Source organism: Callospermophilus lateralis, chromosome 10, assembly GCF_048772815.1.
Source record: "Callospermophilus lateralis isolate mCalLat2 chromosome 10, mCalLat2.hap1, whole genome shotgun sequence".
Classification (NCBI taxonomy): Eukaryota; Metazoa; Chordata; class Mammalia; order Rodentia; family Sciuridae; genus Callospermophilus; species Callospermophilus lateralis.
The window spans coordinates 13,408,606-13,480,694 of record NC_135314.1 but is presented as its reverse complement, the minus strand read 5'-3'; the positions used below and the strand labels follow the sequence as shown (position 1 = coordinate 13,480,694).

At 35.1% G+C, this 72,089-nt stretch overlaps 6 protein-coding genes across 6 annotated transcripts in view; 2 read left to right on the top strand and 4 right to left on the bottom strand.

Moving 5' to 3' along the window:
- Positions 1–21,608: 21,608 nt before the first annotated feature.
- LOC143408778 (keratin-associated protein 13-1-like) lies at positions 21,609–22,118 on the bottom strand. The gene has a single exon (XM_076868652.2). The coding sequence runs from the start codon at positions 22,116–22,118 to the stop codon at positions 21,609–21,611; it is 510 nt and encodes a 169-aa protein (XP_076724767.2).
- A 6,287-nt stretch (positions 22,119–28,405) lies between these two features.
- Krtap13-1 (keratin associated protein 13-1) lies at positions 28,406–28,930 on the top strand. Its single transcript, XM_076868359.2, has one exon. It carries the CDS (start codon positions 28,406–28,408, stop codon positions 28,928–28,930), a length of 525 nt encoding a protein of 174 aa, XP_076724474.1.
- A 5,229-nt stretch (positions 28,931–34,159) lies between these two features.
- LOC143408802 (keratin-associated protein 14-like) lies at positions 34,160–34,651 on the bottom strand. The gene has a single exon (XM_076868687.2). The coding sequence runs from the start codon at positions 34,649–34,651 to the stop codon at positions 34,160–34,162; it is 492 nt and encodes a 163-aa protein (XP_076724802.2).
- A 2,927-nt stretch (positions 34,652–37,578) lies between these two features.
- On the top strand, positions 37,579–38,031 carry Krtap15-1 (keratin associated protein 15-1). Its single transcript, XM_076868650.1, has one exon. The coding sequence runs from the start codon at positions 37,579–37,581 to the stop codon at positions 38,029–38,031; it is 453 nt and encodes a 150-aa protein (XP_076724765.1).
- A 27,840-nt stretch (positions 38,032–65,871) lies between these two features.
- LOC143408776 (keratin-associated protein 19-3-like) lies at positions 65,872–66,090 on the bottom strand. The gene has a single exon (XM_076868649.2). The coding sequence runs from the start codon at positions 66,088–66,090 to the stop codon at positions 65,872–65,874; it is 219 nt and encodes a 72-aa protein (XP_076724764.2).
- A 4,993-nt stretch (positions 66,091–71,083) lies between these two features.
- The window catches only part of LOC143408804 (keratin-associated protein 19-3-like), a 6,403-nt gene continuing 5,397 nt past the window's right edge, over positions 71,084–72,089 (bottom strand). Inside the window, exon 2 of the mRNA XM_077110442.1 lies at positions 71,084–71,197. Coding sequence (XP_076966557.1) covers positions 71,084–71,197 — 114 coding nt within the window. The remainder of the gene's footprint in view (positions 71,198–72,089) is intronic.

Sequence of the window (72,089 nt, the reverse complement as noted above, 5' to 3'; positions counted from 1 at the left end):
ATGTAAAATCTAAAAATGTTGATCTCATAGAAACAGTAGGAAGGTAGTCATCAGGGGGAGGGGGAGGGATAGAAACGGGGTATGGGAATAGCTTGATTAAAGGATATACAGTTTCAGTTCTATCAGAGCAATTTGCTTTAGTGACTTCTTGCATTGTATGGTAACAAGTTATAATAATGAAAAGTTTATTTTAAAAATTGCTAAAAGAATAGATAGATTTTAAAGTCCATCTTAGTTTTATACTTAAAATGTTTTACTAAATAAAAATGAAGATAATAGGTTTTTTATATCATTGAGATTATTTGATGTAACATCTGAACATAAAATAAGGGAAATATTATTATTATTTTTCATGGTTATATTATATGCTTTTGGAGTCAAGTAGTTCCAGTAACAACAGAATATAAACATGGAAAGCCTTTGATAATGTAACTGAATCTGATAATATGGGGAGTTAAAACAGGTGTCCATAAATATTCTGAGCCATTATTCTTTTAGATTGTTCAATAGCCCCAAAACACATCACAAACTTGAGCTTTGTTAAACGAAGAATATGGAAACAAAAGGTAACAAGAATCTTATCAAGAAAATATATTTCATAACTCCCTGAGATTTTCCAATCTTTAACTTAAAAGTGCATAGAATAACTTTGGGGGCAGAGCACTGGACTCATAAAAGAAACAAACAGTGGCCAGTCATGGTGATCCACATCTTTAGGCTGAGGTAGGAGAATTGTAAGGCCAGCATAAGCAATTTAGTGAGGCCTAAACAACTTAGCAAAGCCCTTTGTCAAAATAAAAAGTGAAATGTGCTGGGAATTTAGCTCAGTGCTAGTGTGCCCCCTGGGTTCAGTCCCAGGTACAAAGAAATAAAGAAAAAAAGGAAAAAAAAGAAAGAAAGAGAAAGAAAGAAACAAACAGAAATTCTAAAATTTCAAAATGCAATAAATCAAATAAGATTTGGTGAATCAATTAAAAACTCAGTCTATCTAGAGATAGTGTATCATAGAATATAAAAAATGTAATAAAAGTATTAAAAGAAGCTTCAGAAATTATGGAATATGTGAAAAAGATCTAGCATAATTATAATTGGACCCTTAAAACAGAATTGCATATGTGTGTGCATATGTGTATATATTTTTTCCCTACTTTCTTTTTTTGTATTTCTTTTTTTATAGGTTGTTCAAAACATTACAAAGCTCTTGACATATCATATTTCATACATTAGATTCAAGTGGGTTATGAACTCCCATTTTTCCCCCAAATACAGATTGCAGAATCACATCAGTTACACATCCACATTTTTACATAATGCTATATTAGTAACTGTTGTATTCTGCTGCATTTCTTATCCTCTACTATCCCCCCTCCTCTCCCCTCCAATCTTCTCTCTCTATCCCATCTACTGTAATTCATTTCTCTCCTTGTTTTTTTTCCCATTCCCCTCACAACCTCTTATATGTAATTTTGTATAACAATGAGGGTCTCCTTCCATTTCCATGCAATTTCCCTTTTCTCTCCCTTTCCCTCCCACCTCATGTCTCTGTTTAATGTTAATCTTTTCCTCTTGCTCTTCCTCCAAGCTCTGTTCTTAGTTGCTCTCATTATATCAAAGAAGACATTTGGCATTTGTTTTTTAGGGATTGACTAGCTTCACTTAGCATAATCTGCTCTAATGCCATCCATTTCCCTGCAAATTCCATGATTTTGTTATTTTTTAGTGCAGAGTAATACTCCATTGTGTATAAATGCCACATTTTTTTATCCATTCATCTATTGAAGGGCATCTGGGTTGGTTCCACAGTCTAGCTATTGTGAATTGTGCTGCTATGAACATCAATGTGGCAGTATCCCTGTGGTATGCTCTTTTAAGGTCTTCAGGGAATAGAACGAGAAGGGCAATAGCTGGGTCAAATGGTGGTTCCGTTCCCAGCTTTCCCAGGAATCTCCATACTGCTTTCCAAATTGGCCGCACCAATTTGCAGTCCCACCAGCAATGTACAAGAGTACCCTTTTCCCCACATCCTCGCCAGCACTTGTTGTTTGACTTCATAATGGCTGCCAATCTTACTGGAGTGAGATGGTATCTTAGGGTGGTTTTGATTTGCATTTCTCTGACTGCTAGAGATGGTGAGCATTTTTTCATGTACTTGTTGATTTATTGTATGTCCTACTCTGAGAAGTGTCTGTTCAGGTCCTTAGCCCATTTGTTGATTGGGTTATTTGTTATCTTATTGTTTAATTTTTTTAGTTCTTTGTATACTCTGGATATTAGGGCTCTATCTGAAGTGTGAGGAGTGAAAATTTGTTCCCAGGATGTAGGCTCCCTCTTTACCTCTCTTATTGTTTCTCTTGCTGAGAAAAAACTTTTTAGTTTAAGTAAGTCCCATTTGTTGATTCTTGTTATTAACTCTTGTGCTATGGGTGTCCTATTAAGGAATTTGGAGCCCGACCCCACAATATGTATATTGGAGCCAACTTTTTCTTCTATCAGAGGCAGAGTCTCTGATTTGATATCAAGCTCCTTGATCCATTTTTTTGTATCTGTTGAAAAATTTAGAGCTTATGGCAGACAAATCAATATATTATTTCATTCAAGAGAAGTAACATGAGTAGAAACAACTCCATAGGAGATCCAAAAAGATTTTCCAAATAGGGTTCAAATTCACAGATTTCTAGAACTGCTGTAAATTCCTTGTATGAAAAGTTGGAAAAAAGTTGAAAATCAGCCATTGTAGAGTCAAAGTGATGAGTATGAAATATAAAAAAGAAAAACTTAAAGATTCAAAGTAACAATGATATTGGCAGGTGAATTATAAGCAAAGACCAAAAGGAGAAAGGTAGAAATACAATTAAATGCCCTCAACTTTCTTGGGAAGTACAAGTTCAAAACTAAAAATGATAGTAGTTTCTGTTTCAAAATGAAGATGAAATATAGAAATTTTCAGTCAATAAAATACTTAAAGAATGTGTCACTAGTTTTTCATCATCAAGTATATGATGTGGGTCTTGGGTTGTGGCTCAGCAGTAAAGCACTCGCCTAGCACATGTGAGGCCCTGGGTTCTATCCTCAGCACCACATAAAAATAAATAAATAAATAAAGGTATTGTACCCAACTACAATTAAAAATGAATATTAAAAAATTTAAAATATATATGATGGTACTTATACACAGTAAAAATGAAATAATCCCAGAACAAGTGATATAAGGAATAAGTATAAACAAAAGAATAAATTGGGTAAATTTAATTAAATATTAGAAAAAAATAGAGACAGATGTATATATCAATATGCATAAGCATATATGAAACAAAATACAGAAAACCCCTATCATCTGTACATGAATTGAGGTAAGGTTACCTGGACTTAAAATTACTTCCAACATTTTGGTAAAAGTACTAAATTATGCTAATACAGCAATAAAGTATACTGTGATTTGTAAGCATGTCTGTTCAATAGAATTTTCTGTGAAGATAAAAATGTTCTCACATTGTACTTTCCAAAGTATGTTGCCATTAATCACATTTATGTATCATGCACTTGAAATATGGCTAATGTGATTAAATAACTTCATTTTAAATCTTATTTTGATTAATATAACAATCATGATGTATGTAGCTAGTGGCAACTTGAATTGATAAGAGTCTTTAGGGAAACCTCTAAATGGATAACAGATTCAAGTGTATCATTCTGGAAAACTGGCAATGATTGTTAAGAAAAATGTTGCTTTATATCTAATGAACTTCCTGTTGTGTTAGCCAAGTGTGTCTGCTATAAAACACAAATAGAAATTTTTATTTGTTTCTTTTGTCTGATATATCTTTTTATTTATCTTTTCTGTTTTCTTATATTTTCTTATATTTTAAATAGAAAATAGTTTATTTTTTTACCATCTGACATTTGAAGTATTATATTTGCATTTTTAGTCAGATTATATTTAATTTTTATGTATTTACCATTTTGTTGCTGTTTGATACATCTTGTATTTCCTTTGTCTCTTCTTTTATACTACTTTTTTAAGTTTGATTGATTGATTGATAGATACTCGACCAGTTTTGGTTTGAATTACACAGAGGTAGAAGAGCTATAGTCAACATTTATCTTGCTTTAACGTTATCTGACTCTGAATCTTTTCATAAATGCACAAATAGTTTTCCTCTGAGACTTGTTTTTCAAATCAGTCTTTAGTCATTTTACTTCTAAACACTTGTTGCAGCTTATTTCTGTGATTTACCATGTCTTTTAATGTAACCTATTGATGTTTTCTTCTCCAATAGATTTGAGAATCAGATATAATGTAATCTATGGTAAAGAATTTTAGGGATGAAAGAAACACTGCTGTCAAATGGTGTCTCTCTTGAGGACATAGAACACTGACTTCAGCTCACTCCTCACCCATAGAAATAAACATTCCCCAGCCAATATAAAGGCAAATACACAAGGAGGATTGGCCGAAGGGAAAAGCAGGGATGTTCCCTGTGATAATTGCATGGCATTAAAAACACACAACCATTGCATTTCTGATACAGAAGTAGCTCATTAGCATAGTGCTCTACTAACACAATGAATTCACCCATAAATGTGAAATGGAATTATTCACTTGCCATTACAGAAAACGTTACATACAGAAATGAGATTCCTATGGTGTGGGAAGCCATCCATAAAATACATGAGGATCTTCTCTTGGAATGGAAGCTAGAGATAGACAGGCCTGGCACTGGGACCTTTCCGTGGCTCTCCCATGGCAATAGATTGCCCAATGCATATGACCTTTCTCTCCACTCTGCTAGGAAGATTCCTCATAGTAGCTCTGGAGATGGGCATCACCTGTTAGGAACTGAACAGCCCACCCTTAACCATTTTTTGGAGAATAACATTCTACATAATCTCTTTGATGTTTTCCTATATAAATAAAGGTATGGGCTCCATATTCTCGAGAAACTGAATCCATCTGATTAGCTTGCTCATCCTTCCCCCAGTTTTGAAACTACTTTCTGTGTTTTGTGATTTTTTTTTTTTCTGACATTTTATTTCTCTTAGCTTTTATTTCTCAGCCACCTCATTCCACAGGGTAACCCCATTCCCACAGGCTGCAGGGGACGTGGGCAGGACTAGGGGAATGATGGCAGTGCAGACATCACTTCCTTCACTACGAGTATATAAGCGTCCAATTCCGGAATGTGTCACCAAAACTTGAATCTTCTCAGTTACACTGGCTGAGCTCGCCTCTCCTCTCAATATGTCCTGCAACTGCTGAACAGGAAATATATTCCCTTGGTCCCCAGAAGGCTACCTGCTCTATTCCTCATGTGGTTCTTGCTACAGAAAATCACATACTATAGTGACACAGCCACATCAATGTTCATAGCAGCTCAATTCATAATAGCTAAACAGTGGAACCAACCTAGATGCCCTTCAACAGATGAATAAATAAAGAAACTATGGTACATATACAATGAAATATCACTCAATATTAAAAGAGAATAAAATTATGACATTTGTAGGTAAAGAGATGAAGTTGGAGACTATCATGCTAAGCAAAGTAAGCCAATCCCCAAAAAACAAAGTCCAAATGTTCTCTCTGATAAGTGGATACTGACACATATAAGGGTGGGGGGGATGGGGAGAATGGAGGAAATTTGGATAGGGCAAACGGGAGGGAGGTTAAGAGAGGGGGCATGGGAGTAGAAAACATAGTGGAATGAGATAAACATCTTTACCCTAGGTACCTGTATGACTGTACATGTGGTGTGCCTACATCGTGTACAACCAGAGAAATAAAAAGCTGTGTTCCATTTGTGTACAGTGAATCAAAATGCATCCTGCTGTCATATATAACTAATTAGAACAAATTTAAAAAATAAAATAAAAAAGAACTAACCTCTGCTCTCCCAGCACTGGTCAGGTGGGCTCCTCTGTCTTAAGTGGCTGTCAGAAGACCTGCTGTGAGCCCACCAGCTGCCAGACATGGGATCCAGGTCCCACTGGCCATCCTGTGACTGCAGGCACTGCTGGCCATCCTGTGACTCCCAGAGCACCTCCATCCCCTGAAGTTCCTGCCAGAAGACTTATGCTGAATGTCTGGGCTTCGGGTCCAGTATATATTGCTCCCTGGGCTTTGAAATAGAAGCTGTTTCTCATTCGGTTGTGGATCCCATTGCTTTGGATTCCCCGGGTTAAGGAGGTCACTAATTCAGCCTCCCCTCTCCAACAAACTTTGCCTCGAGGTGTGGCCACTTTTCTTGTCAAGATCAACCTGTGGATTTGGATTAGATCAATTTATTTAGGGTCTAGACCTTTTTACAATATGTCTAATCTTTAACCAAAAATCTTCATTATCGTCAGGAAAACTCTCCTTTGAGTCTCTGATCAGCTGATCCTTACCTTTCCTTCAGTCACAAATCACTGGCCAAAACTCCATCTCTAATATATACTGAATTAGTAAACAAATATGTTCTGTATATTAATGGAGTTAGTGGAATTAAAAAAATAAATAGGCTATTTAGTGGAACTTATATTAACACATAGTGACTTAATATTAATGAACTAATAGAATTTTTGTTCAAGCTTTGTGTTCACAAAATAAGTGAAAATCCAAACTGATTATTTGAAAAACTCAAATTTTGGTTTCCAAATGTGTTGTTAATTCATCTCTTATTTTTAGTTAGGAAAAATTTTGTTTTATTTTGTTTTGTGATGCTTAGGGTAAAAGTTATTATGCTTCTCTGTGAAAACTTTGGAAACCTGACAGATTGCTGGATTAGAATTAATTTATTTTATTACTTAAACATTTTTTTCTGCAAAACTGGTATTTTGTGAAGTTCTTGCATAGCATGCACAGACTTTATGTTAATAATCATCTCAAAAACAGTATAAAATATATTATCTTTGAAGGATATGGGGCCTCTGATGGTTTGGATATGAGGTGACCACCAATAAGCTCATGTGACAGACAATGTGTACCATTCAGAGGTAAAATGAGAGGATTATAAGAGCTATAAGATCATCAGTGCATTTGTCCATTGGATGGATTACTATTTTGAAAGGTGTACTGTACTGGATGGCACCTATAGGAAGATGGGGTATGGCTGGAAGATGTAGGTCTCTGGGGGAATGTTTTTGGGCATCTTGTCCCACTGGCTCCTTCCTCACCCCATCTGCTTCCCTCTAGCAATGACCCTTTGCTATGATTTCCATCATGATGTTCTGCCTCATCTCACGACCAGAGCAATGGACTATCACAAGCATGGGCCGAACCTCTGAAAACATGAACAAAAATGAACTTTGCTTCCTCTAAATTGTTCTCATTGGATATTTTGTGCACAGTGATGAAAGCCAACTAACACAAGGCCTTTATGTTTTCTGAGTATATGGAACTTAGGAGATACAACAAGTGTGAAAAAAAAATAAGATCATAGGGAAAGTTTTATACAAAAGCTAAGAAGCTTTTTTGATTCAGTCAATGTTGCGTGGGAAAAAGAATCACATCCTTTCATCTCACGGAGCACTTTATATATAATTTAATTTATATATAATTTAATTTCTTTACATAAAATGAGGATGAAGCCAATTATCCTTTGTGAGAGTTAATTTATTCATGAGATATGAGGTTTCACCTTCTTGGTCTATGACTCAAACTGAACATGGATGGTGAAGCAGTCTTTCATATCATTAGGAATTATTGTTTCATTCATATTTTACCATACATACATGAACCCCTTTAGCTTTACATTTTATGCTGCCATTGTGGTATTTTATAAGCCAAGTATTATGGAATATAGGAAAGTGCTAAGATAGGTAGCATATTGACAAAGTCTAAAGTAAGTAACAAAAAAAGTATTATATTTGTATATAGATAAAAGAAAAGTTTAAGGCATTTTCCTATCTATTAATTATAGATCTTAGCAGGAATCATGAGAAGCACACATTTTATGAACTATGATTACTTTATGTATTACTCAAAGTGGACAAGGATTCATAACAGGTCTCAGTCCTGTAAGGCATCCAGACTCAGAGATTTTATGGGAGATGGAGAATGCTAGAAGAAGCAAAGACACCAGTAGTTTTGGGAAAGACTAGGGACAACTTGAGATGATGAACTAAAAGGAACAAAGTAGAGACATATAAAGATACTTTTGGTCAATGACTTATTAAATATAAAGTTATAATTTATATAGCATAACAACAGAAAATCAGTCTACAGATGTATGATACATACTATCCACCCCATTGTTTGGATATCTTAAATTTGGATTCACATTAATCTTAGGATTCACCTGCTCTTATTCCTATACTATTAAATTAGCTTCCTGCGTGGTCCTTATATCTCTATTTTTATGCCTAAATAGTCTTAAATAATACATAAAATAACACTTTTGTCAAATATCGGGTAGAATAATACATTGTTATGTTTAATTATTTTATATAAATATATTTGTTTATGTTAAGCATGTAATCATTACACAAAAATATGTGAATATGTAATAAACAACTAAAGCTCTTGCATCCTCTACTACAAGTAAGAAAGCAGAAGACCTAGAACAATTTTCAATTGCTAGAAGAAATATATATGCCATGTAGAAATACCTCTCTGTTCTATATACACAGCTTTTAGTTAGTAGCAGGTGCAGGAAAATATACTGCCTGTGTAGGTACAGATGCAAATACATCTGTTGTTTTCACCAAGCAGCCCAACTGACCTTAACGTTATTAAATACATCTATGATACACTAAGATGCAATATGGATTTTATGGTAAGCCCCAGTGGAAGAATCATAATACAGGCAAATAGAATTATAGAACCAGGTCTGTATTATGCAGTGAAAAAATCACATATATATGGAAAGTTAGCTCCTGGAATACTATTGGGCTGTAGCAGAGATACAAAACTTGACCAAAGGACACCGAGTTACCATAAGTCTATCTGCAATTGTTCATCATGAGCAGAGTCCTTTTGAACCATCCATGATAAAATCATGAGGACTCAACAGCAACTATGTTAAGGTAGAAATACAGGAATGAAAACAAATAGTACAAGCAAGAAGACCTTTTGGAAAAGAAATCCGTATCCCTTGACACCATTCATCCCTTTCTCAGATCACGTATATGGTCACATAGGAGATTCTAAATGACCAGCTGAAAAAGAAGGAAAGAAGTCCAAGTTAGGCTTGCAGATGAATTGCATCTTTATGTGATGTCTTAACATTGTGGTGAGGAAACTGCCTTCTCTGTGGTCAGAACTTCATGTTGAGCACCTTGTTGTCTACTTGTTATAAAACAAAATGTGACCCCAGCTCAGTTGATGAAACCTCTAGATCCCAGACAGTGGCAACTGACACAACTAGTTAAGACATGTCAATAAACATATTAGAGTGGGCACAACATGGAAGATCTTTGTGTTTCTTCTTAATATCCACTAGAACAAGTTTAATGTGAAAGAATAACTATATCAAGGAGACTAGGTGTCCTGCCAATTGAGGGTAGGCAGGCTTCATCAGCAGTCTTCATATTATGAGCCTCTAAAAAGGATATTTATGTTTTTGGATAAAATTGTTGAAAAGAACTGACATTTGAATGTAAAAACAACTCATTTATAATTTGAACAGGGGAAAGCTTTGAGTCATTTTAGAGTTCAGGCTTTGTCAGTAAAGGTTTTCCTGGTTGCTCTCTGTTTCTAGCTATTTCTGTTACGTGTTAGAAGCACTATACCACAGTGGTAGTAGATGGAAGATACATTAAGAGAAGATGAATCAGCAGTGACAAGCAGTCAATCATAAAAGCATCCTTGCAAAGAGCAAAGCTGTGCCTCTGATCACTGGATAGAGTAAAACCTAACTGAAGAAATCCAAGGCAAAATATCAATCAGAGATCTTTTCCAGTAAAATGAATGTGTGGAGATGAAAACTATTTAAAACTCAGCATGCAAATTACTAAAAATTATAGAATAATATGTACCTTATATAAATGCCCAGCCCCAGTTAACAGATTTTCACTGTCAACTATCTGTCAAAGCATTCTGTAAGCATACACGAAGAGTTTATACGTCTTTATTCATTCTATTTCATCTTCTCAAACTTTCCCAACTACATTCTGCAATATTTCCTGTTTTTCTTATCACACTAGGTTCCATCCTTCAGGAACTGTGGATGTCAATTTTTGTATAAGACTAGATCAAGGCCAGATCTTTATTCAATTTCAGTTTCCATTGCCTCATGTTCAGAAAAGGAAGAGCATAAAATTTATCTTTCACCAAATGCTGTTTAAGATCTTCCAGTAATAATGATCTTTAAACCTCTGAAATGTATTCAATTCAATTCATAGATAAGTCTTTTTTTTTCAATTCATAGATAAGCCTTTTTCTTTGTAGATTTATGTCCTTGTCAAAATTTGGTCTATCATAGCAGTGTATCGTTTTCTGAAAGACATGTAGACAGAGTACAAACAAAGCCACAGGAGCCACAGGGGAGGCATGTGTTAAATAGAAAAGAAAAAAAAAAGGGATTCTAATTCTTATTAAATAGTTCACAAATAAATTTGTAGAATATATAAAAATTTCCACAGCATGCTGCAACTATGATATATAATAACCAGATTAACAAAAACTTAAATGGTTTCAAAAGCACACTAAAACAATGGATCAACCTATCTCCCAGCTAGAGCAGAGAAGGCAATGATGACCTCAGATCAAGGAGTAGCTGCATATCTTGTTGGAGTTGAGGCAAACTGGAGGTAAACACAGAGACTAAACCAAGAGACAATGTTGCTTGTCAATTATTTAAGGAATCTTACTCAGAGGGCTTACATTATCTAGAAAATGGTAAATAAAAATATTTACATATGTAAATGTGCATACATGTGTGTACAAATGTGCATAAATGCAAGTATTTATATCCCACAATCCAAAGATGCTTATATACTATGTCTATAATGGAACAAAACATTACTAAAATTTTGAAAAAGCACGTACATGTTATTCCAATCCAAAAGAGTAGAAACAAGAGAGAAGAAAAGATTCATATTTGACAAAAATTTCAAATTAGTTGTGAAAGACTTCAAAATAAATATAATAGCTATGAGAAGAATTTTTAAAACGTGGATAGAATTGATAAATATATTGGAAATTTTAAGCAACTTGAAAATAATAAAAAGTAGCCTAATAGATATTCTTTTTTTTTGGAGAGAGAGAATTTTTTAATATTTATTTTTTAGTTTTTGGTGGACACAACATCTTTTTATTTTATTTTTTATGTGGTGCTGAGGATCGAACCCAGTGCGCTGCGCATGCCAGGAGAGCGTGCTATTGCTTGAGCCCCATCCCCAGCCCAATAGATATTCTTATACAATAAGCTAAGATTGAAAATAAAATTTATGAGATAGTATCAAAAGAATTATTATTAAAATGATGTTACAAAAAAATAAAGTTGAGGGTTTTTGTTGTTGTTTTAATCCCTCAGTTTCAATTGCACCAAGGAATCAAGATTGAAAAAAGAGAGAAAATTAAAACATTGGAGACTTTCTGAAAAATAACAAGCAACATAAAATTTATGTAAAAATGCAACAGAATAATGGGACAGGAAAAAAGTTTTATGTAATAGTTAGAAAATGTGCACATCATAAATACAACAACAAACAAATAAAAACTCCAATCCACAGGCACAAGTATTCTAAGATTCTTACATCAGAAAAAAACACAAGAAAATCTCAAATGGGCATATAATAATGAATCGATTTAATTGATGAAAAACAAAAGCAAAAAGAAAAATCAGAAAGGTATTCCGCAGAATTTTTTTTAAAAAGCCATATACATTGAATTTAAGGGAATAGCGAAAATAATTCCATCAGATTATCAGGAGAAATAATGAAATCAGAACAAAATGAAAGATAATTTTAAAAGGCTAAAATATGTCAACCTGGAATTTGATATCAGTTTAAAATATCCTTTGTAATAAAATAAAACACTTTCAGAAAGTCAATATCCTTACAAAATTCTAATAAATTATTTGATCTAGTCTGATTAGTAAGTAATAATTCAATTATCCATTGCTAGAAGTGGTTGGATTTGCAAAGTAAGATCTATGATCTCTGAATGACTCTCCTAAGACCAGAAATTTTTTTGTGTATGTATCTGGGGCTGCAAATACAAAAACAAAAATATCACAGTCTGATATTTCTATAATGAAAAGCACATGTTTTGAAATTTTCCACATGTATGTTGTGGACAAGTTATTTATTTATTCATTTTTTAAACAATAATATTTCCAAGAACCTATATTGTACAGGGTTGACCATAAGAGCACGTGATATCTCTTTAAACTGATACTTCTCATCATTTACATCTCAGTACAGTTTTGGGACGCATAATGATTTTTTTAGCCAACAAGAGATCACATATTCTATGGTGGTCATATAAGTGTTATCACCTAGGGAGGTCATAATTGTTCTACTTTGTATAAATACACTTGCTATTGTTGGCACAATAAAATCACCTAATAACATATTTATCAGAATGTATTCCCCTGTCTTAAATGATGCATGATTGTACAAGTATAGAATCAGAAATAAGAGTAAAGAGTAAGAGAATTAGTCAGCAACCCCTTTGATTGATACAGAGAACATGAGGCAGAATTCTATTCTCTTTGAAAACAAATTAATTAACTTTCCACTTGTGTTAGAGGAGTTCAGGTCTTAATTTATTACTCTAACATTTTACTAGGAAGAACATTTGAATACCTGCTTTTAAAACAGAAGTAATGAAGAAAGCTAAACTACTTTACTTGCCGAAAGTAATAAAGAAAAAAAATACTTCTACTTTGTAACACAGAAGCAAAAATAATTCTTTTTGTTGATTTTCTCTTTTGCCACTGTGAAAAAAAGACCTAACAAGAGCTACTTAGAGAAGAAAAAGATTATATGGGGCTCAAGTTTCAGGGGTCTGAACAGAGAACCAACCCCCTTGCTCTGGGTCAGCAGTGAAGCAAAACACGGTGGTAGAAAGTGTAGTGGAGGAAAACAGCTTAGGATGTGGCACCAGCAAGCAGAGAGAGTGCCACTCACCAGGGACACAACATAAACCCCAAAGGCTTGCCTACATGCTCTACCTCCTCTGGCCACACTCCACCTGCCTACAGTTACCATCCAGTCAATCCATATCAGTGGGTCAATTCTCTAGGTCAAGGTCCTCATAAACCCAATGATTTTTACCTGTAAAATTTCTTGTATTGTCTTACACATGAGCTTTTGGGGAAATTTCTTGCATTATCTTACACATGAGCATTTGGGGACACCTCCTATCTAAACCATCATATATATATATATATATATATATATATATATATATATATATATATATATATATATAATATGCAAGTTTTTTGTAGCTTTTGGCTCACTCATTTTCTTACATAATGTCACTTTTTAAATTGAAATTACTGACCATCATAAAATCTAAATTTTGGCATTGTGGATTATTTATTTTATATTTCACTATGATTTTAATGAATTCTGTCCTTATCTTTCTAATTCTCATGTTTATAATTTCTAAAAAATTTTTTAAGTTTCTCTAAATTTTTGCTAGCTGCCACACAAAGCAAGCTGAATATTACACTTCAAGTCTTCTTCTATTCTCACTGAAATTCAATTGTTTCCTCCTGGAGAGCAATACCTCTAGTTTTACTATATTATATTATCATCCTGCATTTCAAGATGTTTCTAATTTCTTTGGTGGCTTTTTTTTTCAGTGACATCTGAATCATGATAAATGACATTAATTAACTTGCAATACTGTAAGTTTTTAATTAAAAATAGGTAGCAATTAATTTATATCCTATATTTCCTCATATATAGTTTTTAAAGATATGCATCACTAGTGGTGAACTAAACAAGAGCTCTAGTTTAAAATCTGATGGGTTTTTGTGTATAATGTCTTTTTGAATAAGTTATTTGTGTATAAGTTATTTGTCTTAAATAATAACTTCAAATTCCAACTGTCTTGTATTGGTAGTTCAAGTTTTTTTTTTTTTTCTGATAGTTTAAGTTTGAACATGGGGCTCTCTCTACCTAAATATCTCAGGAGCAGAGAATTTAATTCACTCAATGAAAATTGACTATGTATCACTGCTGTCAAGCAGTGGGAATTTAAGCACATATACTAGGGATGTATAAAGCAAGACAACAATTCAGGTTTCTAGGGTGTGGTCCAGATTAAGAAGCATGTACACTTGAGGAAACAGTGCCTATGAACTTGTAGTTACATTTGAGCTCATTTGATTTAATTTGAAAGGTATTTAAATCCTTGTGTTTTAGTCAGATTTTTCACTACTATGACTAAAGGACCTGATCAGAACAGCTGTAGAGGAGGAAAAACTTATTTGCGGGCTCAAGGTTTTAGATGTCTTATTCCATGGAGGGTTGGCTCCATTCTTGGGGCTCAAGGTGAGGCAGAACATCATGGCAAGAGAGTGTGGTAGAGGGAAGCAGCTCATATGATGATCAGAAAGCAGAGAGAGACTCCACTTGCCAGATACAAATATATACCCCCAAACCATTCCCAATTCCCACCTTTTCCAGCCACACCCTACCACTTTAGTTAATCCCTATCAGGGGAATAATTTATTGATTGGGTTAAGACTCTCACAACCCAGGAAGGTACTCTTGTACTCTTGTACTCACACATGAGCTTTTGGGGGACTCCTCACATCCAAACCATAATACCTTGTATGCCACATACTGCCTTCTGGACTAATTCACTTCTCCAAGAGTTATTTACAACAGGACTGCTTCAGTTGCATCTCACCAAAAAAAAAAAAAAAAAAAGCAAAGTCTTTAATTTTACCTTTATGTCTCTCCTAAGTTCTTACAAATGCTGTATTCCAGGATATCACTAGTTCCTAGAACAAAAGATGGATCATTATAAATTAGTCAATTTTTAAAATAAAGTGATATCTTTTTATAGAACCAAGCAACCTTTAAAATTTTTTTCTGTATATCATTTCACAATTTTGACTAGTCCAGTGAGGAATTCACTCATTTATTCTAGTGTCTTTTGATATTTGAGAAAGTAGAGACTCAAAGAGAATCAGAGACTTGACTAAAGAGTTACTTACTTCCTCTGAGAATTAGAAGTTTCCACTTTCCTCCTGAGAATTAAGTAGCACAGATAAGGTGGCTGTACAGGCCACCAAGGTAAGCTTGCTATATAAATGTGGGTCTTGAGACCTACCAGTGTTGTGTGTGGGTGAGCAGGCAACTAATGTATAATTCCTGGTTTCTAAGTCCTGTTTTAATATTGTTTCAAAGGTGCCTTGTGACATCTTCCTTTACCTTCCCTCTCCCCTCTTCCTCTTCTCCTCCCTATTATCACTGCCAGCATCATCATCTCCAGATAACTTAGAAGTAATCAGAGTTTCTAGACTTCTACTATAAAATCTAAAACTAAATACTGAAATAATGATAAAAATTTAGACAATTCTATTCATATTTCCCTGATAGAAACTGAAATGTCAGATGTTCCTCTATGAACTAATTTTTATTTCATTTACGAATTTCATGATGTTTAAAAAATGTTATAATTGATGTTATGCCCATGTATCAAACCCCATCTGTGGGCTTCAGTCATCTTAGAGATTCGAAACATCGACAAAAATAGCATTGATGTTAAGGAATACTTTTAGGTAAGTTGGAGCCATCTCTGATGATTAAAATTATCTGTATATTAGATGCAAAAGTGGTTCTCTGGTCCTTGTAAATACTCTAGATAGAAGAGCAAACTTCCTTTCAAAAATAATGAGGGAAAGAATCAATACTTACTAAACAATAATATAATGAAGCCCTCACACACAGTTGGTAATTACAATGTTGGGAACAATAAACATGTACTATTATAATAGTACTGAAGTTAAGCACAATAATATAACATTTTAGGATGCACATATTAAAGTATCAAAATTTTATCATCATATCTCAAGAAATGGCTCTAATCCTATACAAAAGTTGCTCAAGAAACAGCTTATTCCAACTCCCAAGACTTTCTCAACTTTCTGAGTTTACCAGGATCAAAACATTACTCTCCCTCTGTTCCTGCAACTTAGCCATCATGATCCTGAATCTCTTAATTCTCTTCAAAGGCATCCCTGCTCTCTGCCAAATTATTAGTACACCATTCAAAGGTCTTGTCCCTTCCAGACTTTTGAGTCTTCCCCTGCTGCCTTCCTACCCACTCTATTATACTGACTCACTCTGTGACTCTCAAATGCAGGGGTTCATGTCTAAACTACTGCCCTGGCAACTCTGTGTGCAGGAATTGCCAGTCATCTTGCTCCTAGCCAACCTGTACTTCTAACCTTGATGGATTCATATATTCAGTTTCCCAGGAGACTCATCATGAGTCATTTCTATGTAACTGATTTCACCAGTTTCTTTTTATGTATTCTTGTCACATGAGTGATTACAGATAACAGCTTTGTTCCCCCCAAACTTAACTCCAGTGCTTTTTTGTATTAGTCATGCTTCAGTAGCACATTGTCAAACATCAGTACCAGTGAGTTCTCAAAATAATATTCATCTAGCACTGTTTCTAGGGAATGCATGATGAACAAATATTTTGATATATTTTCCAGGAGAATATGTTCATTCACATGTTATTGTATAATGACAAAATTTAAAGCAATTCTTAAAAACAAGGTTCCTCTTTCTCTGAACTTATTGCTTAGCAGGGAAGTGCACAAATTATTGGTGTACTTATTTCCCAAGTATGTAGAGAATTTCAACTTTTATATCAACAAAATGACTGCAACCCATTTAAATTAAGGTGGAAAAATGAGCATACACTACCTAAAAGAAAACATGGGGATGGCCAGTAGTCAAAATAAAAGGAGCCAAAAATCACTGTTTCTAAGTAAATGAAACTTAAAATATCAATGAACTGCCACTTGGGATCCACCACATGGCTGAAAGAAATATGAATAAAAATGTTATTCATAGTGTGGAGTTCCTAAAACTCCAGGGCATTGGTGATGGAGGGTAAAAATGAGAAAAATAATTTTTAGAAAAATGTTTGGCAATTTCCAGTAAAGTTAAGCAAACTTTCATTTCATAGCCCAGAAATTCCATTGTTAGATTTTTCTCAAAAAAAAAAAAAAAAAAAAAAAAAAAGCATAAACATAGGTCTGCAAAGCCTGGAACAATCAATATCCTTTGCCGCTTTATCCTTTGCTGCTTTATTCTGCATTCATCAATGGGTGAAAGAATAAACACATGATAACACATTGACAAAAAGAAACAGGAGACAGCAATAACATAAACATATGCAACAATATAAAGAATCCCAGAAACATTATGTTGAGTAAAAAAGCTGGATAGGCGAGAAATATTGTATGATTTCATTTTTATGAACTCCCAGAAGAAGCAGATTAATCTATGGTAATAAAAGTTATTGCAATCGTTGGTTCTGGGAGGTAGAGATTTATTAAAAGGAGCATGAAGGAGTGATCCAAGGTGGGGAAATGTTCTATATCATGACCAAGTTGTCACACAGTTGGGCATATTTGTCAGAAAATCATTCTTTATCCTTTAAATTTTGTTCATTTTATTATAATAAACTAACTGAATAAAAAATTATTTAGAAAACCAAAAAAATCAGCCAATCTCATATCTTTGCCTAAAACCATTTCGTAGCTTCTTATTGCTTTTAGGAGAAAGTCTGTCCTCAAGAATGAGACCTCTAAATACCTACAAAGAATGGCTTCAAAATGCCTCTGTGGCCTCATTTCAAGTCATTTCTTCCTTTTCTCTCAATGGCTAGCCAAAATGGTTTTCAATTTTATAATGCACATCTCAAGATTTTGAGTCTAAAAATAACCTGTCTCTGCCCCAGCTTCTTACCCCCTAGGTACTCGTCAAACCTATTTGAAATGTTATTCCTGTGGAAAACTTTTCCTGATTTCTAAGACTAAATGTATTTCCTTTGATGCATGTTATTAAGAACTTCTTTTCCACAGTTCATCATAATTATAACTATTTATTTGATATTTGCTTTAGTATTAGACTCTTAGCCTTATAAGGATAGTTATTTTATATTTTCTTTATAGTATTCTTGAATATAAAGTGATGAGCAAGTGAAACTTTTTAAAAAAAAAAAAATATATTCCAAAGTGTGCATCTACAGTGCAGATTTTGGTTCATGGTAATGATTTAATGAGTATATTTTGAAAAATGATTATTAAATATTGTTAAATATTCCTTATGCCAAATTATTGGGAATGGAAATATTTCAGATTTTAGCTTTTTTTCAAATTTTTGAGCACTTACTCATGCATAATGGGATTATCGTGGGGATGGGACAAAGTCAAAGCACAAAATTCATTGGTTTGATGCACAACTTACCCACATAGCCTGGAGGTAATTTCATATAAAGTTTTTTCATGCACCTGTTTTGACTGTGAGCCATTATAGGAGTTCAGGCATAGAATTTTCCACTTGTGGTGTTATTTTGGCACTGGGAAAGTTTCAAATACTGAAGCATTTCAGATTTTGGGCTTCCAAATGAGGGATTCTCAACCTGTGCTCACAAAATGTTTGACAGTGTGTCCTGAGGCATGTCGAGCAGCAACAACAAAACAACTTGGGCAAGGATTTGGGAGGACACTGCTGCTCCCTATAAACACTAATGAAATAAGAATTAATGCATAGAAATTATAAAATCAAGTGCCTAGAAATGATTCTGGAGAGAATTTCCTGGTAAACTGGTTATATAAATTCTTGGAAACCAGAACTGCAAACTAGTTGGTAGACAGATGATCAGCAGCTTTTGGAAGAGTAGTTGTGTGGGCACCAGATGCTTGGGATATAAGCCTCTGGGTTTAAAAATCCATGCCATATGCATTTGTCAAAATATGCAGCAGGGGAAGCTGGAAGAGTGTAAGTACCTAGATAAAACATAGATAAGTGCTGGCCTTCTGTTAATTGTGGAGAGTGGGTTAACATGACAAAAAATGAAAGGCTGCTATTTACTGTACTATATTTAATTGTTGGAATAAAAAAATGATAATGCATGCTGAGAAGTTCATAAACTAATGCAAAATTTTAAGATAAAAAACTTGTGGTGCTTATGCTGATTACTTTGATCTAGTTTGTTATGGCAGTAATAGGGAGCTAAGAGAGTAAAGATGCTTCCTGACTTAAGACAGGTTTACAATCCTGTAAACTCATTGTAAATTGAAAATATCATAGGTAAGAAATGCAGTGAGTACAACTTATCTACCAAATATTATAGCTTAGCAACATTGCATCCTGTAGAATATTGGTTGTACATCCTCCTTGTTATTGAGAATCATGAGTTTTGCACCACGTATCACTAGCCTGGGGAAGACCAAACTTCAAAATTTGAAGAGAGGTTTCTACTGAATATGCAACACTTTGGCATTACTCAAACATGGAAATATTACAAGATGAACCATCAAAGACGAGGGACCACCTGTATTGCATTTCTGAAATCCAAGAAACCACTCTTTCCTCTGAAATATGGAGACAGTAACAGAGACCTGGGTCCAGCCAAGAAGCTACAGTAGCTCTTTGGGAAAACCAGCAGCTATCAGTGTCTTAGTATGCTAAACTTATCAATCTATCCTTGCAAAGAATGTTCGAATAGGGACAGCTTGGAACTCAAAAGATTGGAACCAAATGAAATTATTCAAAAGACTGAGTTCACTATTTTCTATGTTAATTTTTACAATGTAATCACTGATTTAAGTCCCCCCCCCCAAATTTTCTTTCATTGTTCTTTTATTTTATTCTTTAACTGTATCAGTGCCATGAATATTTTTTAAATATGATGGAGAAAGAAGAGAAAGGAGAAGGAAACAGGGAACAAAGAAGAAAGAGAAGACATAAAAGAAGCCACAGTTGGTAAGAAATTATGAAACAAATTTCATACAATAACCAGGTGCCCAGTTGCCCACTTATAATTCCATCTACTCAGGAGGCTGAGACAGGACAAACTGGGGTTCAAGGCCTGACCCAGCAACATAGTTAGATCCTCAACAAATTAGTGCAGCCATGTCTCAAAATAAAAAGGGCTGGCAATGTAGTTCAGTGGTAAAGGGCCCTCGGGTTCAATCCCCAGCAAAACAAAGAAAAACAAAACACAAAAAGCAAAAACAAAAGTCTCAAATTCAATACAATAAAGTAGTTCTACCCATAGCCCAACAGTAAGTTATTGTGTAACATTTTAAAATTCTATCTTGCTCTTCCATTTTAGTTTCTACCTCTGAATAAGTGCTTCAAATTCAATGAACTCCTTTTATTCTTAATATTTTATAATAGTATTATATTATATTATTATAATATTTTATAATAATATTTTATAATATAATGGTAGTAAAACAGGAAAGAGAACATGAGGAGATAACTGTGATGTGCTATGAGATTAGCTTTTTTGCCAAGTGTCTAATACTCTGAATTGCATTTTTAATTTCAGAGAATGTTCTAAGATCTTAAGTGAAGAATATCTTAAGCAAAGCATAAGGGAAATATTTGAACATCACTTGTACTATATAAATATTGAGTGTTGTTTTATTATCATACTGCCTAAGTACATTTTTACTTGATAGTATCTTTCTCTAACATTTGGACGTAAGAAGAATGGCGTAGAAAAAAAAAAAAAACAGGCCTATGCAATTTCATTTCAAAACACAACTGAGATAGCTGCTTTTGATGTTAGCAAAGGTTTTGATGTTTTCAATTAGACTTAGTTTATATGTTGGCAAGGAACCCAGGTGCATCTTCACACCTGCTGGGCCTAGTTTTTTTTTTTTTTTTGTTTTGTTTTTTTCCTTTCTAAGTTTGCTGGCTGCCTTTTACACAAATAGAGATAATTTGAGCATATTGAAAATAGTAACTGAAGGTCAGGGATTTAGACAATTTCTAAAAAGTGATACTCCTACACTGTGAATACATAAAATTTGTAAGGAGTCTTTCTCTGAAAATCTATACCAACCCATTAGTCTTCATTCTAATATTATTTATGCACAGACCTCATCATCTAAAGCTAAATATTGTTCTTATACTTTTCCAACTTCTGATACATTCTAAACTTAGAGATGAAAGGCATATTCATTGAGTGAACATGAATATTCAATTCTCTTTACATTCTAGTTAAGAGAAAACGAATGAGTATGAGTATCCAAGAAAGTCCTTCTTAGATAAGAAAAAATATCTAAAACCTGATCAAAATTTGTGCATGTACCTGAAAATTGGAACTTTCCAAACCCACAAGTGCAAGTAATGGCAATACCAATTCTAGTCAATATATTCCAAGAAAATAATAATGCTAACAACACAACTGAACGATATAATAAAGAATTTATTAAAATAAAATTATTCAACTATTTTAGAGGGAAATGCAAAAGCTATCATTTCTAGCAACAATGCAATTTGGATTATTAATTAATTTTATAATTTGACAGTCAATGTACCAGCCAATATCTGAGGCTGAAAAATAATAGCAAGGTCATAATTAAGAATATCAGAAGACTTCTCAGAGAAGAAATTAATAAATGAATTTATTATATAATTTGCATTTCCTAAATGGATTTGACCAATCAACAGGTTAATGATTAGAAGCCTTGTCTATATAATGGCTGGTAACAAGATGAATGGAAAACCCTAGAAGGAAAATAAACTGGGTTGCAGAAACTGGATCTGAAACCCTGGAAAGGGAAGCCAGAGACACCATAATTCAGGGATCTGAAGCCGCTGGATCCACAGCCCAGTGAGTAGCAGCTTCTAGATCTATAGCCCAGGGAGTGGCAGCTGCTGGAACCAAAGCCCAGTGATCCAGCATAGGTCCTCTGGCAGGGACTGCAGAGTGTGGATGTCCTCTGGCCATAGCAGGAAGGCTGGCAGGGGCTGGACACCACACAGGATGTCTGGCAGCTGGTGGGCTCACAGCAGGTCTCCTGACTGGCCCTGTGGAGAGAGGAGCCCAGCTGGCAGGTGCTGGGATAGCAGAGGTCAGTGCTGTAGACCAGGTTGCTGGGGTAGGAAGAGCCACAGGAGCTTGGGAAGCACAGGGAGCCCCCAAGGGAGCGGGAGGAGAAGTTTCCAGAGCAGCAGGTGGAGGACATGTGGAGAGGAGATGGGAGCTCAGCTGAGTGGAACTGAGAAGATTCTGAGTTTTAATGTCCCCTTCTGGACAGAGGCATTTATATACTCTCAGCAATAGGTGTGGTACCCAACAAGGGCCATCCTTTACATACTTGTGCTCCTTCATTTACAAATGGGTAAGTCAGTAATCTCTTTGTAATTGCATTTGAATAGTTTTCCACATAGTCTATTTGTGGGTGCTGTTATTGTGTTTTTATAGACAAAGCCAATAAACACTCCTATGTCAGAAATGCTCTGACTGTTTCACCTTCGTGCTATTCTACCCTGTCCAGGAAGGCCCTTCCTTTTCCTCTTGGCATCTTTCTATTTGTTTTGTCACTGGATATTACAGGGGAATAACTTGTTGCCATCATTTCTCATTTTCCAAAATTAAACCACTCATGGATTCCATATCATTGTCCTATTGTGTCTCACACTATAGAGAGGGAAAATATGAGCCAAGACCAATGAATAATACTGATGCCTAGGACCAGAGAGAAAACTGAGCAACTATTTGAGGTCTTGATGGCAGTGAAGAACAGAACTGAGACAGAGTCAGAAGTCGTGACCTATTTGCACCCTTAGGAAGAGGATTAAAGTGGTAAAAACTCATAGGATGAGAGAAAGAAGAATTTTAGATTCAATGTATATGACATGAGGACTGTGCTTGGACTGGATTCTCATCTGTTTGTGTAGCTCCCTGGAGAATTCACTCCTCTTATCTTACACTCCAGAAGGCTTGATTGACTTACAGACTACCTGCTGTGGTCCAACAACATGTCACTGCAATTTTTCAAAAACCTTGTTTTCTGTTGGCTGCTCCTAGGTAAAGACTTTGCCAGCAGAGATAGATGGGTTCCTGGGAGAAAGGAACTCTTTGATTGCGACCTTTGACTGTTTCCCCACTGACCTTTTAACGAACTACCCTTACTCTGCCCAGGCTCAGGAACCCCTTTCCCTCTCTCCTTTAGCCTTCTCTCAGGGGAGATTTTGAAGAAGAATAATGTAGGAAGTTTTAATATATTGAATATTTTTGTACTTCTTTTGGACATAACTAATCAATTGGTGTTTACAAATGAATTTGAAATGAGTAATTCCTCTTGGGCATACTGACTAGAGTTAGAAAAGAAAATTATATCAGTTGTTTAATGATTTTAAATTACTTAGGTGTTTGTCTTTGGAGCCCATCTGCAGACTGGCTCTGAAAAATCTCCACTAAAGCCATCTTTTAGCCATCTCCATGCTGATCAGGACAGGTCAACATCGTTTTGTTGTTGTTGTTGTTGTTACAATTTCACATGTGAGTTGATACCTTTTATCAATACAGTAAATTCTCAACTGTGTTCTCTTCAGATATTGTCTCTGTCCCATCTGCTCCTACTTTTTCTTAGATTCCAATTAGAAGTCACACTTTGTAACTAGGTTGAATATACCTTTTAGAATCTCTTCTGCATTTTCAAATCTTTTGTCTCTTTATGTTTCAGTTTGGGAATTTTCTTCTATTCTCTGTTTTAGTTCACTGCCTATGAAGCTATGTTTAAACTCCCTTCAAAATTCATCAAGTTTTTCAAATTCGTCACTGTATTTCAAATTTTGTAAATTTTCATTAGATACTATTGCATTGTGTTCAATATTCCACCAAAATTCTGTCTTATCCTACGCTTTTTAAACATACTTTTTATTGAGAATAAAGTGCTCTCATTTCTTACTGCAAAAATTCTTCACATAGGTGCAATCATGTGTCATTTAATGAGAAATGTGAGGGCACCCCTTTTCCAATGCCATGAGGTCTCCTTGAACAAAGAAGGCTCTGAGTCACCGGGAGGTGCAGTCTTATGGACTTACCACTATATGTGCAATTTGTCATCGACTGAAACATGGTTATGTGATTCACGGCTGTATTTTAATGTGTGATTTTGTCCTGTGTGTTACATGGATCCTGTGATTCAGATTCTATTTCCTTGTATTCTTTTGAGTTTTATTCTTCTTTTATTCTTATTATGTTTGGAGTGAATAATACACACTTCATATGAAAAAAAAACTGGATAATTTAACCTTTTTCTAGAGAGAATTTTCTTCTGTTTCTAACAGGCTGCTAGAATAAAGACACCCGTATCCTAGATCATCTTAATCCAATCAGGGGTTGATAGAATTTAAACCTGGGCTTCAGTCCTTATGAGAAGCAGTCTAGTAGAAATTTAATTTTATTTCTAAGAAATGGTTCTTTAAGGTCTGGGATATTTCCCAGAGCCCGAATTCTTTGATAAGGCCTGAATTCCAATTTAGTTTCTCTAGCCCTGTGAGTTTGTGAAAATTCCCCCAGTCTCTTAATCACTCCTTTGAAAATCAGCATAGAATTTTAAGGGAATTGCAGCTACAGGTGCAGGCTCATTTCTTTTGACTTCAGTTTTGGTGCTCAGGGTATCCCTGTGTTTTGATATTTCTCTGAAATTTACATACATATGCAGAGCATATGTATGTAAACATACACACATATACATATATACACACACACTTCTAGACATTTTCTCCAACTATTTTATGTTCATTAGAACAAATGGTTTAATATTTTCAGCCACATGCAATTACTCATATAATTTTGAAAGATGTATTTATTTTCAAAATATATAGGAATGACTCAAATAAAATAGTAGCTACCATGAGGTTGGCCATTTAAAAGTCCATTGCTGTAGCTTCAATTGCAATAGAAGCAACCTTCCAGGATTCTGCAATTTCAAATGCTGTAGTTGAGGGTTTCCAGCTTGAGTTTCTAACACTGTCATTTTTATACCACATGCAACTGCTTTCTACTGTGTCACAATGCAGTTTAAAACTCACCTCAAGGTTTTATACCATTCTGCCTTTTATTCCAGTGTCATCCTTCCAGAGGCTACCTTACTTATTTCCATCTGTTTTGTTATCTATGGTGTTCAAAAGGACATGCCACCCTCAGTAGCAGCTGTGAGTACTCTACCTATCACCCATGGGGAATCATTTGTATACACTGAAGACTGATTTTATAGAGCATCTGTAAAATTCTGTCTATGGTCTTTTTCACTTCTCAAAAGCATGCTGCACTCTTACAAGGGATCCTCCAGTAGACATGAACTCCAGTGAACAGTCCCAGAGTGACAGCTGGAATAATAATGCACCCTGTCTGTGCTCCTTCTATTCTTTGTTGCATTTTCCGTCTCCATTTTGGTGTTTACTAGGATAACTTCCCAAATAAAGAGCATATAGTGAATCCAAGTTTTCAATATTTGGGGGAGGACTATGTACTAAAAAAACATATTTGGATGCTTCATCAATATGTTCTTTTGGACAACTTTCAGTGTGTCTCATCCTTATAAAATTTTTATAAAATGATTCCTGGAGAAAAATCCCAATAATATATTGAAAAAGAAACCGGCTTTAGTATTGCACATGGCATATTTAAGAAAAATATCTATGGTACCTTTCTCCAATTTATGTACTTTTGAGAACAGAGAACTCAAAAGTCATCTAACAACAACAACAATAAATCATATCTTGTGGCAGTTTTTAATAGAATAAGTGATTAACAACGATTTTATGTAAAAATTGGCTTGTGTTTATCAAAGTCATAACGTAAGTGATTGATAAAAGTTATATCTCCAGTATCTTAGAAACATGGTAATTTTGAGAACAGAAGTAAGTGGGAAGCAAAAGCTGTAACTTTCAACTATGAGTGAAGTTCAGATAGAAGCACACTGCCAGTATCAAAATCACTTTAACTGTAGCCTGGTGGTGAGAAATTATAAACAAAACATCAGAAGCCTCTGTGTGCATAACTCCAATTCATACACTTTAAGTGAAATAGTCCAACTTTTAATGATTAAGTTTAAAATGATACCTGTATTATGAAGAACAAGCAATAAAACTTTTGAGATGAATTTAGTTCAAAGCTGGGGCATTCATAAATTATCCTTAAACTTAACTTAATATGGGCAAAGTTTTAAAGATTTAGACATAAAGCGAAGGGAAGAATATCTCTTTCCTATTCACTGATTCAGAGAAACATCTTTGAATAAGGAATAAGAGTAACTGAAGAACAATTAATAAATCCTCCAGTTTTGAACTATAAATGTATGGTCCCCTTCTAACTCTTAAGTATTTTTTGGTTGTTTGTTTTTCTGGGGTACCAGGGATTTCACTCTGGGGGTGCTTAGCCACTGAGCTACATCCCCAGCCCTTTTTAAAAATATATTTTATTTAGATACAGGGTCTTGCTGAATTGTTTAGGGCCTCATTAAGTGGCAGGCTGACTTTGAACTTGAAATCTTTCTGCCTAATAAGCCCTTGGGATTACAGGCATGTGCCACTGCACCTGGTTTAACTCTTAAATTTTATCTTCAAAGTTATTATAAATAGTTATATTTGAAGCAACACCAAAAAAATGAGAGAGGAACAACATCTGCAATGTCATATTGATAGGACACTTAACTTCCTTGCTGAGGCACAAAATAAGAAGACATGAATTCTGGTTTTAAAGAATAAAAACTAAAGGATTCACAGAATAGCTACTTGAATTAAGGGTATTACCTTCCTCCATCATTCCCATTCCTTCTAGAAAGTCTGTATTATGTTACGTTTTAAAATTGCCATACATTTGCCATTTCTTACATTATTACTGTAACTTCATTAGATTTTATTAGAAAATATAATAAGAATGTGTTGCCACCAATACAGCAGTATACGTTTTTTAGTCCTGAATATAATTTAACTAGTTTTGTCTTAACATATTTTGTACAAGGGATTGAACTCAGGGAGATTTACCCACTGAGGTATATCCCCAGCCCTTATTTTTTTAAATATTTTATTTTGAGACAGGGTTTCCATAGTTACTCAAGGACTCACAAAGTTGCTGAAGCAGGCCTTGAACTTGTGGTCTTTCTGCCTTAGCCTCCGCAGTCACTGGGGTTACAGGTGTGAGCCACCACACCTGGCAGAATATTTTTAAGCAAACATAGAAAAAAGTTGATTATATTTTGGGAATATGATAAATCAAATCTTTTTTACCCCATCAGTTTTGGATCTAGAGCTCACCAGAAGCAAACCAACTAGTCACAAAAAATAAAAACAATAAGCCAAAAATGAAAACCAAAAGATTAAATCAAATTTCAACACAGAAAAGATTAAAATAGACAAATGGGGGTGGGATTTACAAAGAGGAGAAGCAAATGAGAGAGACATTTATAAGCACTGTAGAGGAAAAAATAACTGGGGTAGAAAGAAACGTCATGATTAGACAGGACAAGGCAGGGTAGTGCCTGCTGAGGAAGGGGTAGGGAGTCATAGGAAACCTGTACTGTGGAATGACGGAGACATTCTAAGGGTACAAGCCCTGGATAATTAAAGCTCTAGAGGGTAGCCATATCAAAATTCCTAAAATATACTAATTTTGAAAATTTTTGAATTGTAAAGAAAATTGGACAAGATAAATTATGGTTTGAGAGTGCAACAGAAAAAGAAACATCTGAAATTCTTGAGACTTCTCTTTGTTCCTCCATTGGTGATTTTCTCCCCCTATCAATAAAGTGGCTTTCAGCTACTTGGGAATGAACCCAGACTGATCCCCTGGGACTGTTTCAATGGATACCTTTGGTGTCCACTTGTCCTTAAAAACATGGCAAGGTCTATTTCAATTTTTAGGCATCTTTCTCCTAGTCTCTTTGTTTTATCTGTCTTCTGGCTCTCTTCATTGAATGAGAGACAGACTGTGACTGCATACTTAGTGTGATGGTGTTTTGTGACCGCCATAATAAAGTACCACAGAGGAATAATGGACAAGGGGAAAATGATCCAGGTGAGTACTGATCTATTATTTCAAAAGAAAATTAATGTTCTCTTTCTCTAATCTCAGAAAATCATCCACCAGTAAAGCCAAATGTAGTCAAAGAGGAAGCATGTAAAAGAGAAGCAGGGACTTCTTCACTTGCTGAGATGGAACAGGAATAATATAAAACAGTCATAGCATTTCTGACATAGGACTAGTTCCTTGGCTTTCCCTGTAACAACAGAATAATAGCACCATAAATGCACTATGAGGAAAACTATTCAAATGCAACAGCAATTACAAAGAGATTACTGAGTTACATATTTGTGAATGAGGGAACACAAATATGTAAAAGATGACCTGTTGGGTACCACACCTATTGCTGAGAGTATATAAATGCCTCTGTCTAGAAGGGGACATTAAAACTCAGAATCTTCTCAGTTCCACTCAGCTGAGCTCCCATCTCCTCTCAACATGTCCTCCAGCTGCTGCTCTGGAAACTTCTCCTCCCGCTCCCTTGGGGGCTCCCTGTGCTTCCCAAGCTCCTGTGGCTCTTCCTACCCCAGCAACCTGGTCTACAGCACTGACCTCTGCTATCCCAGCACCCGCCAGCTGGGCTCCTCTCTCCACAGGGGCAGTCAGGAGACCTGCTGTGAGCCCACCAGCTGCCAGACATCCTGTGTGGTGTCCAGCCCCTGCCAGCCTTCCTGCTATGACCAGAGGACATCCACACTCTGCAGTCCCTGCCAGAGGACCTATGCTGGATCACTGGGCTTTGGTTCCAGCAGCTGCCACTCCCTGGGCTATAGATCTAGAAGCTGCTACTCACTGGGCTGTGGATCCAGTGGCTTCAGATCCCTGAATTATGGTGTCTCTGGCTTCCCTTTCCAGGGTTTCAGATCCAGTTTCTGCAACCCAGTTTCTTTTCTTTCTAGAAGCTGCCAGTCTTCTTGTTACAGACCAGCCTGTGGATCTGGCGTCTATAGATTCACTTGCTAAGTGCCTGCATTCTGAACCTGTAGATTAAAGTCTACTTTGAACAGCATTATTTTCATTCTTGTCACTTGCTCCTTTTTTTCTTCTATTGACAACTTCTTGCCTCTTCAATTTCTAGCAAACTCTCAAGTTCATGAGGATCTTTCCAATTAAATGTTAATAATGTTGTATATTATCTGTCTTTCATCCAAAACAGTTGAAAATGAAAATTTTAATTTAATAAATGTATGAAATCTGACATCTAAATACATTGTTTGCATGATTATTTCTTGCATGGAGCTTTTTAATTCAAGGATTTGGGAGATTTTACAGATTATTCTGACTTGAAACTGGATTTTGGGAACATATAATTTGATAAATGTTAGAAAATTCTTTTGCCATTTGATACATTCCCTTGTAGGAATAATTATTTCTTGGAAGATCACTATTTACATGTGCAAACCAATCTGAGCAGCAATGAGAATTGCTGCTCATTCTCATTGCCTGAGAATGAAGGAGATTCATTTTTGTGGATATAAGAAAATAAATAGTACATAAACAGGAAATATGGACAACAATAATAGTGTGTAATATATAAGGTGAGCTGTATACATAGATAGAATCTTATGTATGGTTGGTATATGAATATAGATTTTCAGTCAAGGGAAAATGAGCTTTCAGCAAATTTCAGGATAGACACTTTGGTCTTAGCTGATTTAAATGCCAGAACTCCTGCCTCCCACTGTTGAGGTCTTCCTAAACCTCATCTCTGACCATGTGCAAGGAGAATCAAGATCATATGAGGTACAGGTAAACTACTGATGCTTCTCCAAGGCTCAGTTTCATTCAAGCTAAGAGTCCTACACCTGAACACCATTGAATTACCATTTTCATTCATTAGTCTTAGTCTGTATTCAAAGCAGAGTTAAAATCCAAGATCTGGGTTCAGTTTATTTGTCACAAGACGCTAAAAAGCACATATTACAATCCATGGAAACAACCAAAGAGGAAAATCTCAGAAAGTCACATTTTTGGCATGATTTCATGATGAACAATTGGGATGTAATCCTGCAAGCACTTTCTTGAAGAACGTGCAATGACTTTTTTAATTGTTCACTCCAGCATATGATCAAGAGGGAGAAACACTTCTTCATCAGCTTCTGTCTTTCATTGGTTGATCATTGCCTAAGGCTTATATTCTCTTTGTACCTCATTTTTGTGAGAGTGAGGAATCACAGTGGACTCTCTGGTTTTCTTAGTGTGACTTTTGAGATATTTGGGGACAGTCAAACAAGTGTTGCCTATGCTTGTAGGAGATGCTGTTCATGCAAAAGTGCCTGAAGCCTCAATAAAATTGTTTGACATAGCTATGCCTAGGATCATCGTGAGAGCATGCAATATGGCAGGAAATAATTTCAAACATACAATTTTAACTTAACATTCAATCATTCACATGAGAGAGACCGATTATATTCTATAGATATTTGCATATACAAAGGAAAGGAGACTAAAAATGTATTTGAAACTTGGCCAAAGTTTTAGATCAAAGACTCTGAATTCTAAAAGGAATCTTGTTTTGTGGTTCTTTCCTGAATTTTGTTTGTGAATATATTAATCTTAGATTAACCAAGGAGTCTTTTGCACTTCTGACACTGTGAAAATTATTTCAACAGAATAGATTTAATCTACTACTCTAGCTATTTGATTAGCCTCACAAGTAGTATCCATAATAGAGTAGAAGTAAAAATAAATTTAGATTAATTAAAAGAGCATCAATGATGTTAAACCAATTTATTTAAAAAACAATTATTCCACACTTGTATAAATTTGTCAAAATGAATTATGCTATCATATGTAACTAAAAAGAACAAATAAAAAAAGAAATAAGAAAAAATTAGCTCAAATCTATGATGACTTGCAGACTAAATGAAGAAAAAACTATAAATCAAAACCAGAAATCAAAAAGGAGTTGTTCTTTACAAAAGAAAAATTGTATTAACTATTACACCAAATGATATATAGATAGAGAAATATTTGATGGCATCTCAGAAAGAAATTGCTATAAATTCAGATGATAAATCTTATTGAAGTAAAATATTATTAATAATTCTTGCATTTTTGTTGTCTTAAATCTGATGTCATCTTTACCAAAATTTGTGATTTTTATTATTACCAAGACAACCAGTACGTGCATGTATCTTCAATGTTGAGAGTTGTAAGTGACTTTACATTAGTATTATCAAAAAGAACACTGTGTACTTTTCACAGCTTTGGATTCTTTGGACCAGATTAAAAAATTGACAGTCATTTGAATTCATTTTATACTTGAAACATCTGAGAGTCGTGTGAGTGTGTGTGTGTGTGTGTGTGTGTGTGTGTGTGTGTACTGGGGATTGAACCCAAGGTTGCTTAACCACTGAGTCATATCCCAACCTCTTTTCAAATTTTATTTAGAGACATGATCTTTCTAAATTGCTTAGGTCCTTGCTAATTTGATGAAGCTGGTTTTGAACTTGTGATCCTCCTGCCTCAACCTCTTGAGCTGTTGGAATGACAGGTGTTAATCATCCACCCAGCTCATTTAACAGTCTTGATATAAAACTTACTTATTTTATTCATATCTATGTCTCTTCTGCTAATGAAGGGGCATATTATCATTGTTTTCTATTTTTACATGCACAAGAAAACTTAGAATTTAATATGAATGAAAATGTTTTCAAAATTATTTAACCTAAAAGAAGATTTATGTATCAAAGTAAAATATGAATCAGCATTTGCAATTTCTAATGACAGGTCATCGTCTTTGGAAGCAGTTTTCTTAGAACTTTGACTGTGTTTGAAGTAGAGGTTGATATTTGTTTGGTAAAATTTTGTCTTTTATTTTACATGTGGCCACTTATCTTGCATAAAAAGATAATATTGTCCTGATGAATAATAACATCATTGATATCCTGTGTAATCTATGTACTAACCATCTACTTTCTTTTGGTAGTAGAAATTCAGTATTTTTTTTTTTTGTATTAAAAACGAGTTTTTCTTTTTTGCCCATTTCTAAATAATATTTAAAGAGGAAAGGTGCTATCAAAAATGAAATAAATAGTTGTAGATTTTAACAATACATCCCCAAACCACTGAAGCAAGACCATTTAGATTTTTCTTTATATGCTCTGAAGCAGCATCAGTTTGGTGCTCATTCATACTTCATCCATCTAACCTGTTACTCTCAAGTTTCCCACTACCTCCACCTACTGGTGGTTTGGTATATATCGCTGCATCTTTCCTGGAGTGGAGCTTGCCTTACTAGTTAGTATAACTAGGTTAGAATAACAATGAACCTCCAAGTGGGTCATTTGTTTAAACCTGCAGGTTGTCCTATTCATTGTATATGAGTGTAATTTGTTTTCCAAGTGATCCCTATACATGCTGTCTTTGAACAAAAAGTGATCTATTTTGTTCAGGAAGGTTAATAAAGAGGGATGCCTGTCAATTTTCAGCTTCAACAATTGAGTCAAGTCCAAAGGTGTTATTGTATATACATCTTGTATTCTTCCAGATGAATGAATCCATGGCGGAAGTAAAGTGGAAGTTCTTTAAACCTACTGCCACTTGTGCCAATGAAATTTTTATTGTTTATAAATAAAATGTAAAATTCTGGAAAAATTATCAAATGGGACTAAATATTAAAACAAAATAATAAACCAAGACACAGAGTGATCTTGTGGGTAAAGATCTGCCGCAGTCTCTGGCTGGGCACAAATCACGAGTCTCCACACAGCTTGTAGATTCAAACAGCAATTCTTTATTCCTGAACTCACACAGGCCGTCTACAAACACGCTCTGGGGGAATCCACGTTCTCTGCCAAAATCCACTTCTCCCAAATCCAACTCTCTGCCCAAATCCACTCCGCATGGGCTTCTGTCTCCCAAAATATACTGTCTGACCCTAAGCACTCAAGAGGAACTCAGCAGCAGGATACGCCCTATTCTAAAGGGGGAACACCCTAATCTCCTATTATGCTAAACTGCCCTATTCTAAACGGGGAACACCCTAATCTCCTATTATGCTAAACCGCCCTATTCTAAAGGGGGAACACCCTAAACACGGATCCTGCCCTGGTCCTTGAGCAAGGTCACCTTTCAGAAGTCCTTCCACTAGACAGCATGGGAGTAAGCTGGCAAGGAATTTGTCATACCTACTTGGCTGATGGCTCCCAGCAAAGATCCACATCACCTGAACCCCCAAAATGTTGTCACCTGAACCCCTAAAGGGTTTTCCTTGACATAAATGATAAAACAAGTTGGGACATCACTGATGGCTTAAGTGTTACCAACTGTCTAGATATTCTTCAGAATGCTGCAACAATAGAATATTTACCTTGCTTTTGAAGAGTTTTTTTTTTCAAACAAAACAACTAGAAAAACAAAAAAAAATGGGAGTTAATCAAATTTATAAAATGGATTATATGGAAAATGTTTGGCTTATTGACTTAAAAAGTCTTAGAATATGTTAAAGATTTCATTTAGAAACTGGATTTTTAATCTGGCAGTAAGGCTAGCAGAATTGAAGCCCTTGCTGAATCTAACTCACTATCATCTAACTTCTTTTTGGATACCTTCATTACAATTTCCCATGCATTTTAGAACATATTTTTTGTGAGTAATCTTTCTTTCAAAATTAAGTGACAGACACAATTTAATACTCCTTGCAAATTATAACCATTTAAATATTGGAGTTTTAACTCTCTACGTAGTAATAAGCCTTCATCTCTCATGTAAAAATATTAAGAGTGAATATAAAAGATGAAAAAAAATCTTTTGAATCAAAAAAATGATTATACTCTTTAAAGTTTAAAATGTTAAATGATAAGTAGAAGATACAGGAAAACCCAGACACATATTTAGAAAGAGTTTTAAAGGAAAAGAAAATACTAACACGATAGAAAGATATAACATAATTTTATTTAAACTTAAAACACTTTTTACTTTGTAAAACTTATATACCTAGGAGGTCCATGAAGAAAGAATTATGCTTCAATTATTGCATGCCTATCTAAAATTTTTTTAAAAAGAAGTTTTAACATCTATCTCCAAAGAATACATTTCCCAATTACTGGAATTCAAATTATTCCTAATTCATGGGGGTAAATGTAGAAGCAGATTTTTAGGATGATGACAGAATATATAGGGGATCAAAAACCAGCATGGATCTTAAGATAGTAAGGTTTTAAATTTCCCTTCACCTAATATATATGATTAGTAGAAGCCAGATCCACAGGGCAGTTGGTAAGAAGCAGACTGGCAACTTCTAGAGGAGAAATAGGAGGGTCGGTAAAAGTTAGATCCATAATTTAGAGATGAGAATGTGTGAGGAGCACAACCCACTGACTGGAACCCTCTGGATCCAAAGCCACAACCAACAGACTGAAAGCCCCTGGACCGAAAGCCCAGCGATCCGGAGAAAGTTGTGTGGCAGGGATGGCAGAATGTGGAGGACCTCTGGCGATAGCAGGACGTCTGGCAGGGCTTGGACACCACACAGGATGTCTGGCAGCTGGTGGGTTCACAGCAGGTCTCCTGACAGCCACTGGAGAGAGAGGAGCCCAGCTGGTGGGTGACAGGAGTTTGTAACACAGGGCAGTAGAATGCGCTGCTGGGGCAGGAAGAGCTGCAGGAGCCGTCCAGTTGTTGCAGGTAGCCCCCAAAGGAGCGGGAGGAGTAGCTTCCAGAACAGCAGTTGGAGGACATGTTGACAGGAGATAGAACTTTAGATGACAAGGTTCTCAGCTGGAATGCCACTTCTTGGACTGGCACGTTTATATACCCTTTTCATTGGGTGTGGTGTCAACCCCTGTGGTTCATGAAAACAAGTTACCTGCAGGTTTTAATTGAACTGCGGTTTTACAACTGTAAAGTGCAGTCATGTCTGTGGCCTTGGACTTCAGGTAATAGTGTTGAACTTCAAAGTTATTATTCATCTTCCCTTAGCAAAGGTCGCCCTGAAGATCACTCAGAGAAGTGCTTTAGAGGTAGACAGGATCTGGGTGGGGGAAGCTGGCTTAATTAAAAATAATTGCAACCCATTTCACAATCAGAATTGTTGACACCCAACTAGCAACGTTGTTAAGTTACCTATTCATAGTTATGTCTTTTGAACAACAGCATAGGTTGATTGTTGTGCACAGTGTCAGGCTTACTAAATGAAAGGTGTCACCAGAAAGCAGCTATACTGATAGGCAGAATGTGTAAGATTTTTTAAAAAATCAGACTTCAAATTGAAAGGCTTTAGTTAACTATTTACTGAAAGATTCACTGGTTTCCCAGCTTCTGCTTGAGACTGTGGACCATTCAGAGCTAAAAGCCAATCTTAGTTGTTTCTTTTCTTTTTTTTATTTTTGCATATGTGTGTTTACTGTGATGTGAGCCTAATAGCACACATAAGTTACTTTATGGTATTTTGAAATGTTAGAGATTATTCTTATAAATTACTGAAAAAAAAAACATTAAAAATAAGAACAAATCATGAGACCAAAATGCCCAATGTATTTCTATCTCTAATCAGAGTCACTGTTCCACTAAAAGGATTTCTCAGAATCTGGAAAATATTCTTGTTCCAAAGAAAATATAAAATAATTGTTAGACCAAAGAAACCATCTTAAGGAGATTCTTCCTTTGCCTCAGAAAGCAACATAAATCAATTTGATTTAAATTGTTTCCAGGTGTTTCTGACAAGGATTACATTTCTAAAAGAAGGGCCATATTTCTTCTCCTTCTATGACTTGTGATCCTCGTCTTTGTAAGACTGTAATGAAGACTGATACCTGGAAGAATAAGAGAGATGGAGAAGGTTTACCTTGCTGTGGCTTATGAGCTGTTTGATTTGTTTGTTTCATAGAAAAGTTTTTCCTTTCCACTTCTTACTTCCGAACAAAAGTATTTGGATGCAAAAACATTGTTTGTTTTTTTGTTTTTTTGAGAAATGAATGCTCAAAATGACTTAATATCTGATCTTACAGAATATTTTTTCTACAGCAATATCTTATATAAAAGCAGATAACATTGAAGCAAGCAAGCAAATTCAATTAAGATCAGTTAAATATTTATGTGGGATTTTGATGATCAATATTTTATTGACAAATGAAGCAGATTTGGAAACTACTAAAATGCTTCTTTCCATTCATAATTAAGAGGCCTACTAAATAAAAATTGTTTATTTTACAAACAGTGGACAAGCTATGTTATCTAATAAATGAAATCATTGTGTCAACTCAAACTGTTCAGACCCATAAAGTCCACATTTCAGAAGAAAGTTTGGCAAAAATCTCCATATTCTTTTAGACTGGAATTTTATTGACTATATCCTGATTGCAAATTCCCAGGACACTCAATATAGAAATCTCATTAGTTGCAATAGCAGATAATTTTAAATTTTTCCTTAAAATGTCCACCTAGTAACCCCAATTCTTCATAGAATATGTCTCAGCTCATTGTGATTAGAAAATATTATTAGTTTTGAAGATAGATATCCTAAGATGTTTTACCATTCCCATAGGCTATACACTATCTTTATTTGCATTTAGCTTTGGTGAACTTTATGAAAAATCCTCATGACTTGATGGATGTATTACAAAAGAGATCCCTCCCCCAACCATATTTCAATTCATGAAGATCATTTGTAACTCTGAATTTTTCAAATCCCTGATTCTTCTGTGAAATCTATGCAGGATGGAAACATTTAGCATTTCTCATTTTCTTAATCCTGCATAGTAAAAATTTTACATTGTGAGGGGAAAAAGAATAAAGTTCTATAGTTTTTGTGTAGTGCTCATTATTTTCTTCTCAATACATCAGTGACACCAAAACACATTACTTAAACATTGTACAAGTGGAGAGTTTTATATAACCAAGTTTATGAAGTTCACTAATGACTTCAATCAAGAGACAAATGAAAGAGTTGGGGATATAGTTTACTGGTAGGCTTAACATATACAAGGCCCTGGGTTAATTCCTCAGCATCACACACTCACACACAGAAAAAAAAAATAATTAACCTTCAAAGTATTCATTAAAACTTGGACCCTTGGCTCTAAATATTCACATAGACAAAAGTAATTTCACTATTTGTATTATAAGAAAACTAAACCTGAATTTATTATCTATTTATTTATTATCTATTCATTTAGCATTATTACCAGTTAAGGTTAGTGGGTTGCTTCTTTCATAATTTCCACAAGATTTGGGAGAAAGACGATTTCTTTTTTCTATTCTCCATTAAGTTCCCAAACTTGAAGCAGTATAATTGTCTCTCTTATATTACAAAGCACCTTTGCTATTTTTGCTATGTTATCCATTTTACTTAGTATCTTGAAGAACAGGATGAATTAAGTCCCAGTCTTATAGATAGAATCATGGTGGTTTTCATGAGAAATTACATTTTTGTTTCATGAACAACTGCTTTGAAAAACTAATGGTATCGTTTCATTTAAAAGTTTGTATTCATATAAAGATCTTTGAAGATTGATGTATTTCATTTTTATTGGAGCCTAATTAAATATTCTTATTAAAATAGGCTCATGCTACACCCACTTCCAGGGTATATAAGTACCCAGTGTCGAAGGTGACATTTACCTGAGACTCCTCACTGCAGCTCAGCTGAACTCAGAACTCCTGACAAAATGTCTTACAACTGTGGCTCTGGAAGATTCTCCTCCCAATCTCTTGGACATTACCTGAGGTACCCAGTTTCCCAGTATAACTCCTTCTACCCCAGTGATATAGCCTACTCTCCAGGAACCTACCAGCTGGGCTCCTCTTTCTATGGTGGCCATCAGGAGTCTTACTCTGAGCCCATCAGCTATGAAACATCCTGCCCTGGAACCAGATCCTACCAGACATCGAGTTATTGCCCAAAGAACTTCGTTTTCTCCAGTCCCTGCCAAGTGAATTACTCTGGATCTCTTGGATATGGTAGCGCCGGCCAGGGATCTTTTGGATTTGGAAGCACTGGGTTCCAGTCTGTGGGATGTGGGTCCAGCTTCCACCGTCCAGCTTACTTCACTTCCAGGAGTTGTCAGTCAACTTGTTTCCGCCCAGCCATTGGCTCTCACTACTTTGGATCATCCTACTGAATATTCCTGATCCTCTCATCATTATTTCTGCACTTTATGGAACTTTAACTTTCCACTTGTCCCAAACCTGTGATTGCTGACCATTTTCACCACTAGGATTCACCATCACAATCTTCCGGAAGTGAATAATTTACTGTGGACTAAATAATTTGGGTCTATGATCTTTCCTAAATTTGACATGAGATTGATCTTGATTTTTAATTTTCATGCCAATGCTTAGAATCAATTCTGTTGTCATCTTTCTGAAATTCTTCTCTTGTTTATTTTCCCTTCATACAGTGATTCTTCATTAGCCTATTTTATTTAAAATTAAAAAAAAAATTCTCTAACATGAATTCTGGCATTCCATTGTCTTGTATTAATATGATACATTTATTTAATACACCCCATACCTTCAACCATCTTTAGTTTTTGTTTTCCCTGTTTCATGTTTCATTAATATTTTTTGGACATGAAAAGAGGAGTTTTCAGAGAAAATTAAAATATATGACACAAGTATGTCATATATCTCATATATTAAAAGATTTATGTCTTCTCATGAGTTCAGGTGTTCTTATATTTGCATCAGAAATTTTGCTTCCAGAGGGGCATTCATTGACAAGAGTATGTATTGAGCTGCTTTGTACAACAGACATTGTTCTGAACAAAGACACAAAATATCTGCCTTCAAGAAACTCACACAAATAAAATTCTAACTTAACATCATGTGACAAGTCAATAATGGGGAGAAAACAAAGGATTCAGTGGAAACACAAGGAAGAACTTCAAAGAGTCTGAGAAAAATCACAAAAAATCCATTATTTAAACAAAAAAGCTCAAGGTAATACTCATTTAAATAATATAAATATTACTGATGTGTTCTTTGAAAAGCAGACACCAAATGGGATTAGACAGGAAAGGGATTTGTTATTAAAAATATTTGTGAGGGAAAATATGAAGTTATTTGGAGAGGTCTGGGAGAGCCATCTTGCTTTGATGTATGTCTGATGGAAAGGAAGGATAAAGGGAAGAAACGAGGCTGGGTTAGAAGCAACTTTAAGAAAATCTTAGGAAGTCACCCATCAAAGGATTCTCAAATCTTACCAAAATATTCTATCCATAGCCCCCTGCAAGGCTCATTCACAGACCAAGAACAGAGACCACCAGCATGACTTTGGCACAAACACAGTTGGCTATCAATCAATAATATTACCTGAAATAGAAGATATGAGAAACTCCTTTTCATAACTTTTATGTTCATTATATTTATTCTGATTTTAAGTAAGCTAATTCACTGATGAACTATGGTGAAATGATATTATATTTTTCATATTTTGTTTCTTTTTTTAATCAAAAACCAATCAAGTCAGGGCCCACTAAATGAAAGTCTATCACTACAATCAAATAGAAGAGAGAACTGAGAATTATTATATAGTTATCTTTAATATAAACTAATATATTAAGCAGAACGAACACAGTAGGGCAAAATTAGGAAATGGCTTCATTTTTCTAACACCACTGAACTTCATTCTTGATCTGATGGCTTTAACTTCTGTGAAATCTGAATGATACAATGAAAAGATCTATGGTCATTAGGATATCAATAAATATTTTATTTCATATTAGTAACTCAACCCAATCCACTATGAGTTAAGCAACAATCTTAGAGCCACATCAAATCTTCTCCTTCTTCTTGCTGATTGGCCTGCCCTGGGGTCCTACAATCACTGGTGATCTGGAGGAGGTTGATTATTTTTTTCTAAATCAAATTACTTTTTTTTACTCTACCTTGTCTTCTTTGGTTATCCTCCCTTCTTCTTTTGAAATAAAAGGAAAGAATTGGAGGAAAGGAAATAACCCTTGAGGCCACCATCTCTATATCATTCTTCAGGCCACCTGTGCCAACATCACTTTGTAGTTCAGTTATGCAAACTTTCTGCTTGGAGAAGATTTAGATTGTACCAATCAGTCATCATTTCAATAGGTGCTTTAGAAAATTCCTACTGGCTGATTTATTGGAAATAATAGTCTGCAAACCTGTATAAACATCTCCCTAATTAAGCAACAGTTTGTGTATCAAAAGACTTATTTCAAGTCCCTCTCTTTGCCATACTCCCTGCCCAAGTTCTAAAGGATCATATAATAAATTCCAATTAGTTTTCTGCAGTGAAAGACATACCATAAACCATCTGAATCCAGAATCTCATTTCTGTTTGTAGATTCAGCGTGCTATGATTGCATTCTTTCTTATTATAATAAGTTTGAACATTGTATGTTGCCTTATTAACAGATTTCTAGCAATGTTATATGCTGCTCAGTAGGAATAAAAATGTTATATATGTGTTAAATATTCTGTTATCACATGTTCCAGACTATGTGTTTTTACCTCTACTCCCATATACTGAAATCTTAATCCCAACTTTGATAAATATAGAGATGGGACCTTTGAAACATGATTAGTTTTTATTGGAGTCCTCAAATTGTTAATCTCAATTAATGTACACGGACAAAAGACACAAGAGAACTTGCTTCGCCTTTCTCCAGTCTCTATCATGTAAGGATTTAGAGAGAAGATCCCCATCTGCAAACCAAAATAAAGAACCATACTCAGGAACTAAATTGACCAGTGCCTTGATTTTACACTTCCCCATCTCCATCATAAATACATCAGAGTTGTTTGAGCCACCTGGTCTATGATAACAGTTGGATCGGACTAATATTTCATTTACACCTGAATACCAACTCTTTCTCTAGTGGAGACTTTGGTGTTGAAATATATATCTCTATCTCTATCCCCTCTCTTTCTCTCTGTTTCTGTCTGCCTATTGTTTTCTCCTCGTTTTATGTATATCTGTTGGTCTGTCTATCTATCTATCTATCTATCTATCTATCTATCTATCTATCATCTATCTATCCATCTATCTATCCATCCATCCATCCTTCATAAAGAAAATTCAAGACATTAACTCACAGGATTACAGGGGCTGACAGGTTGAAAACTCAGGTATGGTTGCTGTTATGTAGTCTCAAAATCAAATATTCTTCTCTGAGAAATGCTGTGTTCTTAATGATTTAGTGATGGGTTGAGTCATACTCCCAATATCAAGGGTTGTGAATGTGTACCACATCTACAAAAGGCATTCAAAGCAACACCAAGGTTAGCATGTGGCCAAATAACAAAACACCATGGTCCAGCCAAGTTGACACATAAAGTTAAACATCTAAGTTTCCATTTTGTAGAAAATTTGTGCTAACAATTTCATAAAAAACATGACATATTACAGCACAAGTCTTAAAGTGAGAGTAGATCAAATATTTCACTTGTAAGTAATATTTGTATCGGTTTGCAAAATTATTTTCCTAGCTTTTTAATAAAGATTATTTATTTAGATACTTATTTATAATTTGTACAAGATATTTCTAGCTTTGCTTTACTGTTGGCCACTTGAATAACTAAACTTCAATAAAATATCTCTGCATATCCAAAAATCCATCACCGTCCTTCCAGACAGTCTCTTACTTCTCCAGTGCAGCTCTGCCCAGAACACAGCTCAGGCACAGCCTTATGTCTACAAGACATATTAGGACCTAGGGCAGAGTCTACAGAATTTATTTCTACATTTTTGTTTTAGTTGTTGACGGACCTTTATGTTATTCATTTACTTGTATGTGGTGCTGAGAATTGAACCCAGTGCCTCACACATGTGAGGCAAGTGTTTTTTTCCACTGAGCCACAACCCCAGCCATCTACAATTGTTTTTAACCTATGTGACCTTCTTATGCTATTTTTGACCATTCTATTTTTCATTTTTATTTCATTCCTGTGCTACTTTTCTGGCCTACCTTTTTCCTTTTATCATTATATATTTTTCTACTTCATCTCTTGCACTTTATTCAATATTTTTTCTCTTTGCAGTTCCATAGATTTTGGTATTATTGCTATTTGGGTCTGGTAAGTCTTCATTAGGTTTGGGCTACTCTGTATAATATAAGATGGTTAGCAACATTCTCTGGCCTCTTCCCACTAGATGCTAGTAGCAACTCCCAATTGTGACAATGAAAACCATCTATCTCTAGATTTTACCAAATACCTTCTGCAGGCAAAATTACTCCCTAATAGAACTGTTGGTTTAGATGGATATCCAAAGTTGTAGGCTAGTTCTTTACTGTGGACACACACCGCAACTGGGATAGGATAGGACAGCAATACAATACAATATTATTCCATGCATGAATGAGGTAGTATGACTGGCTATTGAAAAGAGGTATTTGTTCTTCATAAATCTAAAATAATTGAGAACTACTTGCATGACAAATGTTATTCCACGATCGCACATGAACATAGTAGTTGTGACTATGTTTACATTAAAAAGATCCTTTCCATTGTCATAATAGAAATATAAAGACATTTTGTGATGAGATATTCAGTTCTTAAATTTCTAATTCTTCTCTTGGGATCATACCTGCTCATGATCATCCTAGAATATGAAGCTTTAGTAACATTTGGATTATCTTCTCAGTATATTTATTAAGATTAATTGAGGAAATTCTAATTTACAGGTCTTTCTCTGTTTCCTGGGTCTTCTCACAACTTTCTTCAATTGGTTTGACTGCTCTGTTGAGTATATAACCAGCAGTGGTGGCACAGACCCCTAACTATGCTTTTTCATTCTACAGTTTGTATCTGGCATCTCAGGCTTTGCCCTTTAATTTTCTAAACATCTGATTCAGACCATCATGATACTTTACTATGAACTTCTTGAGCTGTTTCTGTCAAATATTTCATGCTAACAAGCACCAAGTCAAAGGAGTCATATTTCAGATTCCAGAAAGCAAATTCATTTAATCAAATACTCATTATCCTGCTAGAGGCTGAAAGATGCAATTAAAAAAAACATAATACAGTTGAAACACAAATGTCATCAGTATTACAAACTAACTATAATTTTAGTGAGAATGACAGTGATGGTTAGTTTTGGATGCCAGCATAACTGGGTCAGGGGATGCCCGTAGACCTGTTTTAACATCATCTCTGGGTGTGTCTTTGAGAGTGTTCCTGAGTGACATTAGCAATTAGTCTGTGGACTCAGTGAATAGATGGCCCATCCTTAATTTGGTTAGACATCATGAGATGTCTTTGAGAAACTGAACAAAAGAAAGTTGGAGTTCCATCATTTTCTGCCTTCCTTTCTTGCTTTAGACGGTACATCTGTCTTCCCCTGCCCTTGTATTGAGATTTGTACCATTGGATCTCCTGGTTGTTAGGTTTTTGGATGCCAGACTGAAATTATAACACCAGCTCTCTGAAGTTTCTATCTCAGATAGCAGACTGTGGGACTTCCCAGTCATGTGAGCTAATTCCTGATAATAAATATTGCCTTCTCTTATTTAAATTTATATATATTTTTTTCTTTTTGGAATTAAAGAGTTTATTAGAGTGATATTTAAATGAAGAATTTTATTTGCAAGTGTAAAATACTTCAAGGTATGTATGAAAACAATGTTAACAACAGTGACCAAGCTTAGCCTTTCTTTTCTTAAAAAAAAAAAAAAGGCTATATAAATATCTAGGAGGCTTGAAATTTTCACTTTAAGAAAAAAATTAAACTATCTTACAATGAGTTTTATGTCTACTTAAGAAACCAATATTTTCAGCTAACCACTAATACAATAATTACTTGCATGTTATTTAAGAAAATGTTAATATGCAAAAGAAATAAAATGTTTTTATTTCCTGTTCTGAAAACAACAATGAAAATGTAAGTCAGGATTTAATTTCTCTTGCCTGTTTTCTCATTCGCATCATGAAGGTGAAGATCATGGAACAGATTAAAACTGGAATAAAATCTATAGTTCATGTGCTTTCTAGGTTGGATAAACATTCTATATACTCTTTATATGTATCCCACTATCCCAACTTATATATACATATACATATGTATATATATTATATTGTGTATATGTGTGTGTGTGTGTGCATGCATGTGTACACACACACATATATAGAAAGATGTATATGCTAATGATCTCCTATTGTTTCTCTTCCTTTGGAGTATCTTAATACAATGATATAGTCTTATTAAAAAAAAAAAAAACATGAAGTTTGGAAGAATTTTCCCAAAAAAGGTAAAGCTTGATTTAGTGCTCGTAGGATAATAAACATGGGTGGAAAATAAGATTGAAGGGAAGAAACTATCTTAGTAAAATGGACACACCAGTGTCTGGGAAGGTTGAGGATGTATCACACAGGTTGCATGAGGAAAAGATCCTAGATGGGAACTAGAAAGGATCTCCTAGGTTGGGCGATGATTCAGGTCAGATGTCCAAAGAGAATGTTTTGATGAATTTTTCTTTAGGGAGTAGTCTTTGGTAGAGTGCATCATCTCTTATTTGACTTTTTATGACTTATTAGTGGGTGTGACATCTGTACATGAGTTAAATAAACTTATCACATTAAATTGCTAGCAGGAATACACCATGTGTATTAAAATTTAGTTGAGTTTTCTAGGAGTTGGTGGTGACAAAGACTGGCTTTCATGTCATAAAACTTATGTTTCCTTTTTAGAAAACACTTTATGTTTTAAAGGACTTGTTGAACGTAATTTTGGACATTGATTCTCAAACATGACTTAGAGTTTGCCAGACTGAAGCACCTAGTGCAACCAAAGAGAAAAGCACGCCTTCAAAAATGCCCCCAAAATATAACTTTATCACTCCCATTTAAACTAGTTGCCATTCACCTTTATTGAGAATCTTTTAAAAGATATCACATGTATTTTAAAAAATGGTGGATGTCAAAAGAATTAATAATCCACTGTACTTGCCCTTAAGGTCCTTAGAAACTCAGTAGGAAATTAGTAGATATACACAAAGAACCTTTTATGGTTTATGTAGGAAGTGTCCCCCAAAGCTTCTGTGTTAATTTAGGGATAGTCAGAGGTAAACTAATAGGATTACGAGAGTTATATCCCAATCAACCCATCCTAGTTTTAATGGACTATCTGGGAGGTAACAGTATTCAGAGGGGCATGGCCGGAGGTGGTAGGTCACTGGTAGCATGCCTGGGGAGGTTCACTTGCTTTGTGGTTCCTCTGTCTTGCTTCCTCTGCCTCCTGGTCACCATGAATGGAACAATTGTCTCTCACTACACTCTTTCACCATAATGTTCTGCCTCACCGTGGGGCCAGAGTCATGGAACTAGCTGACTATGGACTGACCCTCTGACAAAGTGAGCCAAGATAAACTTTACAGCCTCTAAGTTGTTCTTGCCAGGTATTTTGACAAAAGCGACGAAAACCTGACTAACACAGAACCATAGAGCAAGTGACTCAGAAAGGGCTTCTACCTCAGTTGGTCAACATCTTTTGATCAACCATGAGGTGTCATGCACATGCTTGTTATAGGGTCACGGAAAAGGCAAAAAAGATCGCTGACTGCAGATAGCTCACCTCCCAGTGGCATTACCAGTCTAGTCATTAAATCAATAATAATCCAAGTTGTTCAGGCCAATGCTAATTTTGCTACATATATCTGCTAACTCAGATAACTGTTTGTTTTTTCCCCTAGAAAAGGCCATGTGAAATTCCTGGTTCCTTCTTATCTCTGATGTTTCCTCCTGACGTTTCCCATTCACACTACTAAATTTTAACTGAAAGTGGTTACTTTAAAATTAATAGCATCATAATTCAAAGTAAAGAGTCTCAGCAATTCTTCTTCCAGTGTCATGATACAAATATGTAGCCTAACCTCACAAACTACACAGATAATTCAAGGAACAACATGCAAACAATGCATGTTCTGCCATCATTTGTTTTCTATACTGCTGTTCAGTCAGTGTCTATACAGAGCCATGGTCAAGTCTGTGTTTCTATAGTATTTGCTGAATGCATAAAGCAATGAATGAATTAATGAGTAAATGAAGATTTGCACTTTAGAAAGTTTTCCAATCCATAGTTTATATCAAGAGAGGACTTATAGTATCAGGCATTATGCTAAATGCATGTAATACCTATTTCCAGTTTTTCTCATAATCTAATCACATAAATAATAACATAATGCTCACTTTATAATAACTAGGTTTAATTTATTGAGAGTATTTGCCCAAATGAGAAAATTAAAGTTATCAGAGTGTCTTTATTTTTTATTCATTATACATACATATCATTTTTAGTATTATATTTAATTTAATTTAATATTAAATTATAGTTTAATAAATTTTAATTATTATTGGAATTAAAAACAAATATGGTTTTAGATAGCAGGTATTGCTGGTGTTTCATTTTACCTTTAATAATACTAAATATATGACTTGATTCTTAAAACCAGCTTCACAATATTTCAGTCTTATATGCACTAAGTTTTCTGCTCCTTTAAAACAAGAACCATGTTTTATAAAATTTAATTTTTTCTATAAAACTCAGTATAGTGCTTATATTTGGTGAAACTCTAAAGTGTAATTAGTGAGTTTGAATCAAGTAAACAATTACCAATCAACAAAACAAGAGTCACAGTGGTAAAATCATCCAAAATACTGATAATGAGAAAGCACAAATTATTACTGCAGTGCTTTCTGTATTTTTAATAAAGCACCATGTCATTTGTAGTTGGCTTTTTTATAAACAACTGAGGGAATATCATATATAGATAATGTACAGAAATCTACCATATTCAAAAATACTTTAAAAGAATCAAGGGTATGAAGAAACTTATGAAACTTATGTATTTTTATTTAACATTTTCCATATATATTTTATTTGGGACTTTTTTTTTTTTCGAAAAGTGGTCTAATTTTAACCTATAAGTTGAGAAATCACTTTCCATGCCACTGGACCTTTTCCCCATTCTCTAAGAAAGGTCACACCATTGTTAATGTTACCAGCTCTCTTCATAATTGCCCATGGCCAAGGGTGAACCCAGGATGCCCTTTCCCTTATTGTAGAAAATAATTTGGAAGGAAAAGCCATTAATGTTGAGTTCAAGAATAGCCCCCAATGAAACCCATTATCCTGTAACAAAGAAAAAGTGCAAAGCTGAATTTATAAGTGTCATGAGAACAGAGAATAACTGAAAAAAATCTGGTAAAATCTATTGGCTGATGTCCTCCCACCTTCCTCCAACTCAGTTGTCAGATTCATCCCATTTGTCACCTCCATGACACTTATAGACATCAGATAACCAATCCTTTCATTGTTGGCCATCACCACTTCTGCTCCACTGGAAGTGCTTGGTCAGAGGTCACTTATGCTGTCCTAGGGATCAGACTCATTTATTAGTTCTCAATTTTAATGTTTCCAGCCTACTCTCAAGGGCCCCATGGTTGGACCATTTCCCTTCCCTCTACTACATTCTCTCTGTTCCCTTGAACTTCTTGTGAAACTATTAATTTTATTGCATACCATCCTGAATCTTTTACTAACCATCTCACTATAAGTTCTCTATTTCCACTTTCTTCTATTCAGTTCTCAAATGTAGTCTTCTTTGGAGATGCAGTAATACCATGCTCCCTTTATTTAAGCTCCATATTCCCTTCCAAGATGATTGTGTCTACTGCCATGTATATTTCTAACAATTTGACTGAAAATTTTTAAAATGTGCATATGAAATATTAACTGTTCTAAGAAAATTCTGTTATCTAATTCCTAGGCATTATTTGTGATACATATATGTATATGAACATATATATGAATATATATGCATATGCATATGTATCATCACTATCTCAAATATATCTTGTTAAAATTTGAACTTCAATTATATTTCCTTCTTAGAATTCATGTAAGTCATAAACATGGGTGTGCATGTATTGTTATAATGTGCTAACTTTAGTTCTTTGGGATAACCACTGATGGTTCATTATTTCCATTCCTATGACTTAAAATTTTGGTAATAATTTGATTATTATCTTTCCTTTAACCTTCACAGAAATTAAACTAATTCATACTCCTTACCATTTCTTTTCATTGTTATTCTACCATCTTTTTCAGCTTGTATAACTTCTTTCTAAGCAGTACATCAATAACCTCCTGCTTCTAATTTCTTTTCCCATTAGTTTAGTCTCTGCATCTCATCATAAGACAGATTTGAAAATAAACCAAAGTCATCGTCTTTTTTCCTTCTAAAGACATTCAGTGGTTTGCCAGAGTAAGAACATCAATGAATAACTGATACTTAGTATTTGTTAAGACACATGATACATGCTTTACTTCAGAAGTCTAAACCCTTTGGGCCAAAGTGAGGCTGAATTTATTTAGTGATTCATTCATCATTCATTCAGTGAGTCCCTCTGTATGTCAATGACTTTTCCATATTTTTTCCAACTGACATAAGCTGATTGACCTATTATTTTTATTTAAACAGGTTTTTAACATTATAAACTAGTGAAATTTAAAAAAATGTTCTTTATTTTTTTTCTTTAATCTGATAAATTTCAGGCTGATATCTTCTGTACAACAATCTACTAATTCTATGGAGATATTTCCTTTTGCCCCAGTATATTTTCTCCAGTTTATTGCAGTCCTCTTTTTTTTACACTGAACGCTAGCATTAGAATTTCTACATGGGTTTGTACTATTTTCTATATTAAAATTTAAAAATTAGCTAAACATTAATTTATCTCTAGTGTCTATCAGAAGTGACGAAAATCAATGGAGAAATCTATATTTTAAAAAATACAAATGAAAAAATAATTTGTTAAAGAAGGTGATTTCTACATACTGAGCACACAGTCAAGTGTGTATAGAAAAGGAAAAATAAACTTAAGATGCCATTTGAAATGTGTTGCACTCATGATATAAGCTGTCTGGATTTTGTTGCTGTTTGAATATGTGGTCTGAGTTTTACATGGCCTATCTTACTTACTTAATTCTTACAGCTCTTTGTGTGGTTATCAAAACAGCAAACAAGCAGCATAACTAGGGGCAAACAGTTAATAATTTTTGAAGTCTGGAATCAAGTTTATCTCTGTTTGAATCTAAAGCCTGTTGAGCTATGGTTTGCTTTCAAGCTATTTGCAATTTGTTGCTATTGCACTCCAAATTGTTCATCAGTCTCCCCTTATTCTGTGCTTTTATAATCCGTTGCTTTTACTTCTCTTGTTCTCTTTTTTTTTTTTTTAAACATGCTTAAATCCTAGATTCTATACAAGTTTTCTTTCACTTGCATCTCTCAGCGGTAGTTTTGTGCCCTGTGAGAGTGGCACTTAGATTGTGTTAACCATTTTTCTTCTTGAATCATGGGCACTCATATGTATTTATTTTCTACATTTTGAGTATGAACTCTAAATCAGGAATTCTGCCTGTGGCAAATTTTTAAAAATTAATATAGCAAGCAGCACAATATTATTATTATTATTATTATTACATACTATACCCTCCACTAATGTTTATTAGTTATGTTTAATATACAGAGAGCTACCTGGGTGAACAATGTTTTAAATAATAATTCCTATAATTGCGCTTGTCTGTAACTCTGTCGCCATTAACAAGCATGGAAATACTAGGACAGGTAGTATTTTACTGATAATCTTATACTTCTATAAAGAGCAGCAGATGATATCCTGATGAGGTGAAGGGTTATTAAATTTAGAATATAGATATAGCTTGCTATAGATGTTCAATGAAATGTAAATTATTGTGAGAATAAACCAGTATTTGAACTCACAGGTTAGCATTGCTAGATTGGCATTGGTGGTGGGGTCAAGATTTGCCAATTCTTCAACCTTTTCAGTGGGGGAATGAAGATATAGTTCACTCAATGCAGTGACTCTTTGAGAGGTTCTACAATTGTTTCTTGTTTTCTTCTGAAAACCATGTTGCTAAGCAACATTGTGCAATTTTTTTCCCCAAAACTTATCATGAGAACAGTCCAGGATTTTTTCACTTATAATTACTACAGTCTCTTGAGAAATAAACCACAACATAGTCACTAAGCGTTGCTTTGTAGTTTGCATTGAATTTAATAGGAGATGAGTATTCCACTTGACCCCCAAATACAGAGGTGATTGCTAGCAGAGATATTTCTGGAGTCCAAATAGGGCATGATTTATGACACACCTCGGAAACTACACCAGTCGCTGTTCTTCATTATTTTGCCTGTCCTGTATGAAGCACCCACCTCACAAATGCTGTGTTCTCAGAGCCCAAAGAAGATCATGTTTTCCATTACTGGGGCAACCTCTGCTTCCTTCAAGTTCCAGCATTAAAAATCAACTAGCTGACAAAACTTTCTCTAGAATATTGGTGCACCAAATAATAAAACTTTGACATGCCTTATAAAGAAAGAGAAAGAAAAGATTTTTTGAATCCAATATGTGTTTACCATGTGTCTTAAAATTGTTATATTATTTTTTATTTTTTCTTTGCTTTTTCCTTTTGTTGATCAAAGGCAGAAAGTCTGCATCCGTATGTTCTTTACACCGAAACGTTGTGTTACAATAGTTCTCAAAAGTATTATACTTTTAAATAACTAAAAAGAAAATATTTTTACTGTTAAATATTTTTGCTTGAATTGTTAAACAATAGTTTAGGAATCCTTTTGGTGTGTCTTTAGGTATTTCTTTTCTGTGATTGATTTAATGGGAATTGTTCTTTTTAGTAAGATCTAAAAGCGGAATACAGCCACTCAAAGGATGTAAGTCATGCAAAACTAGGTCGTGTTCATCCTAATTTGCAGCAGTTTCTACCTCAACAGAAATGTCAGGCTTCATAGAACAAAGAGCTTAGGCTTAGAGATAATGAATAAAAAAATTCGAAAAAGTTTATTCCAGTCTTAAAATAGCTCTCTATGGCCCTATAACTGGCATTTCAAGTAGAAACTCCCAGCTAACTAGAAGACTTTGGGCTTGACAATGGTATAAAGAGACACCAGGCGCAGTCTTTAAAAATATGCCCAAGGTCAATGGAGAGATGAGGGAGACAGAGAATGAATAGAAGGTCTTGATGATGAGTGTGGATTCTCCTTGTGTAGGGAAGGTACCATAAGACCTTTTATAGTCTTCACCTACAAGAAGAAACTGACATATGTTAGGAATTTCTAGAGATGCTAGAACTGGAAAGGAATTATACAGAATCTCTCCACAATCATGATTTTTTTTTTTACCTTTAAATATTGTTTTCTTTAAAACTTTGTTGATGAACACCCCATATATGTAACCTCTGTGGCTCAAACTTCCCCCTCTGGAACTACCAACCACTTTCAGTAGAGGAGTTGGCCATTACATGCCAAGTAATCCTGAAAATTAGGAAATTTTTTTTCTCTGATATAAGGAGGCTGATTCATAGTGGGGTAGAGAGAGGGGGAATGGGAGGAATAGGCCAACTCTAGATAGGGCAGAGGGTTGGGAGGGAAAGGGAGGGGGCAGGGGGTTACAAGGATGGTGGGATGGATGGACATCATTATCCAAAATACATGTCTAAAGATACAAATTTGTGTCAACGTACTTTATTTACAACCAGATATATGAAAAATTGTGCTATATATGTATAATAAGAATTGTAATACATTCTGCCATCATTTATTTTTAAAAATCAATTTAAAAATTAAAAAAAAGAAAAGAAAATTGATGGGTGAATGGGAGACTGGTTCTTCCCTCTCTCGGAATTCACTGTCCTTTCGAATCATCTTTTGAAACTGTCTCCATCTAAACTTCTAGTCTATGATCAATGAAAAGTCATCTTTTTCCTGGGGACACTGTTACGAAATTTATCTTCCCTTAAAAGTCAGCAGATTGGTTTTAAAACATAATCTATCCCACAATGAAAGAGAGAAAGGTAAAAGGAGGGGAAGAGGAGAGAGAAGAGTGGAATCTTGTGCTGGCTCAGCTGCTCTTTCCTAGCCATCTCTCACTACCTTGGATCTCATTGTCAAAATCCTGAACCTTACAGTTTAGCCTCTAATAAAGTGACTTCACTGTTCATTTTCTATCTAGAATTATGAGTTTTTTAACAGCCACACTTTAAGTATTATTGATAGTTATTCCACTTAAAATTAGATACACTAAACATAAGTACTAATGAGAACTGCTCAGAATTGGCTTATACCAGACTAGCGCCTTGGTTTTCCCAGACGTGGGCCAATATAAAGCTAATGATCTTAAGTAAGATCCACTGGCTCCTAGAATTCTATTAAGTTTTACCAACTTACACTCAATTTTAGTTAACCAGTGAAGACTACAAACTTAATCTACCAACTCTTAGGACTTAATTTACCCAAATATTATTCTTGATGCCTGATTCTGACTATAGCAGTGTACAGTGAAAAGAACCAACACAGATTTTGAATCCAGATTCAAATTCTAGCTTTACCATATACAAGCTATGTGATCTTGTTTGAGTTGCTTAACCTCTCTGATGCAATATTCTTATCCTTACATGCAGGATAACAACACTTTCAGAATTTATGTAAGGTATTTAAAGTCCTGGCTTGAATTCAAAATAAATGATGACTATATTATTTTGGTATGCAATAATTCTGTTATTACACATACCACTTTTAAGGTTCCTAGTGTCTTGATACTAGCTAGTCTCACTTTTTTTCTTTAGTACTATATTTTTAATATTAATTTTATTTTATAGAAACAATACTTTATAAAGCTGTCCATGAAACTTTTAGTATCTTTCACTCAAAACAGAAATGGCTAAGAATTGTACCAAATGGAAACTGACAGAGTTATATAAAATTTTTCTTAGGTCTAGAAATTTATACAAATGTTTAAATCCTATACATGGTACTTTAAAGTTTGATGAGAACATTGCTTGAATAATCAGGAGTTTATTAAACTTACCAGAAGTTGTTTTTTAAACACTAGATGGAAATTATTGTTGAGATTAATTCCCAGATAGTAATAGGTATATATGAGAAACTGAAAAACTCCTCCCTACCAGGATAGTGTTTCCCAGCCTCCATATGTCAAGAGTAAAAGCAATTTAGCAAAATCTTTTTTTTTTTAATTTCTCTGTACTCTTCATTTTGAGTTCCCAAATTCAATTCTCTTCCTTTAGCAACTTAAGAAGAAAAGAAAAGAAAAAAAAAGACATAGGAGTGTATGTGTTGGGAACTATGTCATCAAATTTTCAGTGACAGCTGGTGAACAGTCAAGCTAAACCCATTTATTTTAGTGCTTTGTCAATTTATATTTAAAAAGTGTGGGGTTTTTTTTTTCAAAATTTTTCCTGTTCATGGGTTCGATTCTCAAAAGTCTTTCAGCCATACAATTCCCTTCCAATATGGAAGGTATTCCTCTTAGCATCAATGCATGCAAAAATGAACAGAAATCTATTTTGTAGCCTATAAGGATGTCCCTCTCACAGAGCGGAAGTTCAAATGTAAACAGCAACAAACAGATATTTTTGTTCATGAGGAGACTCATACTTGATATTTTCAAAATAAAGGATATTTTTGACACTTGTAGTTTCTGGCTCATCTGTTAAGGAGTGCACTGTCAATTCTATGCATTATTCTAATATTTCCCTTTACTTCAGAGGTACACTGTAAGAAGAATTTAGGGAGGCAGATGAGGTAGAGATTTTTCTTGTTTGTTTTAGTATCAGCAGCATTTAATGGAAATTTAGAGGAAATAAGGGGGAATTGGATAAAGGAGATTATTAAAGTGACCTAAATCATGTTTAATGAAAAAAATCTTGGGATAAAGAACAAAAAAGTTGTAAGTTCCTGGGTATCCAAGACAACTACTGTCTTGGGACAAAAGGGATAAGAAACAACATGTTTCATGAAGCAGAAGGGCTTTTACTTTCCTATCTTAGAGACGTATGTATATCTCCATGTGTAACTGTGTAAATGCATATTTGCTTGTGACATAAAATTTTTAAAACACATATGTAACAATTTACAGTAAGAGATGATTTCCTAACCATTTATCTTAAAACCAAAGGATTCATATTGTTTAGAATATGAATATTCTGCTCAGTGATAATGGTACAATCAGGATCATGGGATGTAAAAATGCCCAGGATGTAAAACTTGTGCAATAGCCATAATTTGTAGATACACAGCGTGAGCTTGATGAACTATGGATGCTTTCACAGGACATGAGCAAGATGTGTAAGTGCTGTATGACCTTGTACTACACTACTCTTTGGAATAAAGGTTGAAAAAAAATCAACTCCACAGATAAGTCACTGCTAACATCACCATGGACTCGTTACTGGTGTTTCTAAAAGAAGATACAAATTTTTGTTAAGAGTTAAAAGAATATTAAAATCAGTTCCATTATTTAAATTTGCTTTCAAAAACTCATGTCTATTCAGTTGTCATAATCAAGTGTCTATGGAAGCAATGTTTACTATCACTAAAAAGAAGAAAGCACTTTTTATTTAGAAGACCCAATCTAGAAGCATGGTTCTTAGAAATAATTGCCCTATAAAACAACAATTAAATTCAAAGAAAAACACATAGAGAAGAATAACGCCTTCCTGGTCATTATGAAAAATGTGAACTGAATAAGGGGGTCAAGATCAAACCAATGTCAAAAGGTGACTTCACAAGCACCACCACCATATGACATGAGCTGTGACAAATCTAAGTTGAGAATTAGTACAATCAAAAGCACTGAATATGTTGTATTTGGTTCCAAATCTTGACTTTCCATATTATTAAATCTTTATTCAGGTTATATTGTCATTTCTTCTTCTAAGTCTTTGTGATAAATATAGGTTCTCTTTTTTCACCCCAGAGACTGAATCTTTCATATGTCCATAACTTTGGAGAAAAATTAAAAAATAAGTAATTGAGTATATTTTTCCTTATATGATTCAAAATCAATTTAGTCAACCATTTATGGAGTTGATTTTTCTTGATTAATGCAGACTTAGTTCTAATATAGCCTCCTAAGCTGTTTCTGAATACTGCTTATACATATTGCTCCTACAATTACTGATTTTGGTCTTAAATATTATGATATTTCTATATTTCCTACCTTGAGGGAAAAAAAACTGCCTGTAGTAATGAAATGGAAAGAAAACAACTGTGGTACAAGCCACACCTGAAAAAACCCACCAAAATAGTTTGAGGGGGGAAAAATGGTCATGAGATTATGCTTTAAAGATCCTGGTCTGCAAATGATCAATATAGGTCCAAATAAAGGGACAAAGATAATACTAACTCAATAAGTGAAGAATGTCAGCATCTTGTTCATAGATCAATTGGTTATGAGAATGTATACCCCCTGTGGCCAGAAAGTATTATTTTCACCTGTCTCACAAAGGTCTCATCTTCACAGGCAAAATGAGATTGGTGACCTTAACCCTGGCGGGGTCACAGAACTCCTGTCCCAGCCTCTGGAAGCCTGCATTATCAATAACCCACGCTTACTCTCAGTACAGGAATTAATTCAGTTGGGTAATAAAAGCCTTGTTACTTGTTCTTAAATGTCACCTCTGAACAGTGAATTTACAAATCCTCAGAAGTAGCAGTGGTAAAGCCTGCAGCCTTTACATCTTGAGCCCCCAAAGCCTTTTAATATTCTCTTGATTCCAGAAAGGGATGGCTTCCTGCATCTTCACATGTTTTAATTCACTGTACCTTTAATCACCTTTGTGCCTATTAGAGGTAATGTTTCTATCCTCAAAGCCTTGCCTTTTATGATCCTGGTTGAAATTCCCATAAATTTACTCCAGGACATGAGGTAATACTCCAACTGTATTTTGAAAGATAGTTTGGGTACACTAATTACATATGACTGCTTCTGACATTACCTGTAAGTAGATATTTTAGGTAAACATTGTGGTCTTTTCACCAGTTTTCAAAACCAACATCCATTAAATGGTTAACCACTTCAACTGAATCCCTGGGATGTACACATTCATCATCCTAGCAATAATAATAGTAAGAATAGTGTTTATTAAAATGTATTAGGTCCCAGGAACTTCAGATGAATGAATTCACTTAATACAATCACCCTATGAGGTAGATACTACTATTACCCTCATTTATAGATGGCTTCAACAGCTGAGGTAATGATGTGCTTAAAGCCAAAGTGGTGATTAAGTGCGTAAATTGAATTAGAACCTGGGTCAGTTGGCTCCAGAGCCTGTGTTTCCCACTCAGCTGCACTGCTGAGTTAGAGAGCCCTGCAGAAGGGAGGTGGGATTGCTGTCTCTTCATGGACTTTGCTGCAGCGTGCTTAGCTGGCGCCAGTTTTGTGGAGGTGGCTTATTTATTTATTTATTTATTTATTTATTTATTTATTTATTTATTTATTTATTTATTTTGACTTCTCATTCACTGAGAAGAACTTGCTTCCTTTAGATTTCTGATGCTCATCCCAGTCTCATCCACCTTCAAGAAGCCAGGCACCACCTGTGCCCTCCCGGGGAATCTTATCCTGTGTCAGTCGAGTGAGCTTTGGTGCTATGTTGCTGGCTCTGGATATGTCCTCTCACTTTCTCTTTCTCTTTTCCCCTTTGCCTCCCTACATTTGTGTACCTAGTCTTCTAGGGCAAAGGGGAATGATGAATAGTACTTGTCTCTCCCTAAATCCTCAGGAAATGATATTACAGTTCTAAACATGGCCATGTGTCTTAACCCTGGTACTAGATGGTTTGATTCAGGGGATTGCAGTCACTCTAGAAAAGTAAATCATCTTTGGGGATGAATAGCGGAGAAATACATTTTCACTAGTACTCATGCAATTTAGCTAAGAGAGTCGTGCTTATGTGCAGACTCAGCTGAATCTGGTGGAGGAAAACATGTAAGTTCACTCTTCACTTTGAAATAACTTTGTGTCCTTGACCTGCCATCATGGATGCTCCTCAATATCTAAGTCTTGTTCTTGTTTGGGAGATGAATGAAGTATCATGGCCCCCAGAACAGAAGTTGAAGAGGAATACCTAATTCTTTTAACTAATTGATTAATTAATTAATGTGTCTATGGTATACATTAATTAGGTTTGTCTAATCAACAGTGTCACTTGGTCTTGGATCTTGCACAAAGTGCCACAAGGGCAGTAGGATGAGTCAGAACTCACCTAGAGTGCAGGTATCTGGAAGCAGAAGAGATGGCACCAACAGTGTCCAGGAATGGCAGTGACAGCAGTCCACTCTAGTGGTAGCTAAAAGCAGCAATGGCAGAAAAGACAAAAACAATATCCTAACAAAACAACCACTATATCAGGTGGTTCACAACTGACTTCTGTGTAGTGAGTCAATTCCCTTCCTGGATTTCCCATAGGTGTTTTGAGCTACCCATAATAAATTCATTATTTTATTTTGCCAGCAATTTCCACCTTACCTGATACATCCTATTTCTTCTCACATTCTTTATTCCTAGAACAAATGCAAGACATTTATGATGGTTTTGTAATATTTTCTTTAACTATTTGTTTCCTTATTAAATAGGGCTATCTTAAGATCTTTGAATAGAGCCTTGAAGTAAAAGAGGCAGCTTGCTGCCTGATGGAGAGAGCACAGGTGTGGGTCTCTTCCTGCATGTGTGTATTAGAAGGGAGGTGCTAATAATTTATTGTACTAGTATTATGCATTTACCATCTGCCAATAGAGCAATCCTGTTGTTTCATATGAGCGATTTATATCATTTTGGTAAACTATGTCAGTTAACATTTTAACATGAAAATATAACATACGATAAATACCTCTTAAAATGGAAATGGATAAAGTTAAATAACCATCTAGTATTATAACCATGAGTGAAATAAAAAAGTAAAACATCTAAATTTATGAGTCTGAAATGAATTTCAAGTTTGATACATTAAAGTTGTTTCAATAAGAAGGTAATAATTGAGCAGAAGAGAAATATTTGCAAATATTACACTGTGAAATAGGAATAGGTGTGGGGAAATGAAAACATGGAGAATGGGTATAGTTTAGGATAAACTGTTTCTTGCTCATTGAATTTCACATACCAGGATGTCAGAGTAGCTTTTGAGTACTAAGCTGTTTCTATGGAATGAAACAGAGAAGTAAGGTATTAGAAGAAGACAAATGTATTACAATAATAATGATAATTATTACCATCATGACCAGGATCTATCGTTTACTCTGTTTCTGTGCATTCTTTTTGCTTTGAGAACATTAGTTCCTTTAACCCCCACTACATTGCACTGCCTTTATCTTTAATTTGCACATAGCAAAAATGAGATTTAATAAGATAAGATAAATTGCCCCTGGTCATAGCATTAATCAATAGTCAAGTTCACACTGAAATCCAAACAGTCTGACTTAATCGATGGGCATCAATTTGTGATGAAGGCATGAAAAGACCTGAAATACAGGAAAAACTGGTGATGAAGAAAACAGCATCTTTCCAAAGAACATATAAATCCCAAGAGTAAGAGGAAACATCCCATGAACAAGGAGATAAATAGAGAATTGTTTTCATGACTAAAATTTTCATTTTAAAGGACCTAGTGAATAGAAATTCTAGGAGGGAGAGGAACAGAAAGGCAATGTGTGGGAAAAAATGATCTTTTGGTTAAAACATGCTGAGGTTTGGCTGTCATGTAGACACAAATTTGGAATCATTTTTCTGGCAGATAAATAGAAGAAAAGCCAGATTGGGAGAGATGCCAGACTTAGCAGATAAAACCTGCAGTGAGCCCAGTTAAATTTGAATTTTAGATAAACAACCATAGTTGTTTTTTTTTTTTTTTTGGCTAAGCTTGTTACATGTAATATTATAGATGTATTTATACTAAAAATGTTTTATTATTTTTTGGAAATGCAAATTTCACCAGGTATCCTTTACTGTTGTCTCACCTCTGGACAGATCAGAAATAGATTTGAGCATCATCGACATGCAGAGAGACCACTGAATACGGAGTGGGAACGTCATTGCTGGGATCTGTTTTGCTCTCATGCCCCCACCATCTCCATGAACACAGCTGCTTTACTTACTATGCAGTGAGAGGACTGTGGAGCAGAGCCAGTCTTCCCTTCACTCCAGTCGACTGTCCATCAACCCCTGGCCACGTGAAAAGAGCTGGCAAGGATCTCACTTTCCCCAGGTTTAGAATATGTGAGTCGAGATCCTACTGTTGGTCATCACTGAAGTTTTTGGTTGTGTGTTTTGCACAGGTATGCTGACAACAGAAAATGGACACAAAGTCAAATACAAAAATATCTAAATAGGAGCAGCAATAACTAACAGCCATTGTTTGCATATGACAAGCAATCCTCTGAGGGATGCTTATGTATTACTCAATCTTCACAAAGTCATTACAAACTTGTTACTTTATTATCCCAATTTTACTGATGTGAAAAGAATGATAAATTAAACAATTTAACAAAGGGCTTAAATAACTTGTCCAAGGTCACTCTGGGCAGTAGCAGTCTTACAAGCAAATTTGCCTTCAGAAAGGGCTTGATAAACCCTGATAACCTTGCATCTCATTATAACTACAAAGAAAACTCTGGATTTGCCCATTAAGCAGTTGTTGAAACATTTACCTTAGCAATTACAACTGAGTGACAGAGTGCTGTGGAAGAATGAAAGACACTAGACAGGAAAATGAGGTACAGGGGACGACGTGAAAGAATGCAGAATGAGTGTAATTATTCCATTAGTTCACAGGACCATAGTAAAAATAGCTGGGGTGCAGGGTGAGGGTGTTTTAAGGGTAGGTCAATGTGACTCTGAGGTTTTAACCTTTCTGTCTTTTTTTTTTCCTTTTGATAGAAAGGTAAAAAGGAAATATTTTGTTTGATAGAAAGGTAAAAAGGAAATATATACCTTGTTTGAAGGTAATATATTGTATTCAGGCTTCTTAACTTAAAAATCCAGCTTTGCCTTGTAAAAATTATTAGAGTTGGTAGCTAGCTACATTTAGTAAGAAAGATGGGAAAGGAAATTCAGGCTTTGTCCATGAGCAGGAACCAGTGGCCATACACTGCCCAGGAGCTGCCTTCTTGCAGGCAGGGAGCTCCCTGTCAACCTGGAGTAAATAAATGTAGTCTGTGCTGTAGAAATTTCCAACATGGAGAAATTGGTGTAGGTGCACTAAACTAGGGTAGAAAACCACAGTAGCCATCCAAATACAGGAAGCATTTGGAGGAAAGGTTCTGGACCAAATATAAAAACTCAACACTGGGAGATTTGGAGTGTTTCTTTCCTACAGATGGTCAGCAACACATATGTCTGAGTATACTTCCTTGACACTAAGTAAATATTTTATGCTTTTCTGTATTTCTTGACTGAATCTTCCTTTCAGAAAGACAAGAATGGAAAGAAACCTCCACCAGTAATAACATTTCTCTGACTTCAGGAATTTTTGACTTTTTGAGCTTTACTTTTGTGGCTCATGCAAATTGAGTTTTAATTTGAGCATGCAAATTCCTTGTGGGGTTTTTAAAGACACAGAGCACAGTATCCTGGGAGACAGGTGATGGTATCAGATAGGCCATTTCCAGGTTTATTCAGGTAAGGAGGCAGTGTAAGTGTAAGGAGAGGGAGAAATGGATGAAACCAGATACAAATGAAAATAGGAAATGTGGATGCCTCCATTTTTATAAGGGAAAAGGAAAACTTCCACCAGAGCTTGATGATTCTATCATTTGCATCTTGAATGTGCCCTAAAGGCTCTCATGTTAAAGGCTTGGTGCCCAGGGAGGCTCTGTGGGAGGTAGTAGAAGTTTGAAGAGGTAGGCTTAGAAGGAGCCCTTGAGATCACTGGGGAAGGCTTTAAAAGGGGATCATTAAACTCCAGCTCCCTACTCTCTCTGTTTTGCTTCCTGCCCTTGAGGTAAACAATTTTACTCTACCACATGCTTCTGCTATAACGTGCTGCCTCACCACAGGCCCAAAGCAATGGGACCAACCCATTGTAGAATGGAAGTTTCAAACTATAAACCAAAATAAGTCTTTTCTCATTATAAACTTATGATCATGCATTTTGTTATAGTGACCAAAAGCTAACAGATGAGAAAAACTTAACTATAACTCTGGAAAATGGAAGACGAGATGAAGAAATATCTCTCTTGATGTCCTAGAAGAATATTGACTGAAGTCTGTCATTAGTTAGTGTGGCTGGTGAAACTCTGTGATAAACTTTGAATGCTTTTAGGAATGCTTGTCTTGCTTACATCTTCTCTCATGCACATACTTACACTTAGGGTCAAAATTTTTTACTTTTTAAATTTCTCATAGATTTCTATTACCTTACAATTCATTACTGTATGATTTTAGATAAGTTATTTAAGATTTTTAAATTATAGTTTCCTCACATATTGCATAGGTATAGCAATAGTATTTACTTCATAGCATATGAAATTTAGGTGTGATGATGCATGTAGCAAAGTAAGATCTCAATAAATTTGAACTATTGGTGATACTGATATTGGTTTATGACTGTCCCTTCTTCTTAGCACATTGCAGAGAGTTAATGAATATCTCTGGGAAATGAATAAAGCTTCATGTTTATTTAACAAGAAAATAAAGCTTTTCTTCTTCATCAAAAGAATCATCATAATAAAAGGGTGCATACATCAATAGGGAAACTGGCATGTAAATCAATAATTAATCAATGAGTTTGTGTTTTCATAGATTTATTAAGTATATATTTTATAAAGTACTTTCTGTGTGCCAGGCATGTCCTAAGCCTAGTGTATGCAGAGATGAATAAAAGGGAAGAATTATACATTGGTATGGAGTTTAAATTTCCTGAGGACAGAAGATGTGAGTAAGGAGCTGAGCATGCAGCTCAGTGGTAAATCATTTGCCTAGCATGCATGAGACCGTGGGTTCAATTCCCAGCACCACACACAAACACACACCAACACAAATATGTAAACAAGTAAACAAGCTAATGTATAATGTCCACTGGTGATAAGGACCAGGAAGAAAAAGTTACATAGGGAACAGGAAGTAGCATTTGAACATAATGCTCTTATATTTCTGCTGAAATCAGTGAGTTCCTCTCTACAGAGAAATTACTTAAAATGAGTTCTGAACATGATTACGTACTCACTATGAGAAGTGAAGAAAAGAACTGAAGTGAAGGAGGAACTAGTAGTGTAAAGGCAAATATTTAACAAAGATTATGAATTATTTGGATAAACTCACATTAATTCATTGAAGGTTTATTGAGGACCATACCTAGTGGACCAATTCTATGGCCTATGCTCTGATAGACATTTTAGTTTAAATGAATTATCTTATATTCCTTTCTATGTCAGCACATTGATAGCTACATTATATACATTCCAATAAAAGATAGAAGGAGCTTGTTTCTGTCAGATTTTTCACCGCTGCGTCTAAAAGACCTGACCAGAACAATTTTAGGGGAGGGAAAGTTTATCTAGAGTCTCATAATTTCAGACATTTCAATCCATAAACAGCAGACTCCTTCCTCAAGGCTCAATGTGAGGCTGAACATCATGGAAGAAGAGTGTGGCAGAGGGAAGGAGCTCACATGAAGTTCAGGAAGCAGAGAGAGGCCTCCACTCACCATATAAAAAATACATACTTCAGTGCCAGGCCCGAAGTGCCCCCACCTGCTTTCAATTACCACTCAATTAATCCCATCAGATAATGAATTCACTGATTGAGTTAAGGCTTTTACACCCCAATCATTTCCCCTCTGAACCCTCTTGCATTGCTTCACACGTGAGCTTTTGGGAGACACCTTATATTCAATTCAATTCCTAACAGAACTATTTTAAACAAAGGACTTTTAACTAAGGGGTTAACAAAAGTGGTAGGTTTTTAATTTGGGAGACCAGATAGTAATAGATGAGAAGGTACATAAATAGTACAAGTGCCAAAGACTAACAGTAATAACAAACTAATGGGAAAGGATAAAATGAGGTTCCTAGGTAGATACAAAGACATATAGATATATTAAAGAACATTTACCAATTGGATATAGAGATGGGTGATGGGCACAGGAAGCCTCTTCACACTTTAGCCTGGGGGACTGTATGGATCACAGCACCATTATCAACCAATCTGTATGGTCTCTGTAGTCCAGAGGAAGATGAATGACAGAAACACAATAAAATACATAAAAATACCAAGCCTCAGAATCTCCAAGTTCATAGTCAGAACCTTAGATGATCCAGTGCTTCAATTGAGTCTCCAAATATCAAAGGCTAGCAATGATATATGCCGAACATATTTCCAAATATTTTTAAAAAATAGAAAAAACTTTATTCAGATTGGCAAAACTGATCAGTTATATTGAACTTTTGATCCATAGACATGTTAAAATATTAAACTCTTCCTTTGTGATAACAGAACATTTTTAATTATTAAAGAGTGTTTGTATTGATTTTCATCACTGGATTGCCTGTGACCAGTTGAATGAGTTTGATGATAATAAGTTATCATGATTTATGTCTGTAAAATTTTTTTTCCAGTAGAGGTAAAATAACTTACTTTTTGCATTCATATTTCAGGAAATTATTCATCTTCCAATTTTATTCTATAATGTTCATCCAGTACCCTAACTTATGCAACCACTACTCATTGGAGCACTGGGATATGCTTACCAGTATTATGCCTTCTTCAAAATTAGGGCCTATATTTTTCATCTAGAGATTTCCTCTCTAGTGGAATTCAGAAGAAATGTGTTTTAATATTGTATGGATGTAATATATATAAACAAATGTTCAGTTCTCCCAACAGAACTACTTAGTGGCTGCAGTTTTGAAATGTGTTTCATGTTTCCAGCTTCCAATTCTTTAACAATCTAACCAAAAGTATAAATGTAGTTTTTGTGATACGCTTCTAAAAGCCATGACATTCAGGAGAATCAGTAATTATATTTGGGCACAAATCAAATTTAATAGTATCTGGACAGTTCAGAACAGAAATCAAAAGGGCCTTCAAGTAAGACCAGCCATTAAACCAAATGTGCATGATATACATGGTCATCTGTAGTGGATGTAATATCTGTCTAGAGAAAATTATATAGAGTTCTCACATCTTATACGTTACAAGGATTCTTTAAAAGCAAACCTGATCTTCCAAATACATTTATCAGAGCAAGTTTTTATATAACTACATTCCTAATAAAGAAAATGCAAATTTGCATGCATACTAGTTTACATATTGTTGAATTTTATAGTTGATGATGAAGAATGAAAACTCAATGATGAAAATCATACAGAATATTAATTACATAACTAATATATAGGGACCATTCCCATGCTCTTTTAGTTTAAAGCATGAAATAACTATTTGATGAACTCTTATTTTATCCAACAGATTTAGAACATACTAAATTTTAGGGTTCAAAACCACACAGGCAAAATTAAATACTTCAATTGTAAAAGAGACTGTGAAGTCTTGAATTGATGGTTTCCAGTTTTAACAATATGTGAGCATGGATATGTGTTTCTCGTTTCATTCTCACAAATACAATGAAGGCCTTTTATGTGAGTGACTGGTCTGTTGAACTATGAATTTCTTTCCTCCCTCTCTTTCTCCTTCCCTTCCTTCCTTCCTTCCTTCCTTCCTTCCTTCCTTCCTTCCTTCCTTTCTTCCTTCCCTTGTTTGGTTTTCTGATTTGAAATAAAAACTATATATAGGTAAAGAAGATTTATAGTTTTTCTATGAGAACTGTACATAGAGCTATTTTCCCCTTTTGAAGGAGAATAAGAAATACATCTTAGGGGTCTAAACTTGAATTTAAGTGCAGACATGTCTGATCATATCCAACACACCGTTGGAGCAGGCTTCTCTGGACAATTTTAAAGTTCTCCAAGAAGTTCACTAGATGAGTGCTCCAACTGTGATCACTATTGAAGTTCTAAAGTGCCTAACCAAGAGTGATACACTTGAAGAAGAAACGAAAGGAAATTCACTCTGGAAGAACTGAGGAATTTTCTGGGTGGGAACAATCCTAAGGGAAGAAAGAACTGGGTTCTTCGATCTTGATTGACTAATGGGGCCAGAATTGGAAGCCAAGAGGGGGTCTTATCAGCAAAGCATCTAGTGCACTAGTAAAATTGGATTGTGTGTCATCATCCATTCATAAGAAGGTCTACAGTACCTTAAGGACCCTCTAATAGAACACAAAAAGAAATCTGAAAATCCTACACCTGCACCCCCGACTCCAGTTTTCCAAGGAACATTGTAACATTTGATTCTTTTGTATCATGGCCATTACAAGTAGGTCAGAATTATAAGGAACAATGGACCTCAATTGATGCAAAACATAGACTGCTTAGGAAATAAATATTACTTGCCAATCTGCTTCATTCCACCAAAAGAAAGTTTGAAAAAAATGCAAGGGCATGACTTACTGGAACAATGGTACCAAGATGATATTCACTGAACAGCAATACTGTGTAGCAGAATATGAGAACGGCCATCTCCATAGTAATTTCAGGAACACTTGAAGGACACTTATCCTCAGTGAGTCAATGGAGGTAAGCTGTTTTCATTTATCATTAATATGATATCTCATGCTCCTGACTTTGTGTAACAGCACACTAGAAATGTTCTCATCAGACTGTGTTATTGGAACACAGACCTCACTTCTTCATGGTAAATTTCTTCACAGTAATTGTTTTGTTAAACTAATATAAGAAAAAACATAGAAAATAACAAAAATATATTTATTTTAAGCAATCAATTTATTAGATAAATGCAAAATATAATTGTTCCCTAGGTATTTGCTCAAAAGATAATGCCATAGTAAAAGTGGTAAGAAAATTAAATCCAAATGAGGAAAGTAAACTAGAATTCTTATAGATATTAAATATGCATTTATATCATGAATTTATGGAGCCAGAGAAATGGTTTCATATGTTCATAGAAGTAACTTAAACAATTTTAAATATCAATCAATTGATGATGAAGAAAATAGGGTGGATTTTTCCAGTATAGGACAAGGGATAGGAACAAACACAATTGAAGGTTTTTCTCTGCTTCTGTTTTCAGTAATTCATCTAGTAGAAGTGAGAGAATCCACATCCTCCATAGTATGATGGGTGGCTCAGTCCATACCCATAGCCTCCAAAGCCAGAGCCATATCCATAGCCTCCATAGCCACAGCCATAGCCCGATCTGCGGAAGCTGCCGCAGCCACAGCCATAGCCATAGCCCAGGCCACCAAAGCCTCCAAGGCTATAGCCCAGGCCTCCATAGCAGCTGCCATAGTAGCTCATGGTGTCAGGTGTAGTGAATTGGTTTGCTGTTCAAGGCAAGATCTTGAGTGTAAATGTCAGCAGGTGCAGAGAGCTGCTTATATAGTAGATCAGAGCATGTGATAAAGCATGTGCTCTCCTTCTGTGTCATTCCATGCATTATACTTGTCTGAGACAACTCATTAATCTATGTCTCTTGAAAACCATTTACTAAGGATGTCTGAACTTGCTTGGCTACCTATTTAGATGTCCTTTATCTTATTGCTTTAATTTTATTGGAAGAATTTGCTGTTTTTTCCAAGTATACACATACCGAACCCTAAAGAAAATTCTTTATTACTAGCCACAAGATATCAGTCATTAAATACTTTAAAATATCTAACTAAATATATTCTAAAGGAATTGTGTGGTCATTATAATGGATTCTGCAATATTTCAAGTAATAGGCAGGCAGGATTTTTAAAGTTATCAATTTCTTGAAAAGGCCCACATATTTTGTAACATGAGAAACTAGAACTATTTGATTCAGTGGCTGGAACTTTCACTAAACACAGTTGGCATATTTACTTTTGGATTTACAAACTAATATCCAAGATATTTCTATAATCACCAGTGGAGAGACTAGTGTATGGATCACAAACCCATCTCAGGAGAAGTTTTCCCAGAGTTCTCTATTTAGAACCTAGTCCTCTCTCTGTAATAAATTCTGGCTTCAGCAATCCCACATGCAAGACTACACATGCTCCTTGCATCATCTCCCCCTCTTTATCGTTAATCATTAGACATGAGGCTTGTACCTTTTTCAAATCTCACTTCATGCATCACCCAATGTCCTTTGCTCCACTCTTCATCACTGTATCCAGTTGAAAGCATGAATCATGTAATATGGTTTTGACTATAACCAGTTTTTTTTTTCAAATCACTACTATATCCCTTTTATGCAGATCTCCATGGTCAGTAAAAATTTACCCTTGGGGGCTGGGGATGTGGCTCAAGTGGTAGCGCACTCGCCTGGCGTGCGTGCGGCCCGGGTTCGATCCTCAGCACCACATACAAACAAAGATGTTGTGTCCGCCGAGAACTAAAAAAATAAATATTAAAAAATTCTCTCTCTCTCTCTCTCTCTCTCTCTCTCTCTCTCTCTCTCTCTCCCACTCTCTCTTTAAAAAAAAAAAAATTACCCTTGTCTTCTTTTTTTTTTTTTTTTTTATAAAGAAAATACATTTATCTAGCTCAGAGTTCTGGAGGCAGAGAAGTTCAAGATTGGGCTGCAGCAGCTGGCATGGGCTTCATGGTACCTCCTAACGTGGCAGATGACATCTATCTTGCAGGAGCATGTGCAAGAGTGGTGAGTGGGCACACGTGGAAAAAAGGGAGGTGATAAAGGGGAACAGACACTTATCACAACTTGTTGTCACTATAATTAATCCAGTCCCACAGAGTGAGAACCCTCTCCCGGGAGAAAGGCATTAACCTCTCTTTTTTTAAATTTTTTTATTAGTTGCTCAAAATATTACAATGATCTTGACATATCATACATTTGATTCAAATGGGGTACGTGATCTTAATCTTATTTTTCCACGTGGACAGATTGCAGGATCACATTGGTTATACAGCCACGTTTATAAATAGGGCCATACTAGTGTCTATTGTATTGTGCTGCCCTTCCTATCACCCCCTCCCCTTCCCTCCCCTCTTTCTACCCAAAGAGAGAGAAACAAGTCCAGGCAATTTCTAACTATCCTGTCCTAAAATATCAATCAGATCTTTCTAAGATAATGATAGGTTATTTCTCAATTGAAGCATATTTCTTTTTTTTTTTAAATTGTTAGTGCTTTTTTCCTTTTATTTATTTATTTATTTGTTGTTTTAAATTAATTTTTATTGTTGGTTGTTCAAAACATTACATAGTTCTTGATATATCATATTTCACACTTTGATTCAAGTGGGATATGAGCTCCCATTTTTACCCCGTATACAGATTGCAGAATCACATCAGTTGCACAACCATTGATTTACATATTGCCATTCTGGTGTCTGTTGTATTCTGCTGCCTTGCCTATCCTCTACTATCCACCCTCCCCCCTCCCCTCCCCTCTTCTCTCTCTACCCCCTCTACTGTAATTCATTTCTCCCCCTTATATTTTTCCCCCTTTCCCCTCCCTTCCTCTTGTATGTAATTTTGTATACCCCTGAGGGTCTCCTTCCATTTACATGCAATTTCCCTTCTCTCTCCCTTTCCCTCCCACCTCTCATCCCTGTTTAATGTTCATCTTCTTCTCATGCTCTTCGTCCCTACTCTGTTCTTAGTTACTCTCCTTATATCAAAGAAGACATTTGGCATTTGTTTTTAAGGGATTGGCTAGCTTCACTTAGCATAATCTGCTCTAATGCCATCCATTTCCCTCCAAATTCTATGATTTTGTCATTTTTTAATGCAGAGTAATACTCCATTGTGTATAAATGCCACATTTTTTTAATCCATTCGTCTATTGAAGGGCATCTAGGTTGGTTCCACAGTCTTGCTATTGTGAATTGTGCAGCTATGGACATGGATGTAGCAGTGTCCCTATAGTGTGCTCTTTTTAGGTCTTTAGGGACTAGACCGAGTAGGGGAATAGCTGGATCAAATGGTGGTTCCATTCCGAGCTTTCCAAGAAATCTCCATACTGCTTTCCAAATTGGCCGCACCAATTTGCAGTCCCACCAGCAATGTACAAGAGTACCCTTTTCCCCACATCCTCGCCAGCACTTATTGTTACTTGACTTCCTAATGGCTGCCAATCTTACTGGAGTGAGATGGTATCTTAGGGTGGTTTTGATTTGCATTTCTCTGACTACTAGAGATGGTGAGCATTTTTTCATGTACTTGTTGATTGATCATATTTCAACTCTTAAAATCATTTGGAAAGTTAAAAGGATTTTTAATAGTTAGAACACCTTAAGAAATTCTCTAAAAAAGAAGACAAAATTACAAAAAAGTCTAGACATAGAGTAAAGAGACATTTTTTTAGGACCAGTTGTTAGTCGGGTGTTCACAGAGTTACTCAGTTCAGCCCAGAGAGGAGGAAACACCCAAGTCTGACCTCACCTTAAGCCTCACCCTGTGCACATTTTAACATTTGAAACTCATAAAACTTACTTGTTTCCTATGACTCTAATTTTACTGATAAGATATGTTTTATATTTTTGAGTAATATTTCAGTGACATACTTTGAATACTGTAGTAGTTTATTCATAATTGAAAAGGGACACATTTCCCCCCCCCCCAGTGGGTTTGTTCCCTGACCTATTGTCAAAATTAAGAAGAAAAATTTAGTTAATACTCAAAAACATTTTTTGAATGAAGTATATGGTTATATGACTTTAACAGACATTAAAGCAAGGCCACTCAACACAATGAGAGCTACTCACTGGTTATTCTAGAAGAAGGTTTAAGGCTAGACATGCGTTCCAATAAGATGTCTGGTATTAGAGTGTCACTGAACCCAATGCCAGTCTTGCCCTGTGATACTTATGCTACTCTGACCCAACATCAATCCATTTTCACTCACCATTTCAGAAAAATTGATAATTTCATTTTTAATGCACTATTTAGAACTATAAAAAAATTACATACTTGAGGATTTCATATTCTTCTTGTGTAACTCTGTCATTGAATGTGAGTGTGATCAAAGCCTATTTTGGGTTTTGAGGCAAAAGACTGTCTCAGCATATGGAAACAATATGATACACAAATGGAAAATTTTAATAGTACAGTGAACTATACATATTCAATAAAGAAAACATCTATTATTTGTGTAACTTATTTCTTCACTATAAAAAGAAGAAAAGAACAGTTTGAAAAGTATGCAAAAAATCTGTTTGTTGCATTTTGTTCACTGAATGCACAAGTTAAAGATGTCTCAAAGGAATTTTATTTAAAAGGATGGTATTTTGTCTGTCATTTCACTGGATCAAAAGCACATTTGCATCATTATTAATTTTTTAGAAGTTTTAATTTGTGACCTAGAATTCCATTCATAATGGGTAGAGGAAAAAATTAAAAATGTTTTTGTATTTTTTACACGGAGGGAAACAACTTTTGTTGTGCTTTCAAATATTTTTTTCTCAACTTAGATATAGATCAATGTGATCTTAAAATGAAATTATGATATGGATTATACTAAGACTATAACAGCAGTCATAATTATATTGTTTACTACATGGACAATATCCCTGGAGATACCATCCATGTCAGAAAAAAAATGCTTCTAGAGACACCCTGTGCAGTGATTCAGGCTATATAACTTGGTCTTTGACAGGTTTGCATAGTTCTGTTTTCCCTGCTCAACCCACTGTGGTGGTCCCATGACACTCAACCACATTGATTGAAAAATGAGCACTATATGATGATGTTTGGTTTGATTTTTAACCCAGAGTTGAATTTTAACATTGGGTCATTAGATAATGACATTCAGAGTCAGATAAAATATTAAGTGTTTGGTTCACTTAACTGTATAAGAAAAATAAAATGTTAAATAAACCTAGGTATTAATCTAAGAAAAGGGAAATACTAACAAGGTATGGTGTGATATTACAACATATGTATATGTACACACACACACCAGGTCCTGATTAAATCAAGGTAACCATATTTTTCTTCTCCTTAATTTTTCTTTATGTTAGGAATGTTTTCTACCTTTCAATTTGCATATATTCATTTACATGCATTTATAATCATGTGTACATTGTATTTCTACTTGACAGTTTTCAAAACTTAAGTATGGATACATAATTGAATTAAATAAAGCAAACAAAAGCCATAATTTTAATTTCATATTAGATCATTTATTGGGAATTTAACCAGCTCTGCATCTCCAATCTAGGATGAAGTCACAAAATGATTTCTGATTTCTCTGAAATTCTTATATTTCACCTGTTTTTAAGTCTAAAGTCATCTAAGTCCATTGACTGAAGAATGTTTTAGCAAGTCCCCTCATAATAGCAGAGGTTGAATTACTGGAGCAGGATTTCAATAGAAGCGAGAGAATCCATATCCTCTGTAGCATGACGGATGGCCACATCCATATCCAAAGCCTCCAAAGCCAGAGCCATATCCATAGCCTCCATAACCACAGCCATAGCCCAGTCTGCGGAGGCTGCCACAGCCAAGGCCATAGCCATAGACCAGGCCACCAAAACCTCCAAGGCCGTAGCCCAGGCCTCCATAGTAGCTGCCATAGTAGCTCATGGTGTCAGGAGTGGTGACTTGGTTTGCTGTTCAAGACGAAATGCTAAGTGTGAGTGTCAGTGGGTGCAAGGGGATGCCTATATACACACCTGTCCTGAGTCTAGCATGTGGTAAACCCGGGAGCCATTGTTTTGTATCATTCTAAGTTATTAGTTTAGTTGAAGCAACTCATTAATCTGTTTGCTGACACAAGGAGAGGAATACAACTCATTAAAATTTTTTAGATTGCTTCACTGCCTGGTTAGTCTGAGCTTGATCTCATTACATTCTTTTCTTAATGAGACCTAGTCTATGTCTTCAATGTTACAAAATTAAAAATTTCTGAAATAGAATTCTTTATAATGAAAGCACATTGCATCATACAACTTTGATAGTGTTTTCTCATTAAATATATTCTTATTTCTATTTTTTATATTATTCTTTGGAACTGGTATCTTTTACACCCATTCAGATTCAAATAAATGGTCAAGTTTAAAATCTTGAAACCTAGCACAGTCTGCAAATGTAAAATTTATTTCTTAGGTTGAGAAATCAAGGATATGCTTTCCTTCAAAACAAAAGCAATAATTTTGAGTAGATAGATCTGATTATCACTGATAAATATGGAAATTGATGAATAAAAAGTCATTATATCAGCTCACAAAACTCTTTTTAATTTATCAATGTACTAAACTTTATGTCAGAAACTGAGGGACTGTCCAAAAATAAATTCTTTTATAACGAGCCTGAACATCTGTTCACATGTACTCTCTTCATGCCATGACCTACTTTTCTAGAATAGATTCTA

Coding starts and splice junctions, on each gene's coding strand:
- LOC143408778 (XM_076868652.2), bottom strand. CDS start 22,118: ATGTCCTCCACCTGCTGCTCTGGAAACTTCTCCTCCCGCTCCCTTGGG.
- Krtap13-1 (XM_076868359.2), top strand. CDS start 28,406: ATGTCCTCCAGCTGCTGCTCTGGAAACTTCTCCTCCCGCTCCCTTGGG.
- LOC143408802 (XM_076868687.2), bottom strand. CDS start 34,651: ATGTCCTCCAACTGCTGTTCTGGAAGCTACTCCTCCCGCTCCTTTGGG.
- Krtap15-1 (XM_076868650.1), top strand. CDS start 37,579: ATGTCTTACAACTGTGGCTCTGGAAGATTCTCCTCCCAATCTCTTGGA.
- LOC143408776 (XM_076868649.2), bottom strand. CDS start 66,090: ATGAGCTACTATGGCAGCTGCTATGGAGGCCTGGGCTATAGCCTTGGA.